Below are 72,089 nucleotides of genomic sequence, written 5' to 3' on the forward strand. Positions count from 1 at the left end.
GAACAAATTTTAAAAATTTTGCTCAACTTTTAAAGTAACAGCAGTTTATGGACAGTCCTTTAAGTGTCTTTTAATTTCTTTATTCTCAAGCCATAGGCAGTTGTTAGAACTTTTATGAGATCTGAAATGAGCAATATCTGAATTTAAACCAACTTTAATATCTTGTGTTTTAAAGCATTGTATTGGGGAAACCTTCAACAAAATCGAATTCATTAGCCTAAGTTGCAACTACAATATAAACAGGCATACATTAAATACTATAATCACCACATCTTTGCCATTACCTGTATGTTCAGACTTACAATAAGGCAAATTTACAGCTCCACAGAAATTGCAGGCATCTCAAAGCCTTGAAGCACTTGCAATGTTAATCTAAATTTGTAGGAAAATGATGTAAGAGCTGACTTTCTGGAGCCCTGGTGAGGGATAATGTCTGTGGAGAGCAGGTATGGCTGGGATAAGGCCTGGGCAATGGGCTGGTGTTTGTGGGTGGTGCTGCGTCAGCAGATGCACTGTTTGTCGCTGCCTGGCTGGAGGAAATGGGAGCTGATTTTGCTGCTTGTGTTGCCTTCTTAATAAAGCATGGCAGGAGACCAACCTGCATATGTTGTAAATGGGAGGAGGAAGCCCCCACACCGTGCTCAAAGGGGAGGAGAGGTGAGAGGAGAGCATGAGCTGGTCTGTTGCTTTCTTCTCCATACTTAGGCTCAGTTCAAGGGAATTACCTCACTACAGGTGAAAATGAATGAAATCAGGGTCGTCTTAGAAGCAATCACTCAAAATTTAACTGTGAGGACCAAATCATGAGATGTGTTAAACATGTACAACCACTTGGTATTTTGTGATGGGATTTATGTCCTAGAACTTCATTGCTTTGTCCATAGAGAGTTAAATCAAATGTGTCACAAATTGTAAGAAAAAGACTTCTTACCTATGTGTACTATTGCCATGAGACACTGCAGAAGTCTGGCATAGGACTAATTATTTTTAGTTGCCAAAACTTACAGTGCTTTTTGAATACATTTAGGAGAGAGGAGAAAGAAATGGGGAGAAAATGTTGAAAGGAGAAATAGGTAGAATCATGCATCAATTGGAAACCTTTGCTCACAAGAGTACTCTTGCTTAGACTATGGAAATACTTTTTAAATATCTGTCATCCTCCCATTTTGTCTTTATTCACTGTTTCTCCAGTTCTTTCTTGGTGTATTCAATCTTTATTCTCCACTCCCGCCTATGCCTCTTCATGGCTTCTTCTCACAACAGAGAGATACTTCACAGACAGTGCCACTGGCTTATTTGAATTTCAGGTAATAGAAGCAAATAACATTTTAGTGGCAGAGAAATGAATCCAGGACACTTACAGCTTATGCTTTTATATATTGCTATACTGCAGTGTTAAAAATGATGGCCTGTAATTACTTTAAAGTACAATTTCCAATTCGAACATCCTAGAAAAATGCTTTCAAGTAAGTGAACTCTTAGCTCTTGACCTCTGTTCTTGTGTGCAGTTGTGAATAGCCATCTGGAAAGGCTGTACGTACTGCTACTCTCCTGCATGTGCATGTGATTACTGACACCAAGGAGTACCATAGGAGTGACCTTTTAATGCTCCTATGCTGGGCAAACTGTATTTCATTTTTAATTTAATATGAAATAGGGTTTAATAATAATCTCAGAATGAATTTGGGAAGGAATATAAACTCTAAATGAGGAGAAATCATTCACTGAAAACTGTTCAGATAACATACAGTTTTATCAACTCTGGTGATTTTACTGCTATGCAAATAAGGAATTTGCATGGTGATGTGTTTTTTGGAAAAATTATTTGTGGCACACAGTCATAAAAACATACCTATATACAAGTCCTTATATTAATTAAATTGAAGTCTTTATTAGTGCCATTGCAACTCATTTTAAGGATATATGAAGTCTCCCAAATACCTAAGTGTCCTTCTTACTGTTTTCAGTGTATGCAGAGAAAGAATTTCAGACTGCATCAACCAAAATTTCTACAAAATATTCCACTGGAAATATTCAATCTAGCACTCCAAAACATATCAACCTCATAAAAATGGACTGCTAATGGGATCACAATGTTCTGAATTAGAACAGAAATAAAATCTAATCTAATAACTTCTTCATGAAAATTTTAAGAAAAGACAAATTAATTTAGTTAAATTAAGTATGCTCATAGTCTTGGGTAAAAAAACCTTCAGAATGCTCCATTCACTTTGTTCTGGTAAACTAAAGGGAAATTGCAGACATCCAAAATGTCTGACATTGGAAAGGACCACTGGAAATCTCCCTGTCTAACCTCCCTTCTCAGAGCTCAGAGTGGGGTCCCCTACACCAGGCTGTTTGGGGCTATTTCCAGATGGCTTTTGAATATCTCCAAGAGTAATACTCTTGGAGAGTAATACCCTCTTTGGGCAACGTGTGCCAGTTACTATCATAGTAAGAGTTTCCTGATGTTCAGACAGAACCACCTGTGTTTTAGTTTGTGCCCATTGCCTCTGATCCTGTCACTGGGCACTACTGAGAAAAGTCTGTCTCCATCTTCTTTGGACCCTCCCATCAGGTATTTATACATATTATCATGATCCCCCTGAGTCTGCTCTTCTCCAAGCTGAACAGTCCATCAGCTTGTCCCCTCATGAAAGATGCTCCAGTCCCTTAAAATGGTCCTGACTGGACTCATTCCAGCAAGTACTTCTTCCATGTATGGAGTAGCCCAGCTCATTGTAAAGACTGCTCCCAATCACCTTGTCCTTCAGGTGTCTGGAAAGGGTTTCCAGGTAGATTTGGTCCTTCACTTTCCTAGGGATTGAGCTGAGGCTGACCAGTTCATGTTCCCCAGATCCTCCTTCCTGCACTTCTTGAAGACAGGAGTGACACTTGCTCTCTTCCAGCCCTCGGGAGGCTCCCCCAGTGGCCATGACCTTTCAAAGATGATTAAGAGTGTTCACACAGTGACACCAGCCAGGTCAGCACTCTGGAGTGTGTCCCATCAGGTTCCACGGATTTTTGTATGCTCATTGGTTTAAATGTTCCCTAACCTGATCCTACTCCATCAAAAGTACATTTTCCATGCTCCGGACTTTCCTGCTTGCCCCAGGGTCCTGGAATAACTGAATCTCAGTCTCACCAGTAAAAACTGAGGTGAAAAAGGGATTGAGTACCTCAGCTTCACCCTGTCCCTTGTCACCAGGTCTCATCCCCGATCTGGCCAGCCCTGGAGAGCATGGAGAGGATTATGTGTGGTAGTATAGAGGAATTGGTTGTGTGCTGATATGGAACAACCCTTTTATACCCATATGGTGTCTCTCTCAATGCTTTCTCATTGTGTTGGTGATGTCCTGGCTCTGGGAAGGTGAATCATGGATGCTGTCATCCCCTTTTCCTTCTGCTCCTTGTTCTTCCCTTTTCTCCACTCATCTTTAAACTAGATGTTTCCCACAGCTTGCTACCCACAAAATAGCTGAAAGGATGATTCTTCTGGGTAACCTGTGGACACGTCTATTAGTACAAGATTTCAGCTGTTTTGAAAGGTTGTTCCATTTTATTAATCTGGAAAACAGCTTTTATGAGAAAAGCAGCATTTTGCACATATAATTAGGAAGGTATGACACTATTTCTGGAGATGCACAGTCAAAAGCTGGGAGATTTTGGCACTTACTGAAACAAATATCTTTTGAACATCTGAAATTGCTCCTGAATATATTTTGATTATAGCGTGAGCATGGCAATAAAAGAGTTCCTTGAGAGAGAAAAGATTTGGATTCAGATATTTATATTGTTTGGCTGGGAACTGATTATTTCCCAAGCCAGAGCTCTTAGGTGTCTCACTGATAAACCTTTCTGCTGGCTTCAGGAAAGAGTCAGAGTTGGGGTTGCCCTCTGCAAATGGGGTTCTGAGCCCCGTTTCAGGCAGAAACAACAGTTGTTCCCACATTGGTCAGTGGAAAATTCCCTTTTAGCCCCCAACAGGATTTTTTATTTTAATCCCAGACCCTTTGCATTTTGCCATTCTATTGACTCCTGCTCTTAATTCATGCAGCCATCACTGGTGTGCGCTGCAATCCCAGATCCTGGCACTGCCCACCAGTTGAGGTATCCTTAATATCAGTATCAGGTCTGCTAAGAGAGGGAAAGAAACTCTTTTATTGCACTGTCTTTTTATTGCACTGGCTTATGGAGTTCAAGAGGAGCTAGATCTACAGCCAAAAGTCTTTTCTTCTTTTTAAAGGGGTTCTGAAATTTTATTTTGCTCTTCTGGATAGAGGCAGAAGTTTTTCTCTCAATTTTGTGCCTTGTAACCAGTGATTGGGTTTGTAGATGTAGTCAATACTTGCTATACCCTTGCTAGTTCTGCCAGCTGCATCGCAAGTGTTTTGATAACTGCATTTTTTGTTGTTGTTCAAGCCCACTTCCAGGGAAAAATTTTTTAATATTTTATTAAAAAATAAACACATTGTTACTGAAAAAAGCTGTAAATAGGAAGCCAGATGCCCCTGTAGTCTCAACACTCAGTACTCTGCCCCAAACTGCACACTCTCTATTTTTTAGATTCATAAATTTTAGAATAATCTGATTATTTTTGAATCTTTGGCACCGACAAGACTCATATTACATTAGTTTTTCAGAGCTTTAGGGATTTTATGAATGTTCTCAAACCGCAAAACAGTCCCCCCATCCATAATGTGAGTACAGTTCATAAAAGAAAAAAGATCCATTAACATTAATGAGGTAGTTAAATTTTAAAAAAATAAAATCCCACTATAAGAAAATCTCTAAAAATTCTATAGCTGCTTTTTTCTACTAGTCACTCAGCCACTTGTTTACAGAAATTCAGTGTTCTTTTGCAAAGCTAGAATCAGAGCACTGAAGAACAATGAAAGCTGAACCTTGACCTCTGTTCCTTTACGGTGTCTTTCGAGGGAAACAAACAAAACAAAACCAACCAAACAAAAAAATACCACAGAAAAAAACCAACCCCCCACACACATACACAAAAAACCCCCATAAACAAAACAAAACCAGTCAAAAAAACCCAAAACAACAACAACAAATCAACTTCAGCAGTTTCTCTCTCCACAGAAGTTGAAGGGTTTATCCAGTATATTGCATGGCTTCTTCATTCTTCATCCAACAGAGACAAATCTGACTCCCACTTCTTAAATATTTTTGTGCAAATAATGCTAAAACTTTATGTGCAAATAATATTAAAATTAGATAACACAGCAGCATCACCATTTTGTACAACCTAACACAAAGCATACCCTCTGATATAGTCAGCAATTAAATGGATTTCGTTGGTCTGCAAAACTAAAGCAGTCTGATCCTCAGGATCACTTTTTTACCTATATCCACCACTGTAAATATCATAGTGAAGCTTTTTAAGTTAATTCAGGTTACTAACAGACATAAAGTCAAGCACACAGGAAAACTATGAAAGGGCTAGGGCAGTGTTCAGAGTCAACCAAAATGATTTGGCCTTTGAGAAACAAGGCATGCATATCTAATAGTAAAATTAAGATAGCCTAGCAAAATGAAATATATATAGGTATATGTATGCAGTCTCAGGCTAATAATTAATTTGTCTTGCAAAGGGTAAGCACTGTTGAAAGTACTTTGAAACAATTACTAACAACCTCAGATAGAGGTTGCTGTCAAATAGAATAGAACTAACTGTGATTGAGGTCTGTAGCAGTAATTGATACAAACATTGACATTAATGCTGAGATACTTACATGGAAGAATTCAGCACCTCATAAACCTCTTTCCATGCAAAAACTGACCTTTTAAGCTAATGATAGTTGCCTGTTTCTTGCATGGGAACTCAGCATGCCCAGCACTGCTTGTTTCCCTGTCGCCAGAGTGAATCCCTTTTTGTCCTTATTCTATATCCTTTTTAGGACAGTTGCAGCTCATGATAACACAATAGCAAAACGGAATACCATTATAACTTAAATCAATAAAATGTCCTTTCCTAAGTCTTTTCTGAATAGTTTGTGCTAGAAATTGTCCGAGATCACTGCAAATCAGTATAATAAAATTATGATGACCAGTTCCTTTGTACAAAATGAAGGAATAAAGAGCTTTTCAGTTAGCTTTATGTTTTTATTGATAGATACCATACTGGAGACCACACACATTACTGTTATATATGAGAAACAACATAGCTGTTTCAACAGACAAAAATTAAAGTGTAGTTGATTCATTGGCTCCTTTAAGAGGACTGGCATCTGGACCACATGCACTTCAAAGTCAAATGCTGTACTGAGATGTGCTGCTTTGAAGTACAGCTGCTGATCCAGACAAATTTTGGAGCCTAAACTAGCATGTGAATCTGCTGTACTCTGAAAAAAAAAAAAATCTATTTCAGATGCCAGTTTTAACTCAGTTTAGAAAATTGCTGTCTGGATCGGCTGAACTTCAAAGCAGAACATCGCGGTGCTGCATTTCCCTTTGAAGTGCAGCTAATCCAGATAGTGGGTTTTCTCTCCCTCCTTTTTTCTAAGTAGTTAAAATTGGCATCTGACCTTACTAGTATTTCTCTTCACCATCTGCACATTCTTCCTCCCTTCTCCCTTATTTCCTTATCTTTTGACCTCTGAAAAATACAGCAAGGTTCACTGTCTTGTTAGCTCCTACATTATCAAAGCTACTATAAAGAGAGTGGTTATGCGAGTGCCTATATCAAGTTACATAATGGCCAATTACTGCACATGGCTTGTCATAAAGTTTGTTAATAAATAATACTTAACTTTACCATCCAGGAAAAATAAAGCTCAAAGTAAATCCTTTGTAAACACTTGTATTTAGAGTATTCATAACCACATTCTCATGGTTCTGCTAACTTATATTAACAGCCATTAGCACTGGTTAAAAAGTAGCTGAGCTTGACAGCATTTCAACCTTAAGAAATTTTAAGTAATTTTGTCATAGAAAGGTCTCCTTCACAGGCAAGTCAGGAAAGCCTTAAGGAAAAGGTTTTACAAGAGAAAGAATGAGATTACCACAGGCAGAAGAATATGCAGAGCTTCTGGCAAGAGGAGCCAAGGGTAAATGCAGTGCCCTCACCACGACATGCTCCCATCTTATACACACATAGGGATGCTGCCATTTGCTACTGAATAAAAAAACGAATCATGAAGAAATGCTGAACTCTCTTCAAACAACAAAAATAAAGTAAAAAAAACCCCACCCAAATACATATTAGTACAAGAGGACAATTTAATGACAGCATCTCTCATTTACTGAGAAATAACTCTGCAGAGAGAAAGGACTGGACAACAACCAGCATTTTTTTTACAGAGGTCATGAGACATTTGGGTGATCTGTTCTTCTCAGGCAGTCTTTAATTAGAAAATTCCTAGAGAGAGCTCCTGCTCCCACTAGGTGCTTATTAAAAACTAAAGACAAAAGGAGTTAGTAGCAAAGCCTAAGGAAGTGACAGAGAATTCAGGACGCTGGAAGGCAAGAGTCAGCTGCTGCTAGCACAGGGAGAGGTACTCAGAATGGGATGCTGGATCTTGAATGAAAAACTTTCAGTGCTGTTATTAGTGAGTATTTTTAGCACTAAAAAAATCTAATTGGATATATATAAATATTTTAAGCTTGTTTAAAAGACATTTTATGGTTTGCTTACAGTAATGTTCCCAAGTTTAATGTAAAACTTGCTATAAAATATTCAGCAGTCTTTTTATAACTGGTCTTAAAAAACAATTTAAAGGCTCACTGTTTTATTTTTAATTATTTTTAAGTCCATTTACTTTAGTCCTCAGATAAAGGGAGGAGGGGGTTGCAATTCTAATTGAAATTATATTATGAATTATTTTTCAGCAGAGGCTTTGATGAATTGAGCATGGGGAGCAGAGAAAGGAATTTCCTCAGCTCCTAACTCCCTCTATTTTTGTGATTCTTTAATTTTAGCTTTTATTGGCTTTTTAGAGACGAGGTTAAGCCCTGTGTTTAAGAGCAAGTTTACCATGACACAGGAAATGTCATTTATATCCTCTACTAGGGATGAGGATACGACTGTAATCCTGCATTTGCTAAAAGACAGTCTCATTTGAGTAGGCATTTTTGATTTCTGTCATCTGTGATCAAGAACTGCACTGCACACTGATTTTGAAACATCTCTCAGATACTCTTAAAACTATAACCATGATCAGTTTTAAATGCATTAAAAAATACTGTAAGTGTCACTAACCTGTAGTCTTTCTGCTTTGTAGTTGGTGTGGCTGGCACTGAATTTCTATTTGTTTATTGATACCTTCCACTGGTATGAAGATGACAATGCTTACATTTATACACGGATTATGTTGGGAGTAAGTTTGAGTTTGATTGTTAAAGGGCTCCACAGGAAGACTGTATTCATAGTCTGATTTTACATACATCCTTCATAAAACTTTTGATGCTTCAACAGTAATTTTCCCACATAAGAGTATTATATTAATATATTTCTTTTGCACTTCCTATATCAAGCTTGTAATTTAATTTCTTTACACTGTTGTATGTACAGTCAACCCTGGCTTGGGCAAGAGCTTCTGCAACGTGCCTTAATTTTAACTGCATGCTAATCCTGTTACCAGTCTGTAGAAACCTTATTTCATTCTTAAGAGGAGCAAGCATTGTAAGTACCATTTCTCAAATAGCCATATTATCCTCTCTTTTTATTTCTGTAGTTCAGCAGAATTATCCATATCAAACATTTTCCAAGGAATTTTAATTTTTTATAGAGAAGTCTGTACGCTATTGCCTAGTTATTACCATTTAAATTGTCAGTATTCATGACTGAAGAGAAACAAATGGCTTGTTTAACACAGTACTCTAAATGCTACACTGATTTTGGCAGCTGCTGCATAGCATGGTGTCATGAAGAGAAAAGTGAGAAGCTACAAAAAAGGGACATAATAATGCAACTTGGCCAAATAGAGAAAATACATATCCATCATGTGTATTCTGTGTAGCTGCAAAGTGAAAACTAGAGAAAGAAAATGTACAGATAGATAAAAGTGCTTTAAGGCATATGTTTAAACCCTTCTGTCTGAGTAACCACCAGTCAGGTCTTCATTTGTGGTAAACATGTTTTTGTAACAGAGTGGTCATCTGCTCAGAGGCATTTACATTAACCTTGGAATCACACATAGGAAGTACTTGAGGCTTTAGTTCTACTAACTATAGCTTAAACTTGCATTGAATTATTATAGTCAGAGCAATTCCAATGCCACATGTTTGGGTAAAAAAAATCACTGATCACTTCATGACTCCAAGAACAACAAGAATTTAGAAATGGTAGCATTCAGTTATTTTATTGTAAGCTGGTTCTTATTTCAGTTCTGCCTTTTTTTTTTCCTTGATTGGACTTAGCTGTCAAGCAGTCTTTAGGCTGGGAATCAACACTGTTACATAATTGAGTCCAGGAGTTCAGCATTTAACAAAAAACCAGTTGTCTTGGCCTTTTGCATCAGTTTGTGAATTAACACAGAATATATACATGCCCACTTAGATGCTGAATAAGAACTCAGAGAACTGGAACTCTTCTCACAGATAATATTTTTCTCTTCTGGACAATATTCTGTTCTTGTGGAGCATGGTACAGAGCGACTTGACTGGCTCTAGTATGGTCAGCAGTGTGCTAGATCCAGTGACTCTCCAAGGAGGTGCTGTGTATTGCACCCTGCGGTGCTCCAGATTTTTGGAAGTCGTATTAGCTGGGAAGCAACGTGGATAAATGCCAGGATCTTTGGCATGGCACCATGCCAGGTCATATCAGCAATCCAGACACCCACACCACCATTCAGAAACTGAATTCTGTCCAGGCTGTCTTGGTTCCAGCAGAGCATGTTAGTTTTGGCTCCTGAAGCCAGCACCCGGCCCCAGGCTGACTGCAGAAGCACCCAGCTGGTCGCGAGCACACCACTGTTGAGCACTTCCAATAGTGGATCAGCGTGCAGCCACCTGAGGTCTAGACAGCCTCACCCCCCAGGGGTGTGCATTTCATGAAAGCAGAGAAAATGTTTTCATTGCAAGCTCTTTGCCAGCAGCTCAGCTGTGATCGTTCAGCTAAACCTGAGCTTGCAAAGCAAGCCTGGTGTTTTTTACAGCAAATCAGTTAATCACTAGCCCAGATAAACCACTCACAAATCACAGCTAAATGTAGCAGAGCTTTGTCAAACCTTTTTTTGAGCCACCAACATAGGGTGAATAGCTTCAGAAATCCAGGAGTGTCACTATGCTGGAAACAGTTACCTGAGACCCAAAACTAGCCCAAAACTTTCGCTGAATCCCTTCAACATTCCATTCTTAAATGTACTGAACTCTTCTGTTCCCCTCTCCAAACTGTGAGTTCTAAACACTAAAAGAATGATATAAAACAAGTTCTGCTTTTTCACCAAGTGCTGTGGAGGAGCACTGAGGAGACAGCTTGACAAAAACATCACATTTCACAAGATGGTTGCCTATGGAATAGCTGTAAATGCAAGTAAGCTTTTTTTGGTTTTATTTTTTTTTCTTATTTGCCTTCAAACTGTTCTGAATTTCACAGTGATTCTGCCTAATGCTGTAATCCCCATCAGCTCTGAGACATGATATTTTAGTGCAATCATTTGTTGACTGCAGTTTTAAATATGTGTAGGAGTCCCATCTGATTAACCATTTGCAACCTTTTGTGCTTGAAAAAAGTTTGACTATTAAGGCAGTAAACTTTCAACCTGGATAGTAACTATCAGTTGCCACGTAATTAATCTGACCAATTTATGTGCTCTTAACATTTAGTGTAAATAACTCTCATTAAATCCCTGAGTGTAGATGTTTTGGGAGATAACACAGCATTACTGTCTGATTTCCTGAGGAAGTGATGCTTACGAGTCACACCACACATCTTTCCATCAATACCTCTTCAATAATTTTTCAACTAGATAATAAATTTAATCTGAATTTGAGAGAGGTATCTGTCTCAAAAAACCAATGAATTCCTACATATTTATTTTAAGTAGGTGATGGGCACAGGGAACTAATAGCCCCCTTGAGGGAAAAACAGGATCTTAAGATCAAAATGTATCTCTTCTCCTGATCCTAGTGACTTACAGAGCTATAGATGTTTGTTTACCTGACTGGGAAGAAGAATAGCACCTTCCTGCTCTCCAAGTAGTTAAAGCACCTGGAGAAGATTGAAGCTTGTAGGAGTTTAGAAGACTAGAAGGGGAGATTTAGAAGATTTAGAAGGGGAACAGGAGACAGCATGAGGAAGAGGGATGTGCAGAGAAGAATGTACAAAAGCAAATATGAAGAAGGACATGAGTGCATTAGAGATGGAGAGGTATTTGAGGCAGATGGTTCTCTTAGAAAATGTGAAGGAGACAGAGGAATTAATCAGGGCTATTTGCAAGCATAAGACATTGCAGGGTAACAGTTCTACCCCCAGGCTGTCAGGGTGGATCTTGGTCTCAATATTTTTTTCAGCCTGCATGAGGGAGCTGCTTTTGCATGTATAGGCTGTTAATGTCCTCATGCAGTGAGACAAGAATATGAAGTCAGGATTGCCAATAGGAATCAATAGCTAAAGTTTGTCTTTTGCATGTCATGGTAAAGAATTCAGAGGAGAAGGCTAGGGGATGCAAACATTCATCTTGTCGTGTACTATGATGATTTACTTATCTGTCATGTCCATTCATTTATTAGAACTCAGTTTCAGCATAAAACAGATTCCTACAGAATGCAACATTGCTTCTTTAATTAATAAACCAACCCTGAAATGTAAATTAACCAGCTTCTACTTGGTGTATAATAGGTCAGGCTCCAAAAAGAAAGTAAAATTGCACAGTCAAACCTTTCATGTTTTTGGCTTTTACATTCATATTAAAATGTTTCCTAGTGCATTAAGGGTGGACAGTTTGGGAAGTGCAAGTCTATCAGAAAAGTGATTACTTTATGGCTTCAGTAATTCCAAGGAAAAAGACAGAGGAGCTGATGTGAAATGACAGAAAGCATTATCATTCTATTCTATCACTCTCTAGGGAGAAAATGAGTGTTCATTGTTGCATTGTTATTTGGGTTGGTTTTGTTGTTTTTTTTCTAAAATATAAAATGGACAAATAGTTGATAAGATATTTCAGGAAGAAAACACAGTACGGGGAGGTCTAATGAACAAAGCATGACAACTTATGAATTCGTGCTTCCCTAACAGTCAAGGGAGAAAAACCTATCATATTTAGGAAAACATTACATCGCTGTATAGCCAGACTTGGGTAAAGAACAGCCAGAAACTCAATTGCCTGAAATTAAATTTAAAATTCCTTTAAAAAAAAGTCTACAGCACACATTGCGACAGAAAAGCAATGTTTCAGAGTAAAGAGGTACCCACAAGTAAACTGAATCCCTTTTAATAAAATCTAACACTGTTAAAATGATGTGTAAATAGATGCCATTTTCCACTCAACTGACACATTATTTATCCAAGTTCTACCTATACTGCCTTTTATTACACAAAAACATAGTCAACTCCTATTAGTCTATTGCAATTTAGTAATTCTTAGTTAAATGAATGTTCTCCCCTCTATGATCAATAGCCTAAATATGGCAGCAAGAAGTTAAACCAATTTGAAGATCAGATCAGTAAGTTTAGCCTCCCAATATAAAATCGTAGACTCCTTTATTATTTAAGTAACATGTATTCATCTCGGCTTGCCAGGTGGTGTTATTCCAGCATATTTATTTAATGGCATGCTAAAAATAGTCAGTGCAACATTAGTATTGTCTGGTTTCTAACAGGCAGCCAGCTCAGCTGAGGTGTGTGTGGCCCTGGAAAAAGTACATCTGCACCTTTAATTTTTCATCACGTCCAATACAAACTCAAGAGCAGCCTTTAATTGGTCAGGTCATAAAGGGATATAATTAGAGAATAGTGGAACAGGGAAGCTGGAGGAAAGAGAGAGAGTAAACAATGCTATCTATAATCAAGGACATCATTGAAAATTCAGTAAAGGGAATTCTGCTTACTTTGGCTTTCTGCGTTCTGCATGCCTGTCTGTGATAAGAGCTGTCTGGGAGTTATTCAGACACTAATAAATCTTCCTTATAAAGTCGTAACCTTACTAGAATAAAATCAGAGTTTCATGCACTCTCAGTTTGATCAGTGCAAATAATTCTCTGCTTTCTAATGCAAAAGCAACTTTACAGTTGAGAAGCAGTGGTCTGAAACTTAAAGATACCTACAAAGGATAGCAAATAAGGTTTTGTACAACTCCTCCCTCTTACTGTTTTTACCCTCTTAAGAAAGTACATTCATACATTTTCTGAAGTGGGTAGTTATGGGGGATATTTTTTTTTTGCTTTGACATGTTGTGGACATCTTGAAGAATAAACTGATTCTTGCATTGTATTGATGTTTGCAGAAAGGTTATATAGATATTTTGCTCCAACAATCTTTGAATTATGATATTAATAAAGTTTAAGCAATTAAGGAAAAATAGGGGAAGAACAGCAATTCCAGCAGTGTGATTTTCTTTAAAAACGTGCAAAATGCAGATAGAAGTACAGTGATGCCAGGTGTGTTTGGCTTCTGACAAGCACTGAAAAATCTATAGCTAAAAATACTAGAAAACCTTTCAATTTTCAACCACTTTTTGGTAGATTATGAGAAGAGCTTTGGTGATCTGAGTCAAATTTTTGTGTAAGCAACTAAGTTTTCAGGGAACTAGATGCTTATCTTCCAAAGAGGTTTAGCTGATATCTCAATGTTGTACTTCCAGAAATTACAGAAAATCAAACTTCCATTAAACTTCCTTTTTTTTCCAGTCAGATTGTTTAAATCCAGACTTAGTGCAAGCACTAGGAAGGAAACTATATTAAATTAAAGATTATAAACTTCCAGCTAAGATAAAAAAATGATCCAAGTCATGTTCTTCTTTGATGTTTATAACCATTCTTAAAAAAAAAAAATCCAATGCAAGCATGTGTGTGGTCACTACTGTAATTTTTACACAGCGTGTGCTTTTTTTAGTCCACAAAGACAACATGTAGTTGAATTAAGGGTTTTGTGTAACCAGAAATGGCATGAGGCAGTGGGTGGCAGAAAGAACTCAAGCTTGATCGGGGGCAGAATTCCCCGTGTCTGGGTTATCTGCTTGCAAAGCTGTTCTCTTCAGTGTGGGCAGAAAGGCTGAGATTTGACCCTTTTACTTTATCATGATAGGCTGGTTAACCAAAACCTTTAACTTCTAGCAGCAAGCTTCAATTTGATTATTATCCTGTACAGGCATGCAGAAAAAGAAAGAGTGAAATCTTTCCTCAGATAAACACATTCAATTTCTGTTTAGTTCAATGAGAGTCATGCATGCTTCACTGAAGGCACAATTGGCTGAATAAGAGTAGCTAAATTGACCAGACTTTCAAGATAATTTAATTACATCTCTTTGTATTTAAGAATATCTACAGTAAACACCATGCTGTAATAGCAATCCTATTGCTCCCTCTCCTTCCAATAAAATCTTTTATTTGATCTCAGAGATGGACTAGATAGAACACCTCAGGGTCAAATACAAATTAATGTATGTTAAGTGCTTCAGAGGTTCCAGATGTTGTTATAAACAACACTCAAAATCCTTCAGTCTTCATGAACACTATAAAAAAGGATTTTGTTTGAAAGGTTGGATGATTTATTTCATATGTTATATTTGGTCATGCAGAATGAGGGAAAAATTGAACTGAAAATCCTGAGATGTAGTAGCTTAAACTTTGCCCTCATGGTTAACTTATCTAAGTGGTGCAGGGAAAAAAAAACCCCAACTGTTGTAAGCTCAGATTTCAGAAATCTGCATATTAATTTTGGAATTGCTTAGTAAATTCTATACACTGCAAATCTTCAGAAAATGCACTTTAGGGATGTAAAATATTTTAGTTAATGGCAATGTGTTCAGTGCCAGACTTTTTAGTCTGCTACAACCATTGTACATTAAATGAACCGCACTGAAAATGGAATTAAATCTTTGCATTACTCTTACCATCCAGCTATAATTAATTTTTAGAGTGCATCCTTTTTGCTGGCAGCACATGAAAAACCATCAGAAGTATTAATCTAATAACACGCCAGGCAATACGTAAGACCATGGAAGATCTTACGTAAACTAACAGGAAGATCAGGTAAACTAACATATTCAGTACATCATTAGTTTGAATGTTAACATTTTTCAATGTATCATTATGTGCTATACATTAAAATCTACTACAGAAAACTTGCAGAAAAAAAAACAAAAAAACAACTCTCCTGTTGATTCCGGAAGTCTTCTACACTTGTAATATCCTCTACCTGTCAGATGAAAGCTGGAGAGAAGCCACCCAGAAGGCACGTTGGAGTAAATCCCAAAGAAGATGATGTTTCCATTGACAGAAACACTTATAGTGAAACAGAACAATATACAGATGGAAAAACCAGTGTCCTTTAATGGATTGCAGAAAAATCTTACTAGGTTAGGTTGCAGAAAGTGGATCTCTTCCTCCAGGGAAAAGCTGCAACATGACTACTCTTCATTAAACCTTAGGCTTGAGACTTTCTTGAGAAACTATATCCACTTAACCCATTATTTTTCTGTCCAAGACAAGAAATACTCTGTTAGGAAATGTGAACCTCTGTCTCTCTGGAGGAAGCTACCACCTCATTTTACTCTCAACACCCAGCATATACTAAATAGCACTAGATTTCCTGTCATTGCTGACATGACTAGAATTCATACAAATCATGTACAACCCTGCACTTTGAGGAAAGTGCAATGTTTTATAGCCTTTTAAATGACAGAAATGCCATCATTTCATGTGAGTGCTTCACAGTTTGCACTATCACTTAAAAAAAAAAATCTGTTGTTCGGGAGGTGGAAGGGAGAGAGTGTGTTTTACTAGGAACACAGATTCAAACCTCCACATCTAGTCAATGTGGCTATTTTAAATTAGCAAGGATAGTCCAAAACCTCCAGCTGAGAGTCTGTAGGGAACCCTTGGTAAACCACCGCTATGGATCATAACTGTGTGAAACTCACATGGTCCCAAGGCTATGGTGACTATTACATCAGAGTTATAAAGAGCATCCTGCAGGTATAGAGGGCAAGAGGCCCAAGTTACATTAATCATAAGTGGATGCCAAAATAAAACTGCTTAGTAGAAGTCCACTCAGAGATTCGTTGTCAGGACTTTCCATCCTTTGAAAGTTTTCTCTCCTCTTTCTCTTAGTCCAGTACCAGACTATGTTCAGCATGTAACTCCACAACTTACCAAAGACAGCAGTCTGTTACTCCAAACTCCTGTCCTGCAAGTGAGCTCTTTTACATGTCAAAGAAATCAGGATCTCATAAAGCAATGACTTGGTTCCCTTCCAGCGGGACCTGATAACATCCTTACCAGGCCAACACATCTGTTCTGAAAGAAGACCCTTGTAGCAACAGTTCCTCCCTTCCCACTCAGCACTTGAAAGTGCTGTTACACTTAAATACATCAACAGTGTTTATATACTGCTTATACATCAGTTGTACACTGGGGAACAGATTGCCACAGCCCCCACACAGCTGCCACCTAAACCGTGCAGCTCAGAGCTTCTTGAGCTTTTGGGTTTTGACAGTCAGAACTCACACATCTCACTCACTGCTTGTGGTCTGGTGTAACCTTTCTTCAGAGCTGCTGAGGTGCTGGGAGCACCCTCATGTGCAGACTCTGGGAAGCATCTTCCACTGGATGCTTAGCCAGATTGTTTCACATACAGCACCTTATCCGTAACAGCGTGTGCAGGACATGCCCGATCACTGAATCCAATACCCTCTGATGCTCACAATCACATCATAGACACTCTTTCATAAAATGACCAACCTTCAGCTGAAAGCTGCTTAGATTGCTTGATCCCATTATCCCCTTTATTGAAAGGTTATTTTAGAGTCTCATTCCTTTGATGGCTTGAATCTGTCTTCTAATTTCCAAGCTCATTTTATCTCTGTGCAGTTCATACCCATTTGGATTCAGTCTCTATTCTACTGAAGCTATTGCAGCCTGTATAAATAACTTATTATTTATTGGGCCAAAGATTCAGAAAAAATAGGAGCTTGATTTTGCAGTTTGGGTGCTCAGAATATTCACTTGGGATGACTGTGTCAATAAATATTTGATTATTTTTATTATGGGTTTCATCAGGATACAGCTCAAAAGAGAATAATCAGTCAGCCCAGTGACTAGGACATGTGATTTGGTTTAAAGCCTTACTTTAAATTTAATGTAACTAGGATTTTAAAGTAGGTCTTTCATCTCCCAGTAAATGTCTAAGCATGAGGCAATGAGGTGAAGCAGGTGTCAATGAGTGGCAACGCGGAGTCCCGAAGCTAATATGACATTTTGGATGAAGTGCAACCTTGACAATCAACCAACGACAGCACATCTACTGCTCTAGAAGGATCACCACATAAGTACAGAGTGCAAATAGTCTCTTTCCAGCCTGGACATTTGGGATAACCTACTGGTGGGGGGAAGAGTGCAATGTTCTACCTTTTTGCACTGTCTCTTTAAANTTCCATGGACAGCATCCTACCTTAACACATATTCCCATGCACACAGCTCTCCCCAGGTGCTGCAGAGGAGCTGGACTCCAGCACGTAGAATGAGGGAGCTCAGTAAGTGGGTAGGCACATAAAAGATTTAGCAATACCAAAGTCCTTATGCATTTAATCCTGTGTTTTCATCCATGATTATACAGTGACTAGCACAGTAAGACATTACTTTCATGCATGTAGCTACAATTAAAAAAAAGGGGAGAAAAAAACAAGAGGAAGAGGAAAGAAGGAAAAAGGAAGAAGAAAGAAGAAGAAAGAAAGAAAGAAAAAGGAAAAAGAAGAAAATAAGGGAAGAAAGAAGAGATGAGAGAAAAGAGAGGAGAAAAGAGAAAAAAAGAATCTTTCTTGAGAGAATATTGTTCAGGGAAGCAGATCATATTTGGTTTACTACAAATGCTGCCTTTTAGAAAGGTTTTTTTAAATAGTCAGGGACAGAAACAGATAACCACTGAAGGAGAGATGATAACAGCAAGCTAATTATAAGAACTAGAAATAGCATATCCTAATAGCTCTGCTGTAAACATATAATTATTTTTCATTGTCATTTTTTCATCCTTTGGCTTTTAATATTTTGCATTAGTTACAGCTTTCCTGTAATGGATTTGAGAATCTCTCATATTGAAAAATGAAATTCTGTACCTATCTTGTTTGTGATTTTATCTATGTTAGCCAATAATAAAACAAATTTCTTCCTTTTCCACTCTTGAAATAATCCTGTTTCCACCCAGGAAAATAATTATGGGAGAGTTCTTACTTCAGTCTGAGGCATTTTTCTAAACTGACCATTTCATATACCTTTTGGGAGTAGGCCAGAAACAGAGGCAATGTATGATGCTCAGGACAAATCAGATCTAACATTGTGATTTGCAATTCTCTCTTAAAATCATAGTTCCTGTGACTTCCCCAGGCTCCATCTACATAAAATAATGCTAAAGCTACTTGTTAATAGGGAACGGATTTTAAGTGCATCTCTTAAAGATCAGTAGTGCAAGTTGCAAACAGGTCCATGATTAAAACAGTCCCATGTAGCAAGGGTAAACCACTGCACATTCCAGTATATTAATAAAAAAACACGAATTTTAATCAGTTTACCTAATTTTGAACAATTCAAAATCAGTGGCACACACTTTTACATTATCTCGCAAGAGGCCCCTTGTGATGACACTGAAGACTGCAGGACACTTGACTGTAAACCTGGGAGGTGACGTTGGAGCTGGTCCTCTCCAATGGGAAGCAGTTGCTTCAAATTAGACATGCATTTGATAAAATTCTCTTTTTATTGTCAGCTTAACCCAAGCAAAATTCATAGTTTATGCCCAAGCTTTTCAAATAGCTCACAGTGTGCATAGTGAACCTCCTTCTGGAGCTGTGGACACATACAAGTGTGTCTGTAATTTCACACTACTCTTTCTCTCATGCAGCCATCCATATTGTTGCCCACTTGATCAACATCGAGCGGTATCATACTAGCCAGTCAAAAGAAGCTGGGGAGTTACGGAATAAACTTTCTGGTCTTGGCAAGAGCCCAAATGAAAGCTACTTGAACCCAATCAGGACCTATGAAACAGTAAGCTGTCACTTTTTGGTTTTCTCATCTACAAAGTTTTCCTCTGTGGATTCTATTGTCAGTAAAACTGTATTTCAAAGCCTTTTAACCAGAGCGAGAAGGTGCTGCCAAAGGTTAACCTCAATTTCAGCTGAAAACACTTACTCAGAGTTGCAATTTTCAGGTTACTCAGCTCAAAGAAATGTCTACAGTATTTTAATTAGTTTGTCAGGAGGCAGCTGGTGGGGGGAGGATAAGGAGCGTTGTGAATAGTAGGCAATTAAATGAACCTGCAAAGAATTTTAAAAAACCTCAAAACTCAATTATCAATACATGGAACAAACACAACATTTTTTCAGAAAGAAAAAAACAAACAGCAATAGCACTTCACAGTATTTTTTTTCACATTTACTATTTGTCTCTCCCCATGGTTGTGCAGCATCTTTGCAATCTGGGGGTTGATTCTGCCTTGTTACATGTAGAGTGTGGCTGCCCAGGAAAGAGCACATTCAAAACCATGCAGAGGCTTGCTGCGTATAGGAAGCAGTGCAGGGGGAAGCTGGTGCTGCTGTGTGCTCTTCAGAGCCTAGCAGGACTACTGGTTTCTCAACCCTGTGAATAAATGGTTCTGCTTCCTTTGGGGAAAGAAGTGACTGTGCCTCCTGTCCACTTCCTTGGATACACCTCAACAGCATTATAAGCTCTTCCTTATAATATTTATAATATAACAAAAAGCAGAGCCTTTCTCCATGGTAGGCATGCAAACCATGCAAAAGTTAATAAGCTTTTTTTCCTTATTCCATTATAGTACACATCACATTTATGTTATATGTTTCCTTGTGTATCCTGTTGCATACTGTTACATATTCCAGGGTTGAAATGGCCCTAGTGAGATGCCCATAATATTATTTCTGCTCTTTAGAAAATTTCCACATAGTCAGTATGAAATAAGGACTACTTGAACACCACAGAGGTGGGCTCTGTCAACCAGGGATGCTCTCCACTGAAACAAGAAACAAAGTGGCTGTACAGCCATTCAATAGGATTCAATAGTACTTTCCAGATGCAAGCCTTGTTCTGCTTTTTCTTAGTTCCTCTCCAGTTTAGATAGTGTGGGTTTTTTCATCTTTCAAGGCAAACAAGTAAACAATTCTCAAATTTGAAGAAAATCAAGCAAATTAATGCAGTCAGTGGTATGAATGGAAAAGTCTCCATGTTAGTACAGACAAAGTAGTCAGGTTTATCAAAAGAGGACACCAAGCTAAGGGCTTAGCTGCACAGTCTTTCAGTACACCCAGTGACCACTTTCAATGCATGCACGTGACATGATCCTCAGGAGCAGAACAAAGCTCACGGCTCTGAACAGGAACTTACCATCTTTCAGTATGCATTTTTTTCTCCACTGAGCATTCCCATGGTGATATAATTGTGAGGTAGACCTCTAATTAGCATTAAGATCCTAAATACCCTTGAGGAGGTAGGCTAGAAATTTTCGAGATCCTTTCCCAGTAATATACTCCACAATTACCTTTCAATTTACAGCCTATATTTTACTCTAACCTCTAATATTTATATTTCTTTTATCACCCACTTGTGTCTCAGTAGCTACACTCAGAATTCATAAATTATGAAGGAAAGGAAACCAAAGATTGCTTCTAACTTCAGAGAATAAATTCTGAGATCAACAACTCAGGCTTTCTTTTCAGTTTCATCCTAGTCCCGTAGAAGTAATGTACTAAGTGTCTCTGACATTTTTCCTTGTTTCATCTCAACATTCAAACTAGCCACTGTAGTGGAAATGTTCAAAATATCACCTAGATCAATCCTGTTAGTATGTAATAGGATCTGAACACACTCTTCACAGGTACCAATTTGAAACTGTACTGTGTGCTGTCAAGCGTGAACATTTGAAAGAATGATTTTACTGTAAAAAGTGACTGTAAAAATGGCATTGTGGAATTTTCTCACCTCTAGGATTTCCATATCAAATAAGTGCACTTTACAAGTACAATATAGGGTGGTTTTTTTTCTCCTAGTGTATTAAGCTGTAGAACCAACTCAGGACCCAGAAGACATGCTGAGCTCCTGCATTCCTGTGCATCAGCACAAGGAAAACAGATATACATGCTTTGCAGGCCAAATGGGGACTTCATTTACACTCTGCTGGCACATTTAGTTTGATTCTCATCTTGCATGTGAGATTTTTATCATCGTTCTTCACAATGCGCACTTTATAACTGCAATCAGCATCTGACTGTTGTGTTCAAAATACCCCTTCACTCTCACTTTAGTTTATTTTGGTGGGCTTAGACAGATGTACCAGACCTGTGCTGATGTCTGTGAGTCATGAACAGGAACTTGTTCTAGCCCAGCATATTAACATTTCATCACTGAAAAGTATAAAAATAAATATGTCATTAAAAAAATAAACCCAAGTATTATGCAATCTATCTCCAGATAAATGAAAGGAACAAGTAAACAAGATATGTTGTCTAAATAGAAGAGAGTATGCCATTTTTGTGCACCATTTCAGGGCTGCTACAACCCTTACTTTGAAGTAAAGTAAGCACAAAAGAGTTCCCCACCTTTGTGGTTGCAGGTGTCTTAGCATCTCACTTTAACCCCCTCACATGAATAAGCTGGTTTCTAATGCTGTTTTGCTTATTACATTTCTAGGTCTAATCTCTTCATTTCCCTAATAATTTTTCTTTATTTTTCTGAGGCCCTTTTATGTAAACAAAATTGATAAAAGTCCTTATGAGACTGCCTAATTTCCTCCTTTCAATTCCTGAAACAAATAAGGGTCAGCAAACATTTGCATATCTGTTTGGGATAAGCCTGAGTGGAAATGGAGCAGAGGGATGGTTTTCTGTGCTGTTCTGTGATAAAATGAAGGTTTGTCTTGCCTCCATGTCTTGTTCTGGTTTTGTTTCTATGCTGAAAATGTATCTTAGATTTTGCCATCACATCTAATAGCAGCAACAGTAACCATAGTAACAGTAAAAGAAATAGTAATAAAAATAACAATTATAACAACAATAACTACTAGTACTAATACTAATAATGTATTCTTATTCTAGAACACAACAGGAGAAGTACTAACCACCATAGCTGGAATAACTGGAGTTGTGATAACTGTGGCTTTAATTCTAATAATGACTTCATCCACTGAGCTCATCAGAAGGTCATGCTATGAGGTGTTCTGGTATACCCATCACCTCTTTTTGGTTTTCTTCACTGGTTTAATAATCCATGGTATGGGGTAGGTGTCTGCATAAACTACATGGGGTATATGTACACAGTTTGAGATGAAACACAGATCTTTTCCTGCTTACTAGTGTTATAGGTAAATAAACCAAATCAAAATTTAGCAGCAAAATTTATTGTGAGATTTATATGAAGTGCAGATAAGCAAATCAGCACGCTGGGTGGCCTGGAGAGACCCCTGCTCCCCACCGGCCCACAAGCCCAATAAAAACAAACAGCAACTTTTATACTTTTCCAACTCCCCTCCCATAGTCACTTGTTAGCTCTTGATTGGGCTTGGGTTCGTGGGCTTCGTTCTGGTTGGTTCTGTTGTAGGCCCATTTCAATTGCCAGGGACTTTTCCATCAATAGCTTTAATTAGCCCAATATCCTTGGAGCTGAATATGGGAAGGAGCTGAATATGAATATGGGATGATCCAGATGTTTCTCCTTGGCTCTTCTTTATCATGTCCATCCTTGACCCTCTGATCCTTGTTCTTTTCTTCTTTTCTAATGAGTAACTTAGACAATATTTTTAGAAAAGCAGGATATTGTATACGTGCTCAGTAAAGCAGAATACTCTATCTTTGCCAACTAGGTAGGGAACTGCCAGTTACAGGACAGTCAACTTATAATAATAATACAGCAGTTAACTATTCCGCAGCTTACAACTCCCTAGTCCCAACCAGGCATTAGCTATAATATACAGAAAATACAATATATATATTTTGACGAGTAAATTTTACCATTGCTTACTTATTACACTAGCTACTGTACACATGGCTGCAATCAGTAGTAAAGCTTTTCAGATCTGAGGGCAGTCATTCAGTTTTCACAGAAGCACAGAATGGTTTGTGTTAGAAGGGACCTTAATGATCACCTAGCTCCAAGTCCTCTGCCATGGGAAGGGACACCTCCCACTAGACCAGATTGCTAAAAACCCCATCAGCCTGTCCTTGTTATCATAATACACTTTTTATATCTATTTCACACATTCAGGTTATATTGTCCACCACTAAAACACATACAGACCGTTACTGTTTGACACAGAGGAACTTTCAAACCCACAGCACTGTGTGCATGTTTCTGTTTTCTGGAGGTACATGGATGGCATCACCATGAGGCAGGCAACAGGCCAGTACAATATTTTGTGGTGTGTTACTTTTCTCACCTCTTTCCTTGTGGTTTGGGAGTTGCCACATCCACTTTGGCTCTCAGTGTTCCTGAAACTGGCCCAATTAATTAGTCAATTTACAGAGCCAGAGCTGCCAGCAAACACTGTGAGGCAGAGTTGCAAACAAATGCTGTAAACTGTATCCCAGCCTGATTAAAATAATCCCCTGTCCTCTCTCTCTGGCAGAGCTTTTAGAATCTAACTTCAAACAACCATGATGAACCCTTTAAAACCTTCAGCTTTGTAAGCTCCCTTTACCTAGCTAGCTGAACAACATTCCTCAGCAAGAGACTTCCCTGAAAAGTGGACACTTATTTAACAGCCCTACCAATATCATTCAATGAATGAGCTATTTGTTCCAGGCTGGGAGTGCACTGCAATAGAGCAGTTTCCTCTGGTCCCAGCACGTACCTACCACTACCTTGTTTATGAAAAGGAGTCAAAACCCAAGGTTTCATCCATTTCCCACTTCTTTGTCCTTCCCAGGTGGTGAAACAAAACTCACTCAAGCCTACCTACTTTTCTGTGTTTCTGTCTGAATTGGTGGCAGAGCCAAACTAAGTATGGAATGGAAAATTGAGAGAAACAATATGAAAAAAACCAGGGTTTCCTCATAAAAATCTTCCTTCTCTACCATAATCAACACCAGCTGAAACCCATTTAAACTGAACACTCAGGATTGATATCTTTGGAAAAATTCACATCATTAACGTTCTCAGAAGTAAAGAAGCTAGAATTTAATATGTTTTGAGAGTATACATCTAATTACACTCCTCCAGCTTTATTTGTAGCTTTTAAAAATGCATTTAGAAAGCAGTAAAGGAAAGAGAAGTTTGTCACTATTAAATTTTATCATTTTACTAAACAATACCAGATGCTCAAATACAGAGGTCAAAGAGCCTGCTCCAGAGAACTTCGAAATCAAATTTTGCCACATACTGCAAAATGTACATTTCCTATGCAAGGACTCTCTGCAGTTCAGCTGCACTGATGTATACTAATACTATAATACAGTTCTTACCTTTGGTCAAAAAGTCATGGCAAAACTAAAGGAAAGGTAATTTGAATAGGAGAGAGAACAGGATTGAAATGGCCAGTTCTTGAACTCTCATTTATCTCACAATTGGCATTTGACTACTAGTGCAAAACCTAGAGTTGCACAGAGACCTTGGAAAGAAGCATATCACTGATGACCATTTTTGTTTTAAGTCAGCTTGTCCGAGGTCAGACGCCTCAGAGTCTGCTGCTTCACAATGTCACTTACTGTAAAGATCACTACTGGGAATGGGAGAATGCCACTCAGTGCCCTTTGCCTCAGTTTTCCGGCAATAAACCTGTGGTAAGAGTGATGTTTGTCTTCTGTTTTTAACTTTATGTCCTTCCTTGGGAGGCTAAATGTCTTAGGAAGCAGGGGGTTGGAGCGTATGCCAGTGACTGGCACTTAGTGTCATATTTAGAGAGTAGTTTCACATTCCTGTTCCATGACTTCTCCCCATACATTAAGATAGTGATCCCAACCTCCTTTATAATCAATATAGACAGGTACAGATGAAGAGTGTTGTATACAATTTTGGTGTCATTAATACTAATTTTTATTTTTGGAAGACCCTTTAGTTAGTGAACATTCTCTTTGAAGGGTATGAATACCAGTATTGTTCTCTATTTAAATCTGTTGCGTACATTTATTTTGAAGTATTCAGTATCACCAATATCCTTGATGTATTCATTGCACAAAAGATAGCCTCCAAGAGAAAACCTTATGAGGGTAGAGACATGGAAATACAATGGGACTGTAAAGCTAGGGATGCAAATTAATATTACTATTTTAACTAATAGTACTTTAGTATGGACAGTTTAAATACCAAGGGAGAATAAGCTGGAGAGAAAATTATGTCCTTGCTTTGGGGCACACGCTTCATATTGTCCAGCCTTGATGTCTTAAGTTAGGTAAAAAGGAGAGAATTTGAAACAATGAATTATGAAAGGGAAAGGCAAAAGGCAGGAAAAATGTCCCGTGGAAGGGTGGTTTTGCTAGAACAAGATTGCAAATCCACAGGGGGTAATTAAGTAGCAGATTTGTACAGTATGTCAGATGTCTTGCATACAAACAAAATCATTCAACATTTTCAGCTCAAGATTTAGCTTGCTCATATGCAAGTTTTTGTTGTTTCTTCCAAAAAGAGAAAACATACCAAAAGAAATCCTAAAGGAGGAAAATTAGCATTCAGTGTCTGGTAGCTCTTTTAACGGCTGACATAGATTTTTCTTAAACTAAACTATTGTTAGCCACTATCCAACCTGCATATTAATGAGAAAATGAATGCCTCTCTAAAAATTTCAGCTACAATGTCACCATAAAAATCAATACATGGCTGCACACCATGAATACAGACACAAGCCTGCTTCCAATAGCATGTCTTGACATTCATTATCATAAAACTAGCTGGAAAGAACTTCCACTTCTCTGTGTTAAACCTATTTTGTCACACTTTCCTGCCTACCCAGGGCCATACTTGAAAAGTCACATTACTTTAAATGAATTGTAATAATACTATATGGCATATAGATCATCTATATGAACAGTGCCTTGCTGGATGGGTAATGTGCTGTGGTGTGATACCTGCTAGACACCACAGATAAAGAGCAGAAATCTATTCAGAGGTTAAAAAGCCATGGTAAGGCTTCTGCAGCACTGGCAGGGGCAGGCGCAGGTGGGACTGAGCAGGGAGGGGACTGCCTTGTGCACAATTGGGGTTGTGTGAAGTGACAGGAGTGCACATCCCGCACATCGTCCTGGGGGAGGCTACCATGCTGGAGTCTCTCTCTCAGTCATGCCACATCTGCTTCCCTGCTTCATATTTCACTAGGTAGGAAGGAGCCCAATCTGGCTCCTGCTGAGGGCGATGAAGCACTTCTCTTGCACCTGGGGCACCTAACTTTTACCCTCATAGCCTCTCCTGAGCCATTACTGCCCCATCTCAGTTCATTCTCATTACAGAAGGAAACACTACTTGGGCAAGAATACTAATGACCTGATTAGCCAGCCAGAGCCATGTTTCTTAGGAGCCTATCGCTCCTGGTGGATGTTCTGTTGTCCCAACCTAGCCAAAAGACATCTTGGATTGAATGCTCCATTGCACTGGAATAATGGCACATTTAAAATATCAGCTGAGCTCTCGCACAGGGTAGCCTGCAACCTTATCATTCCTGTCACGTGCTTTTATTTACAGGTAGCACAAATGAAAGGGAGGAAAAAGATCTCATCATTATTGTTGCTTGATATATGCAAATATATTCAAAACATAAGATTACCCACTGTGCAGAGACACCTGTAGTATTTAGGGACAACAGATATGTTGAGTTTCTGCTTTAACTGAGAATCTTTTGGCTTATGCTGGTTTCTTCCCATTATTAAATCATGCAGGTTTCTTTTAAATTTAATTTTCAAGACTTAACCTTGGGAAATTGCTGCTCCATCCTCTTAGCACTTTCTAAGGAAGCCACATAATTTTACGGCTTGCTTCTCATAAAACATACTTTATAACCTCTGTTACCCAGCTTGTGGAGCAAAGTCAATGTTTCAGCAAGTAAAGTTATTCTTTGGAGATTTTAAAAGCTACGTGGTTGTGGAGTATTTGGTTTGCTAGAACGAGCCGTGTAACTGACAAAAGTGGATATAAAACAGTATCTCTTCTCAGCAAAAAAAAAAAAAAGATTATTTTTAAATCATGAAGATTCAATTACATCTAATTATCTTAGCTATCAGTGCAACTCAGTGAAACCATCAGCTAGTATACTTGAATAGCCAAGAATCTCTGATTGTTACAGTGATCAGTACATACGATTAGCAAGTATAAGCACAGCAATCATCTGCAATACTTAAAGTATGACCAGTTTAGTATCCTAGATCAAAAAAAAAAAAATCAAATCACTTATTGATACAGAGCTGACTAATGGATTAAATGGAAATGTATCCCATGCCTCTAACTGAATATTTGGGACTTAACATTTTCTCATGCACCATCAGAAAACTCACAGCTGATAGTAAGAGTTATTTCTATCTGACCTCTCCAAAATACTTTAAACTTTGAAGAGAAGAAAAACAGCAAGGCTATGGGTAATATTGTATAAATGTATGCATCTGTACGGCTTCAAGTCCAATGACATCTATATGTAACACCTAAATAGATTAATCATTTTTCCTTTTAGTTGGAAAAGATTTTAAAGGACTCTTCTTGGCTAGAGTACAGATAGATGTTAGCATCATTTTTGGGGTGTGTCTGTGAGGGAGTCCCATATGTCTGTTCCACAAGAAAGCCAGAACTGCTACAACAGCAACAAAAATACTCTACTGAGAAAGACAAACCAAAAAATCGCAGAAGAAAATCAAGTAATTTCATTTTAGGTTACCTGCTGATTTAAACCAGAAAAGTATTTTTGTAGACATTCAAATAAATGTTGTTTTTTTAATACACAATTTTCTACAGGCTTGGAAGTGGGTTTTAAGCCCTATGGTGCTGTATATCTGTGAAAGAACTGTTAGGCTTTGGAGATTTCAGCAGGAGGTGGTCATTACTAAGGTATGTAACATAGTTTGCATGTCTGCATTAAGGAAAATAACATTATGTCAATGACTTCTTTATCATTTATAGGTAACTTTTCTATATTAGGACATCATTTTTCACTCCTAGCTTCAGCAACTCTTCCATCATTACCGTGGTTTCAGCCAAGTATTGATTTTAGGCTTTGCATTTATTCCAAAAGCAAGTCCATAAGAGTATTCCATATGGAACCAAACTTGACTAATGAAGTACGAGACTTTACACCACCATAACACAAATATTTGTGCAGAGGGCCTCTCTTTTCAATGAACTAAAACCATGTTCCAGTGCAGTTAATGCCAGAGACGACCTCGACTTCAGTAGTACACAGTTTTTACTTTAAAATATGGAGGCTCCCAAGGAGATGAAGGATTATATTATCAGTTAACATATATAGTAGAAGCTTCACTAATACTACTGTAACAATTTCTCCCAGCTGTAAATATCTCTATGTGCCAAGGGCCTATGTAAGTCACAGCAGAATGGATGTAGAATGATGCTATTGAAGCAGCTGAGTCCACACCTATCAAGCTCGGGATCAGAAACAGATGTATCTTGTGTGAGGGGAACAGCAGGTTGGATAAGTCTTGCTGCTGATTTCACAGAGTGGCTGTGATCTGAGAATCTCAATATACTATGTGTGATACATAAAACTGCTGCTTACCTGAGATTACCACTTTATAAAAGTATATTAGAATTGAGCTCATCTTGCCTTTTTCTTCATAATTCCATAATGTTAGAGGTGTTACATGAGAGTAAAACTGGGAGATTATTCTAATCAATTAAGAAATACTTTTGCACAGGTTATACTAAGAAAGTTGACAAATTTTTGAATTGCTACAACCTTTCCTCTCCCTCTTACACTCGGAAGGCAAGCTGCTCCACCATATATACTGTACATGCTCTCAAGCTATTGGGCAGCAACTTGCAGGTTAAAAATCACTGTGCATCCCAATTTGCATCAACATGATTGCAAAGTCACCTGTAACCTAAGGAAAACAAACATTTATTCCTCTGAAAGAAAATAAACCAGGTCCTTTTATTATTGTTTAGGTGGTGACACATTCCTCTGGAGTCCTTGAGCTTCACATGAAGAAACATGGGTTTAAAATGGGACCTGGTCAATATATCTTTCTACAGTGCCCATCTGTCTCACTGCTGGAGTGGCACCCTTTCACCCTCACCTCAGCTCCTGAGGAGGACTACTTCAGTGTTCACATACGCCTTGTCGGGGATTGGACTGCAGCCCTTTTCAAGGCCTTCGGAGCAGAGGAAAAGGCTTTCAAGGAATTGTGGATGTTACCAAGGTTTGAATAATAAAAAATAAATTTTAAAATGTTACCTCTACATTTTAAAATAAATGTTAACATTTTAACTTTAATTAATTTTGTGTATGTTCTTTACAATACAGTATTAGATTGTACTTCGGGTCCATAAATACAACATTATGCCAAAAAAAACCCACAAATAAACAGCTATGAATTGGGGTCAGCAGCTACCAATGTGTGATGACTAATCCAAGATTTAAAGTCCCTATTAATATCTCTATCTCTGTTGCTACCATCTAGACTTCTAACATCTATATCTACACCTAAAGATACCTATTTTGACAAATAGGTGTTTAATAGGTGAATTAAAATGATGCTGGAAGCTGTCTGCTAGCTTTGTGCCTGTATGCTTATGCTCTGATGGCACCCATCACCTGCCATCCAAAATTCCAGTCCTTTTTTCCTTTCAGTTACTTAAATAGTCCCTGACACTTCTGCCTGAACCTTACTTCTTTTCAATAGCCTCCCTCAACCCTACTTTACTTTATAAAGGTTATTTGTGTTCACATTCTGTTATCTGTGTCATCTTACTACAAGCAAAGGTTCATGCTTTGTTGTTGCAAGTTAGTAGGGATCCTCTGAAGTTAATGGAGTCATCCTGACTTAACCAGCTAAGCCTCTGGCTCTATGTGTAATGGATTCAAACCATGTAGCTCTACTCCTGCACTACTTGCAGGAATAGGGGAGATTTTAAGCAAAGAAGAGACTAGCACAGGATCATTTAAATTCTGATGGAGTGTATAGGGCCTGAGACCAGAGGGACTTATTTCTCCCTGCAAAGCTTACAGGCACAACTGAGCTACAGGGGTATACTAGAGAGTGGCCACAGAGAAGAAAGTTTGTTTCAGTCCTTGCATATCTGTTAGTAAAAATTAGAAATGAAAGCCATGCCTTTGTTAAAGGCAACTGGAATGAGAAATATGCTATTTCAGCAGAACTAGAGCAAAAATAGTTCAAAGCGATTGACAACAAGTGTAAAAAATGAGAAAAGAAAAAAATCTTATAAAATGTTGCTTGCCACAATGCAGGGTTGAAATTAACAGCACTGTCATATACAAAGACTTTTCTTTTTATTCTTGTTAGGGTGACTAATGACATCATTCAGTTGCTTTCTTGAAATATACTAAAAGAAATAATTCAATAGTTAAGCTAGCAATAAAGCAAAAAACAGGTCTTTTTCACAAGTTTCAATATCTAAAGATAAACACCAAATTGGTGACTATACTAAAAAATAACATACAGCAGAAATTGAGCAGAGGACAGAAGAACTAGTAACTGAATGATTAGGTAAGGTTCTAAAATTAAAATATGCATTTTTTAATTAATAAAAAAGATTAAAATAAATATAAAATAAATATAACACATGCATTTATATAGGTAGCAAAGACATTTAGTTGTGATTTCTGTCTAATTTTGGAGATAAGACCATAGAATTGACTATTCCCATGAAAATAATCAAGTTCCATATTATGCCTCTTCAGGCTTTTGGCTCACTTAATTGCTTATTTAGTACATTGTCCCAAAATCTGATTTCTGTTACAGTCAGGAGTACTACACAATTATGCTGATCAGCAAATGCGTAAATTCTAAAAATAATCATAGAATACATTAAGGATACTTTTTCAAAACTAAATATTTCTCCTGTCTTCCCAAAAAGTATAATTTTTTTTTCTAATGAAATTGTAGACATGAACTAAGAGAATATGGACAATCCAAACCATACCTAGAGAGTTTATAGCCCCATATTCTACTCCTCTTTGGAAAACATAATATTTTTTTTGTCACTTTGTTTACTATCTTCCTACCTTACTCCCTTCTCTCTAGATCAAATGAATGAGTTGCAAAGCTCAGTTTCTCCTTCTTCTCTTTCTCCTCCTTACTTCTCTAAGGCTTTTTATTTGGCTAAGCTCTCTAGCTATGACTGAGCAAGGCATTCAAACCAATGATGGGATCTTGGTCACCTGAGGATTTAGGAGCAGACTTACTAGACAAATCTCTCTAAGGAATGATTTGGAAATAATTGAACCTGTCTTATAGCACAGAGACAAACTAGACAATCTCTTGAAATTCCTTCCAGATCAATTTTTTTCTCTATCTACTGACAACAATGAGAATTGCTCCGAAGCTCACTACATAGAAACTTACCTAAAAGCGTTTCTTAGGCATTTTACATATATACCACAAATGAACCATATTTGACAGGAAGTTTTGAGTGTTCAAAAAGCTCAGGGCTCTAGTATTTAGGATGAATTTTAAGGATGATTCCTGCAATAAAGAGCACAAAACAACATTAAATGAGAAAGAGTGAAAAAGAAAAGAAAGGAAGAAAGGAAGAAAGGAAGAAAGGAAGAAAGGAAGAAAGGAAGAAAGGAAAGGAAGAAAGGAAGAAAGGAAGAAAGGAAGAAAGGAAGAAAGGAAAGGAAGAAAGGAAGAAAGGAAGAAAGGAAGAAAGGAAGAAAGGAAGAAAGGAAGAAAGGAAGAACTTCTTTTTTCTAAGGACTAGTGTTAGTGAAACCATGTTCCAGAGCATGCATGTTGTATAAAAACAGTCTGGAAAGAGCACTACAAAGTACTGTGCATATTTACATTTCATGTAGCTAAAGGAATGAATCTGATTACTCAATAATCTTTTTCATCTCTAATTTTGACCAAAATTAATTCCTTGGCATCAGCAACATTGATTATAGGAGGTAGTAGCATAAACAAGCATTTCCCCTTACACATTTTGCCTTTACATCAGATACTAAGTACAGTATTATTGCCAAAAATGTATTCCTGAAATACATAAGAGCTGAGAAAATAATAGTTTCCCTGCATACAATGACCTCTTTCTTGCCTTCTCTGTTATTACTTTAACTCAAATACAGAACCTTTCAAAATTATTAATATAATCTGTTCCTCTTTACTTTGATATATATAATATAGCAAATAAAGCTCTAAAACAGGATGCTTTTCAGTAATTCGTAATTAAATATGCAAATTCCACAGCTAAATTTGGACATGCAATTATATGACTAATCACAATCCAGAAAGCCAGAAAATTGCAATTGCATGCTTAAATAGATGGCCAAGCCCCAAATCCACATGGGTGCTCTTGTTCTCTCATTTCAGAAAAGACAGTTGCTTTGCTATTAAATGGCACCCAATGAAAATTAAATGTATTTGTAAGAGCAATTTCTATGCCATCTTAAACATGCCTTTTCTCTTTTATTTTAACAGAAATTCAGTTTTGAAAATATGTAGCCCAACAAATGTTAACCTTTCTGCCATTTCATGTGTTGTTGACCCTTGACTAAATGTCTTGTTGCTGTAGACTGGCTGTGGATGGACCATATGGATCTGCAACCACAGATATCTTTCACTACCAAGTCAGTGTGTGCATTGCAGCAGGAATTGGAGTCACACCATTTGCCTCTATTTTAAAATCCATTTGGTACAAGTGCTGCAACCCTAACACAGTACTGGCACTGCAGAAGGTAGGTGGGAAACTTTTTCTTCATTAAAATTTCCACAAGTGCACCTATTTAGTCAGGGCAGAGAGGCAATTCAGAGCTAGAGGTTCACCTGAGTGTATTAACTCACTCTCAGAAGCAGTCACTCACTTTCCAGCTGCTTCAGAAACTGTTCTGGGGTAGAGTCTCCTGAATTCACTGTCATTCCCTGAGAAAGAAGGTAGTCCCAGCTGCAGTGTTTTCGGCAAAACTGAAGAATCAGATTTTCAATAGAAATTGGAAGTAAATGTGGTATGTCTTTCATAGGTAGACAGATAGAGAGCTAGAAGAGAAATTTACCCTCTTTCTTACGAAAAATAAACCTTGCAAGGTGATCTCCGTCAGAAGTGAAGGGCAGCACTTGCTCCTTGTCCAGCTGCAAGTTTCACAAGGGTCCTTCAGCTGAGTGTCCTGGTCTAGAATGCTGCATTCAGCAACCATTAGCTGCTTTTCTTACATTGCAAAGTCAGAATACTAGCCAGCACAGAAGGAATAAAAAAGGGCATGTAAGGTCTGGAGGAGATGCATATATCAAGATGCACATTACCACCTCAAACCACTTTAATTATTTTGTTGAAAAAATATAATTTGGTTTATAAGACATGGGTGGCACCAATTAACATACTCTTTATTTGCTAACCTGTTATACATCTTCTGCTAATGGTATGTGAGGCAGCATTGGGGGAAAATAGGTGAAGAAGAGATAATGAGTGAAGTGAGGTGAGGGACAACAAGATAACAGAGGAAAAAATTCAGCATTAAACATTCTCTTCCATATCCATTATGGCAAGTGGTAGCTTGTGGGCCTTACAGCTTCTTTTAGCTCATTTTCCAATGTAAAAGCTAAATCAGGAACCGTTCAACATTTCACATTTAAGGACAATTGTTGAAATTGCGTTGGAGTGGACAGATCTCTGAGAGGGTCAATACATATGGAGCTGATTGCAGGACCAAGGGGCTGATCTTTTTAAATGGAAGAGTGTTAAAACTGGCATCTTAATGACAAGCTGCCACTGAAAAAGCATCTGGGATTTTAGTAACTGAGGAGTTGAGGACAGGTTCAAATTGCCAGGGGGAATCTTTGAGGCAGAAAAAGCACTGAGAACGGAGGGAAATAAAAATGGAAATATGTGCTATATGTGAAAAGAAGTGTATTTGCAAACACCACAGTTGTACCAGAATGATCTTTTCCACTGGAAGCAGAGCTATGTATATGTATATACACTTTACATACGAACATTATATATATTCTACATATATACAAGTGAAAGTGTTATTATTTTCATTGCTGTTGATCTCTTAAGGGGAAAAGAACAGAATTTAAATATGCATTGATAGTATACCTGAGGGTGTTCATTCATAGCTTAGGCAGAATCTTGGGTAAGTGTGCCTGCAAAGATAAATGCATGGTGCATTCTGCCATGGTTTTCTGCTATAGAGTTCAGTTTTTCTGAATTCCTCTGAAATACAAGATTATCGTGATTTCTACATCTTTTCTTTATATCTTGGCTTCTTTATTGGTGCAGTTGGAATAATGATGCTTATTTTTCACAGGTGTTATGAGGCTAAATTTCATCAGTGCTTGTAAAATATTTTGAAAGTGTGGATGAAAGGTCCTGGGGAAGTTCACACCATTACCTAAAAAAATTTAGTAGTCATCTCAGTGAGAGCGATTAATCTCAGGGTAGCTCCACATCTTTTTTTCCATTGGTTAAAAGCTTCCACTTGTGGTATAATTACAAATAATTTAATCTTCCTCAAAGTATTCAGCACTCTCTTTCTGCCATGATGAGTACCATAGAAATGTCTATTAAGGAAATAAATAAGAGGTTTTTCTTTTTTTTTTTTGACAACTTCGTTTTGATTTGAGTACAGCTATCATTATGCTTATTGAACTAATATTTCTTAGTGTTGCCCACATACAGTGGAGATATAAATACTCACAGCTTCCATAATGTCTGCAGCTGTATAATTTAAAAAACCCAGCAAATCAAAAGGAGTACACATTTATCTAATTGATTCTTCACAATTAAATAGCCTTAGAGCCCTCATTTCCCTATCATTTTTTTGCAATGAGGAAGAGCACTACTACTAGTCATTGCTGGAAAGTTTCTACTGGCTTTAGTTATGCATAATATGGGTTTTTTTCACATTAGTGGTCTCATTTTTCAGATCAATTGCTGCTGAAATTGATAAAACTGTACTGATTCATCAGACGCTAATATTAGCAAACATCCACTTTCTTTTCCCTACAAAAGATGTAACGAAGGTCCTGCAGAGTATCACCAAAGATCCATCTAGCCCAGTATCTTGTCTCCAACAGTGTCTCTTCATGAACACCTTGGGAAAAGTATACAGACCAGAGAAATCATATGGTGATTAGTTTTTAGGGCCACTTTCTCACCTTTGAATGACTTGTAGTTCAGTAATGCTTTCAGAGAAGATCTGTACCTCTGTGTTTAATATCCCTTCACAGATTTTTCTTCCATGAATTAGTCTAATTGCTTTTTTAATCTGTGTAGACCGTAGTAAACCACAGCACGTTAGACAATAGGTTCGGCTACATACTGTGCAGAAAACAAAATCAGCCTCTTCCATTTGCTTTGAGACCGACTGCCGGGCCTGAGGCAAACTTCTGCTTCAAGCTCTGCCCCAATTCACAGCCTTCTCTACAGAAATTCTGTCTTGAAGACCTAAAAACCTGGCCTCTTTTTGCTGTCAAATGTAACCATCTTTCTAAGCTGTGTTTGAGAACATTTTAGGCTTCTTGCTTCAAATTCAGGGATATGAATTTGAACCTTGCCCTGTATTTATATGAAAGGCTGCTTGCTGCCACCCTAGCTCTAAGTCACTGCCACATGCAGGCTGCCAAACCCCCATCTCCCGCATGCTCCAGGCTGCAGGCACTCCTGTGCCTTACCTGGAGTGGTCCGCTGGAGCAATTAATTACACTGAAGAAGATGTAGGATTTTTTTCTTTCTATGCTACAGCCCAAGATAATGTGGTATACTGAAAAGCAGAGAGGGCTGGATGTTTGCTGGGAGATGCCCAGCTGCAGGTGTAAGATGGTTTTGCAGGGACTAGTCATGCCTAAGAGGGAGTAGCAAGAGTCAGGGATGAGGGTACCTCCCTGCATCCTCTGCTTCATCACCTTTTACACCCCTTTGGTGAAAAGCTGGCTGCAGCTCCAACTGTGCCTTCAGGGAGCAGGGAGAAAGAGATGGATGGTCATCAACAGATAATTATTAATGACTTTCCACGTGAGAGTAGCTGATTTACAAAGTATGTTCTTTCACCTTACAGGAAAGATGTATCAGAGCTCTTGCTCTTGCCTGTTGTACAAAATTCAGGATGTGGGAAACCAGAAGATAAATATGCATGAGTTGGAAGGGAGCAGAGCATTACAGAAATAAGTGACTACTCAAACCCCTGCATTACAGATCTGATTAATAGGAATACTGCATCTAACTCAATTTGAAAAAAAGGGCACTTGCAAAATATAAGACACTTTACTTGGGCAAGCCATCAAGTTGATGAATGCAGTCAATATGGGTAGGGTGGGTGGAGACTAATGAAACATAAATCTAAACCAGAGTTTTAAGGGTCCTAAATAATTGCAGTCAGTTAATAGTATGAGGCTTACAAGAAAAATAGCAGGATTCAGAATAATTGTTTAATTATAGAAATGCAGTGGTGCTGACTTTATTCTACTGTTTTAATAAGGATTAATTTTATTGTGCATTTATTGTATTTTAATTATATATGTAATATGTTGTGCTATGCTATGGGAGTCAGTGTAAAGAAAGGAAGACTTTTTTTGTAACCGCCATTTCTTTTAACATATTGTACTAGAAGTCCTCTTTGATCTAAGGGAAATGAATTCCTTTTACCCATAAGCCATCCTTCTTCACTACCTCTTTTCTTTCTAAGATTATAATCGTGGCCAAAAATACTCCTTATAATGACACTTTTTCTTCATTATCAAATGGTCTCCACCTCTAACATGTCAAAATCAGGCAATACAATGGGTCCTGCTTCAGCAAAACTGTACCAGGGATGAGCTTACAAAATTTCTGTAGCTTCAGAAAGCTGTATGCTTTCTCGAGAGGACTGTGTCAGAAGTAGCTTGACCCAATCCAGTTGGACTGGCTGTTACTGTGACAGCTAGGTCTGCAACCAATTAAAAGCACTCCTTCAAGCTCCATAGTCTGGAAACCAGTTCCCCAATTTGAAAACCATATTGTCTCAATTCACTGGCTGGCTTTTCTGCCTCCTCCACTGAATGTTCTTGGCTCCCAGTCCTGCCCACATGCTCCCAGTTGCTACCCAATGCAAAATTCCTTATTTATTTAGAAATACATGCCTTCTCTCCACACACATGTACTAAGTATACATTTCCATAAAATGAACTGCTACACAGACTTGAGAAATAAGATGATCAAGTAGAGTCTGGGGGAAGAAATTTCTCTCTACAAATCAACAGCCGTGGTGGGACACAGACTGACAGCACTCAGTGGGCTGATTTTCAAGGTGCTGAGGATGTAGAGCAAGTGGTGACTTCAGAATTCAGATGCAAAAAACTACATAAAGGTTAAGGTAATAAATCTTACCTAGTTTCGGTAATTTAAAATCATGCTGGTTTTGGCCACAAAAAAAAAGAAAGGCAATAGAGTCAGTAGGCTTGCTTTTTCCTCATAATCTATGCCAGTGTAAATCAGCAGCAACCTCCCTATGCAAAGCAATGAGGTCATATTTAAGGCAAAATATTGAAACAGAAGGGGAAAAAATCAAACAGCCAATATGGTTGGTACTAAAGTTCTACAGACAGTCCTATTCCTGGGCTGTAAAAATACCCTGCTTAACCCTGAATGCTTTATCTCTGTGTCTGTGATCATACATCATTTATATTTCTTACAGAAACCACAGATGGTCCCTTACAGTACACTCAGATATAGGAAACATCTCAAATTACTGTTAGTCTTTTTCACCAAATCTCCACCGAAGCATGGTATTACCACATTTTTCTCCCACCACCTTACCAGAAGTCTGACAACCTAGTATATTTATTCTTCGGGAAATCTCTTTACAGCTTTCTGGTTTCTTTCTCTGTTTTTTCACTTCAGAAGTGTCCAATATTCATTTTATCTCATTGATCCTGTGGAAAAGGGCTACAATTTCCAAAATATCAGAGCCACCACGATGACTGCCTTGGGGACATACCTTCCAATCACCTTTGATATTGTGGTACAATAAAAGACAGAGGGGCTGGTGAGCACAAAGAGAGATAGGCTGGAGGAAACTACGGGATTTTGTAACAAAATAAAAATCAGTCACAATAAAATAAGTTCCAATCATCCGGTTTTTATAAGCTTATACATTACCCTTCATGCTGTTCCTTTTTCATCTGAAATTGTTTTATTTTAGAATTTTTCCACGTTTGTGAATTATTTCTTTAGACACACTATAAAAATAATTACACTCAAAATTACATTGCCTGCAGAGGCCCATTCTAGGTCTGGCATCCTCTGGTCAAAAGTAATGGTGGAATGTGTGGCAAGAGCTACAGAATTCGAGCCATAAGAATTGCAATCAGATTTGTCTTTTAATTGTGGTTCATACTGCCATCAGGGTAGCGCCTGGGCAGACAACCTGAGAACTACAGACATTCATCCACCAGGAACTCTCAGCTGAGTCATCTCCACAGCTGGACTGGCTTAAGACGAAGGACTGAGCTGAAACCAGAGGACTGGACTGGTCCCAGTCTTCTCCACAGCACAGCATTGCTAGAGGAGATGTCCAAGTAGGAAATTATGACTGTGCTGAAGACCCCCTAAAATAATTCCTGATGGGCATAGGAGGGCCTGAGACTCAGTGCATTGATAGATCCTGAGGGAGGAATCTCACCAGTCCCGATGCTCCACAGTTCCTGCTGCAAATGTATTAACTTGCACACAGATAAGACATTTGCAAATGGTCATCAGAAACCATTCCTGCAGAAGTGGTCACACAGGACAGCCTTTTATACATAGTAAATTAGTTAGAAGATGCTTTGTAAGCAGTTAAGAAAATAGATCACATTAGATCTTGTACATGCTGGAGTGGTCCCTGTGTCAGCTAGCTATAAAAACTGAGCAGAAAAAGTGGAGTCTCACTGGTGAAGGGCCTTGAGGGGAAGCTGTATGAGGAGTGGCTGAGGTCATTTGGTCTGTTCACCCTGGAGAAGAGAAGACTGAGAGGAAACCTCATTGCTGTCTACAACTTCCCTGAGGGGAAGAGGAGGTGCAGGCACTGATCTCTTCTCTGTGGTGACCAGTGACAAGACCCAAGGGAATGGCCTGGAGTTGCGTCGGGGGAGGTTTAGGTTGGATATTAAAAAAAGGTTCTTCAAAGGTTGGGCACTGGAACAGGCTCCCCAGGGAAGTGGTCACAGCACCAAGTCTGACAGAGCTCAAGAAGCATTTGAATGATACTGTCAGGCACATGGTGTGATTCTCAGGGATGGTCCTGTGCAGGGCTAAGAGTTTAGCTCAATGATCAATGTGGGTCCAACTCAGCATATTCTGTGCTTCCAACTGAAGATGCCACAGGAAGGACTCTTGAAATGGAAATTATCATAACCACATGGACAGTGACTAACCATCTTGTTTTGAGAGATCTTATTCCCTATGTAAGCATTACCTTATGCCAAGATATTAATAAATTAGCTTCTTCAAACCAAACCAAACCAAACCAAGCAACCAACCAAACCAAATCAAATTCATTGCTATATTTATGATTGACTGCAGTAGAGTAGGAATAGACAGAAATAAGCCATAGGAATGATTAAAGTATGCTTCTCCATGACAGATCCCAGAAATGTTTGGTTTGCCATAGAGAGGATTATAGGATGACTTGATCCCGGCCTCTAATGTATACATGGGGAACAAAACTTTAATAACAGGTTCTCCAATAAAATAGACAACAAAACAAGCTGAAAAGTGAAACTAGACAAATCTAGATGAAAAAAGTGTCAATTTTTCATAAAGAGGAGGTTTTCAACCAATAGAAAAATGATCATAGGATATTGGTTCATTTTATACATTTGGCAACTTTAAAATTATAGTGTCACATTTCTCTAGGAACTATATGCTCCAGTTTAAACATGACATGCATAAACATGACATAGATGTTCATCTTCGCTAACACATTAATATATTCATTTATGGTTTAAGAGGAAAATTAAATTTTTAGAAGACAGAAACTACATCATCAAAATGATGTGCAATTATGTCTAAATTTACAGTGGAGAAGAGTCACACACTATATGGTTAATGAGTCGAGCCAGTCATTAGGAAGTTTTATTGAAAGTTTGCTTTTTTTTAAATCTCTCTAATTTTATCTTACAGGTTTACTTTTACTGGATTTGTCGAGACCCATCAGCATTTGAGTGGTTTGCTGATCTTCTGTTCCATTTGGAAACAAAAATGACTGAAAAATGGAAAAATGATTTTCTGAGTTATCATATATTTCTTACTGGCTGGGATGAAAGTCAGGTAATAATGAAACTGTTACAAGTCTGAGTTAACGTACCTTGCTTTTTCAGTATGGTAACATACGGAACAGGAACAGCTGAATAAATGATGGATGAAGCAGAGAGACAAAAAACTGTAAATATGAAGACACTAAGCCGTCTGTTTTCACTTCACATTTAGGAAAACAGGAATGGAGTAATCAAGCCAGTGATTCTTGTCTTGCATGAAGATGATTACCAGGTGTCTCACAGAAAAGTGCATAGATCCTTTCAGGAGCTTGTGAAGGGATGTTTTGTCCACATCTTTGGAACAGTCTTTCATTAGATTCTGGCATTTTTGAACAGAAATATGGAGGACTGTATAAAAAATGTCAGTGTTGTTTACTCTTATTATTTACTATAACTTCTGTTGTTCACATATATGATCAGTGCACTTTTGAAACCTGCTGTGCTTAGAACACTTTGGCAACCAGCTCTGTGGTCTAATTCATGTTGTTTGAAAAGACATTTTCTCTGATTGACTTTAAATTTGCCATCTCATAATTTCATTGGATCATCTCACCTCAGGCACGTAATCCTTAGACTGGGTCAATATTATTGAAATTCTTTGGTCTTTACCTAAACCCAAATGTGTTGATTTTCTCATTCTCTTTTTTTTTCCTTTTTTTTTAATGGATCACTCAGATCATGCAGTGATCAGTTAGGCTCCTGCCAGAAAAACTCTCACAGGAAAGTCTTTGCTCTACTGTTTTATTTCCTGCTGTCTCTGTTGAATGAAGGACTGCCTAGTAGAGATGAAAAAAAATACAAATTTCATACAGCTTTTTCTTTTCTGCCTCTGCTAATACAAAAAATCCCATTGTTTCTGCTTTCCTTAGAGTTTCTGTCAAGTAAGGAGGTATGTGCATAAAGCTGTATTCAGAAAAATCTACTCCCATTGTGAAGTATATGGCAGTTATAGAAACCACCACTCTGCATTAGCAATATTACAGGGTATTACCTAAAACCTCTTTTAAAAGAAGCTATTGAGGAACCTAACAAAACACAAAGTTGCCCTTATCTCTCAACTATCATAATCTCACTTCCCTCTTGGGCAAACATCAGGCCAGAAGTCAGGTAAACAACTATTCTTGCTGGGGCACCTGTCTCTCTTCACTCGTGCGTTCTGCACTTTTCTGAAGTCCCTTCTTCTTCTCTTCAACCCCATCATCCAGTCTCCTGTCAGCACTGCTTTGGTGTCTTGTGCTGCCTCCTTGCTTACACTGGTACTGCTCTTGCTTCTAGAGCCCCTTAGCATCCCACCTCTACAGGGCTGTAGGGGAAGAGGAATGCTCTTCAGTGACTGTTTCCCCTATTCTGACCAAGTCCTGGGCACTGTGCTCAGTAAAAGCCTCATCTTCAGACATCCACAAAGCTCCCTTATCTAACAGGACTTACTTATTTTTAGTAAATTCCTGTTCATCACTCCTTTAAATTTGAGCCTCAGCACCAATAATATTTGGATGATGCTTTACTTCTCCCTTAGCAAAAAACAAAACAACGTTCTGTGCGTTCTCTCCCTATCTCACCATAGGTTATCAGTGGTCAAGTGAAGCTGAACCCAAGAAGGATGGGCAATTTACACCTAGTACACCCTCCGTTACTGACAGGTGTTTACTCCTCAGACATGTTTGTTCAATGCTTTGAGCTCTTTGCAGATTCCGTGTTGGCAACAGATGGTCAAGCAGATATGGCACATGTCTGCCTCTGCTTGGACAAGCACTCATGTTTCAGCCTATTGCTCCTTGCAGTGCCCCTGAGATTCCTAAGCAATTTTAATGCTGTGAGCTATAGCAAAGGCTAACACCAAAAATCCTCATGTGGGAAAGTTCCACTTAATGAGAACAGAAACAGCTCATCTGTTCAGTGTAATTGCTGTAAACAATTATCAAATCCTGCAGTTTTCTACCTCCCACTCTCACCAAACACTTTCTTTCTTAGACTATTCCAAGTCCTTCAAGGCATTGGCCAAGACTAACAAGAACTAACTAACAAGAACTAACTAACCTTTTAGAAACATGACCTCTTGTGACAACTTGACAAGAATAATTGTGTTGGTAAGGAACATGGAAGACTCATTAGCAGAAGAAATATACAGTACCGTCAGGAAATGGATCTAAATTTCAGCAAGCACTTCTGCAAAAGATGATGATGCTAAGGCCTGGACTAAATGCAAAGCCTGTTTTTAAACTTAGCTTTCCTCTGGTAATTTCTTGATAGTGACAGTAATGATGATAGTCTGTAGAGGAAACAAGCATATTACTCCTACAGAATAGCAGTACAATTAGGAGCAATGGTGGATTTTGTTTTTAAATGCATCTGGGAAGTACTCAGATAGCATGGTAATGGGTGTAGTACAGGAGATGGAGGACAGTAAATGCCCATGAAATCAGGATTTTTGTTGGCACTGGGAGCTGTGCAGCTTGCTCAGTTCGGTGCTTCACCTGAGCTGATCTGCTTTCTGCACCTGCCTCCACCTCAGGAGAAGAGTCAAAACACGGAGCGTTTTACACAGAATAACAGAATTCTTAGGACTGAAGAGACCTCTCGAGATCAACCAGTCCAAACCCCTGCCAAGGCAGGGTCCCCTAGAGCAGGTGACACAGGAACATGTCCAGGTGTGTTTTGAATGTCTCCAGAGAGGGAGAATTCACGACCTCCCTGGGCAGCCTGTTCCAGTGCTCTGCCACCCTCAGTGTAAAGAAGCTTCTTCCCCATGTTGAGGTGGAACTTCCTGTGTTTTAGTTTACGGCCACTGCTCCTTGTCCTGTCCCTGGACATCACTGAAAAGAGTCTGGCACCATCTTCTTGGCATATTTGAGATATTTATATGCATTGATGAGATCCCCTCGCAGTCTCCTCTTCTCTAGACTGAACTGGCCCAGCTCCTGCAGTCTCTCCTCATAACAGATGCTCCAGACCCCTAATCATCTTTGTAGCCCCCTACTGGACCCTGCTTTTACCCTTTCTGAGCTGATAATCCACTGTCTTTTTCATCAGCAGAATGCTCTGGACTTACTTAAGGTGCATGTACTTGCTAATTTTTATTGTCAAACTCTCTTCCAGTAAACTTTTCTCTCTTTCCTAAACTCCAACTTGGCCTTAAAATGGTGAGTGTCACTTCAGGAACTGCAATGAAGGAAGTGTAGGGTGAGATATTCAAAGGTTGAGAAGGGGGTTGGAAATCTAAGACCTGCCTCTAAAAGTGATTTGAGTCACTAGGCCTAGGTGAGTAAAGACAGATATGTAATCTCAACTCATTTCAAATATTTCGTATCAAGAAACTGAGCTCCTCCTGAGGTCTTGGGTACTTTTGGAAGTGCTTTTTACAGTTCTAGTCATATTGCAAACTCTTGAATACTCCTCCCCTTCTCTGTCCTCTCCTCATCTTGCCTCTCTTCGCCTCACCTCACCTCGCCTCTCCTCTTCTACCATTTGATAATTACACAGCTTCTCTTCCCTCATTCCACCTTTCACGGCGAAGCAGCATTATTGCTTTCTTCTCTTACTTGGAGTATATGTTGTTGACTCTAAAATTATTATCTTGCAAATTTGCCTTTAGGCTACTCACATAGCCCTACATTGTGATGACAAGCTGGATGTAATCACTGGTTTGAGACAGAAAACCTGTTATGGAAGGCCAAACTGGGACAATGAGTTCAAGCAACTAGCTGAAAACCATCCTAGGTAAGGCAGGCTGGCTTCTAACCTTGTTAGGTAACTCTTCTCTCAGTATAAACAGTGGGAGGAGGGGAGAGCAAACCTTTCTAAATGACCCTTTTAAAATAATTTCTTCTTTTTTTGCTGTGTGGAAAGAAGATTTATGCTTAATGAAGCTTTTAATGAAGAAATCTCGGAAAGAGAATGCCAATAAAATCTAATTTTTGGACAAGAAAATCTAATATTTAGAAGTATTTCAATATCCTGGCCTTTGTCCAGATATAATTGAAACACACAATCCAATTACTGTTCTGCACAAAGGACAAAGTAGCATTAATTTCCCTTGAAGATGGTTATTAAAGAGATAAACTGTGATTTTTTTTCTTATGATGTCAGGGATGTTTGTTCCCCTAACATATTTGGCTACTCTTGCAAGACTTTGCTATTCTGTTATTAGTTCATCTCTGCTGGCAAAGAGAGTTCATTTGAACTTGGTGCATTTGCTGGTGGTCTGAGAAAAGCTTCTTTGTTCCTGAAAGCCTTTGAAGCAAGAATTTGAAATATTTTGTGTTCAGCAGTACAAAATTCCAGAATCTTTGTGACTCTTTATGATTTCCAAACATTTACCTGCTAACACAAAATAAAGGCTTGCACTTGGGAGACAGAGATACAAAAAGAAAAAGGAGAAAACTTTTTTTAAAAGATGAAAAAGACCCAAGAAAAAGCTGAAAGGGAGGAGATCAAAGAGAATACAGTAAGCTACAAGAATACCATAAAATTGCAAAAATAACAGTAATAGAGAAACCATTTGATGGAGGTCAAAATAAATACAATCAGGAAATATGAAAGATTAAAACCATAAAAAGGCCAAGAATAGAAAGTATGACTTTTGAAAGACCTTTCATAGGGATTCTACTGCATAAGCAGAGCTTTTAAAGTTATAGTTGAAACATTACTTTTTGCTAGCTACTTTTAAGTACAGATGACATAAAAAGTGGTTTTCTGTTGCTCGATGGGGAGATGGGCATTAACTTTCTATACTGGATCTTGAGGTAGTTCCTTACAAAGACAGTGCTAAACTGACAGAAAAATCTGCATATGCCCATGTTTATAATCAGTGTCGAACCTTTTAATGAAAACCTTGCATGAAATAGGGATTCCTTATGAGAAAAAAAAAAAATACCCTATCTCTTGCTCTGTTATAGAGGATTCAAGAAGCAAAGGAACTGAAGAGTTTCTACTGTGTGATGGAACAATCAGCTTTACAAACCGACTAAATTTTTGGTCTCTGCATCTAGGTTGATTGAGCTCCCCTTCACTGCAATACTGTCTTTTAGCAGATTAGCAGGAATATACCCCTCCAGGTTAAACTTAGTGCAATCCAGCAGCAGAGCAATATGCTTACTACTTCTGGGGGCTATGGCTTGGGCACAAAAATCTTACCTACAGCCCTTTCTTTACAGCAGGAAATTTTTTGAAACTCATGCTTCACTTGTCACTTGCACTGCGCTTATGTAGATTGAATTTGCCCCAGTAGCACAGCACATGTGTGAATCTGTCTGCATATATGTTTTAAAACAATACATTTAATGTACTTAGTAGCAAAACCTTTAGACAGTTTGTAGCAGGTAACCAGGTTACCAGCTCCCTATAACACTTGTGCATATGAACACAATTGTTTTTTACATTTGTCTTGTTCTTATTTTATAAGACGTACATATTTACAAATTTTGTTATTAAATCAGCCATTTAAAATTGTCTGTAGGCAGAAAAGTGTTAGGGAGGGGGCAAAGAAAACTCAGAACCAACTGAGCATTTAGGAAAAAAAATTAATTTATCTGGAGAAAAAGCATTTAAAATTTTCAGCACAAACAGTATGTTTGCTTCTCTGATTAAAAAAAAGCTATGAAGATCAAAACCAAAAAGCTACCACTTAAAATAGTTTGTGACCTCTAATATAGCAATCCTAATAAATAATGTAGTAAGATATAATAAACACTAAAGTATTAAAATAATTATACTGCAATACAGTAACACAGATTATACAGTACATAACACAAAGTATACAATAACACAAAATTTTTCAAATGTATTTCTCAAAAAGCCATTTCAAAAGATACAAAGCTGGAGGCAGCCAAAAGGTACAGTTTATTCATTTACACTGCTATTCTCATGTTTTTGTTGTTATTGCAATTACAGCAAAAGTATTGGTGTATTCTTCTGTGGACCCAAGACTCTCTCTAAGATCCTGCAAAAGGCATGCAACTCATATTCATCAGTTGATCCAAGAGGAGTTCAGTTTCACTATAACAAAGAAAGTTTCTAGGCTGTACTTCTAAACTATGTCATAGTATTACCAAATTTTGTATTTTTTCCCTTCACTTTCTTCTCCTCTACTCATTCTGCAGCATTTACGCCAGATATTAAGAGTTGTAAACTGAAACAGGTGTATTGACTTCAGTAGAAAAATGCTATCTATGCCAACTAAAGATTTGGACCCCTTCCTCATCCTTTCCTTCACAGAACTGAAAGGCCAATCTCTCTACACCTGTGTGAAAACAAGCCCGAATCACTTTACTTTGAAGAAAAAGGCATGAGTAAAATGGACATTTAGAACTGTACTCCACTGTTGTGTATGATTGCAGGTGATACATTCCTATTGTTTAAATCATGCCCATTGAAAGCATTTTCCTTCCTGGTGTTCTGATTTTACACTCCTATAGTCTCTCACTGCACATACATCCATATATACATCACTTTTTGTGCCATAGCAATACTATTTATATACACACTGTCCAATGAATTCCTTCTGCCCTACCAAATTAACCACCATTTAAACCTGTCATTTCCACAGCAATGGTAGCTGTGCATGCCATAGGCTAATATGTACTTAGGTTTAATATGCTAAGGACACTCCAGAAATTTTTGCACTCAGCAAATGGATCTTCTGAGACACTCAATTGAAACTGCAGGAAAAAGTTTCATGACAGAGTGAGTGAGGTGGGAATGTACCCCCAGCATCTCCTCCAAGCTTCTTGCTCAGAGCTGATTCTGTGAAGAGAGGAGTGACATTTGCATTCTTCCAGTCCTCAGGAACTTCCTCCCATCACCATGACTATTTAAAAATAAAGAATGGCCAGTTCCCTCAGCACTTGTGGATGCATCCTATCAGTTTCCATGGAGTTGTTTAAAATCTCCCTAACTTTATCTTCCTTCACTATGGGTAAGTATGAATTGCTTCAGATCTTCCCACTTGCCTCAGAAGCCAGGGATATCTGAAGGTCAGCCTTACCTGTAAAGACTGAGATGAAAAAGGCATTGAGTACCTCCACCTTTCTCCATGGCCCTGAGCACCAGTCAGCACCCCATTCAGAAGCAAACTAACATTTTCCTAATCTTCCTTTTGCTATTCACTTATGCATAGCAGCTCTTCTTCTTGCCCTTCACTTCTCTCACCAGATTCAAGTCCCAATGGGCTTTGGCTTCCCCGACCCCATCCCAGCACACTCATTGTCTCTATATTCCCTGCATCGCATGCCCTTCCTTCCATCTCCTGTATGCCTCCTTTTGTGCTTTGGTTCTGTCAGGAGGGATTTGTTCAACCATACAGGCCTCCTACCACACTTGATTGACTTAGTCCACAGCAAAAGGGATCATTTCTGAACTTGAAGAAGGTGATTCTTGAAAATCCACCAGTTCTCCTGGATCTCTCTTCTCTTTAGGACCATACTGCATGGGATACTTCTAAGCATCAATTTCCTCCAGTGTCCTCTCCATGTTATGTGTGTTAGTGTACAGGCACTTCAGAAAAGGCCTCCAATCATGTGATTTTTCCAGAAGAGGTGTTAGAGCTTCTCCCACCCTGCTTTTCCATAGGCACGTGTTTGTTTGTGTGGATCCCCTTGGAGTAGGCCCCCTTCTGCCCTGTTTTGTTGGTTGTGAAATCTCTCCTGTTCACATCATCCCACACAAGTTACTTGTTGCTTTTGTCCACCACTTCCTCATTTGATTGTTGGTCATCTGCTCCCTCCCCATCATGTAACATTCTGATAAGCTACTAAAGGGAGAAAAATATTTCCCTATATCCCAGCACAGAAAGTCAAAGAAAAACTATATTCACATTGGTCTGAGGCATAACAGAGTTCACCAGGATCACATAACACATTTATCCAGCCACATGATAAAAATGGGAAGTAGAAAACATCCTGTGTATGTCAGCACTTGAATAAAAAATGACAACATTATATATGTACACTTACCCACAGATACAAAAATGCCCACTAGAGGGGACAAAACTGTATAGACAAAAGCAACAGAACAATAAAAATTATGTGACAGAAGACTCCAATATTATTTTATACATCTTATACTGGGGATACAGTATGTGTGAACTGAGATTGTTCTACAAGATACAGTTGTATTATTATTGTATTATTATTAAGTTTAGGGCAATGCATCTTTGTTTTAAAATTGTTGACATTTTTTTAAATGCCTGCCTATGTGAGATGATTAATGTGGTGCATACTGTGTAGCAGTAGAGTGAGTAGAGAATTAGAACCTCTGCCAGTTCACCTAGAGGCACTTATCTTTTATTTTTTCCCTTGGCGCCCATGCTGAGCCTAGGGGTAAGCTGACACATTTTCTAATATAAATTAAGCTCCTTTTTTTTATGTGTGTTGAAAATCTTGAAGGAAATGAGAAATGTGTGTAGGCACCAATACCAGCTGCCATTGCATGAAAGAAAGAGGTGACAATTTCCTGCAGATTCTGAATGATTGTTTCAATGCAGTTGGATTGGAGGTAACAAGCACAAAGATATTGTGCTGCCAGAAAAACAGGATCTGTTCTCCCCTCAGTCTCATGCAACAAGATGTAACATTTAGCTTCTGGCTCAACATGGCATCTCTTCACTGCTTTGATTTATTCCCACTTTTGCAAATCACTGTGGTATGCTACAGGAGATGCATTTAGAGCCCTTGTTATAGTTCATTGAGTAGCACTGCTGTTATCACCACCAGAGGAGAATTTCACTTGTATCAAGACTGAGTGACCTACAATAAAGGAAAAATAATAATAAAAAAAAAAAAGTGGGGAGGTTTGTTGGACTAGGATGAAACTACATTTAGGTTGAATGAAAATCCCTTTATTACAAATACAATTTGAATCAAAATGGGAACTAGGAAGATTTGGCTTCCTGCCTTGTTTTGAATAACACTGAGCACACAGCAGCTATGATAATGTGAGTGCATGTGTAATGACTCTATTATTGTGTTTATATATGGAAACATCATTCACTGTCAGGGAAAATGAAAGATATCTTCATGGATTTGTCCATTCAGCTGCTTCAGCAGGAAGTGTTCAGCACTGTGTAGGAAAATATTATTAAATAAAATACAGTCATAACAGCACAGACTCACCACATCCTGTGACAGAAAACTAATCATAGACAAGGATCATAAATACACACATTAATTACTTTGGCTCTTACAATAAAAAGAGTGGTATTATAATGATTGAAGTTGTGTTATGATAATTTAAGTTTATTCACTCGGAATTGTAAATTGAAATACATGGGTTTATACGTTCTGGTTTTCCTCCCTCTCCCCCTTCTCCCAAGTTTTATGTGGTAGAAATTATTTAAGTAATTTTGTTCCTTAGTTTACAATAAATAAAGAGAAATTGCCACTCTTAACAGGAGATCCATCATACGGTGTCTGTGCCATATCATCACCATTACAAGGACTCTCCTGCTTCTTTCCTGCTTTTAGGTATAATTAAACGGTTTAGAGGAAATACTGTTAACTGCAAAAAAGTGACAAACTTTTCAAAGGTTTGAGCACTCCTGGTTAACAGGAGATTTTATAAGAACAGCCTCACAGGCAGCTTTGTTGCTCCAGAAAAGTAATAGACTAAATGACATGGTAGATTTATAATCTCGACTGGTCAACCATTTCAGTGATTTTTTTTTTTTTTTCTTGAGGGAAAATCACCTGAATTTCTTCAGGAACAGAGGAAAAAAAGAGAAAAAAGTGACAGTGCTTCCACCCAGCTTGCCCTATAAATACCAAAAGCTTAAATGAAACATTCATAGTCAGCCAAGTAATGAGGAATGCAAACCTGAGAGGGTCAAAGCAGCATAGCAGGCAATGGGCAGCAGAGGGAAATTGTCCATAGGCCATCATCTCATCTCCTCAGACTTCTCAGGCAATCAAGTACCAGGCATGAAGTCACCTTGGTGACCACTTACAAGGTAGAGGGCAGCCTACTGAGGACTGTCTGGCCTAAACCTTCCTAGTGCTGGAACCTGTCTGAGATGAGGCTTTCTCACCTCAGTCAGGTTATCTGTTCTGCAGCAGCAACTCCAATTCCTCCTGTGATCACTTAATTGTCTCAGAAATTCTGCCTTCCTGCAGAATAAAATCGGGTGTCCATTTCACTAATGCTGCAGCCACATTTTCCAGGACTATCTACTTACATATTATAGAATATGGTCAAATGAGAGTGGGCAGATGATTTGCATTTTAAAACTCTAACCAGTTAAGTCTATTCAACAGGAATCTACTTGTCCTTCAATCAGTCATCTCTTGCAGTGAAAAAAATCTCAATTACATGATGGTCTTAATATATGGGAACAAATGTGTTAGTTGACATGGAAACACACTTTTCTCCTTTCAAAAGCAAGAAAGGACAAAGAAGCTTAAACTCTTTGAAAGATATATTAGTATCCTTTCAGAATACATAGAAGGAAACAAAAGTTGCATAGTATAATGAACAACTCAAACCAGCATAATTCAAAGGCTATCTGCTGCAAATATTTGCATCTATTATTTCTAAACAATAATGACTTTTAACATGGTAAGACATTTGTATTCATTGAGGATAAAAGCCCCGAGCCTGCCAATTCTTACACATGTGCTTTACTAAGTTCAAACAATCTTTTTACAGTCCTAGAGGACTAAATATGGTTTCCTTTGAAGCTCATGCACAGAGAACTGATGTCAGGCTCAAGGCTGGGTCCTAAAGGCTGATCTCTATTATTCAGTTATTAAACTACCAGACTGTCTTGATTCTTGTCTAGAGATCGTTTCTCTGGTACAGTAATTCTGAATATGAAAGACAACTTACAGTCACACTCGCCTTAAGGTACACAGATAAGATTGCACTTATACACCCTAATAAAAGGCCTTGTTTTCAGTGGTCCTACAGGTTTTATTAAGCAAAAAAATGTGTTTGGGGAGAGCTTTTATCTTTTTTTATTTAGGCCAAATGATGAATATGCAGATCTGAACATTTTATTCTGTGGATATATGCAAATAAGCAGGAGAGAGGGCAGATATGAGCCTGTCCTCTGAGACAGAATTTCTGGTCTCCAGCCTACTGCTGACCATTCCCCAGCATCGCTGCCTTAAACATTGAATCTCCTGTGCACTTGCTTGGGACAGGTTCTCTGCTGCTAAGGCTGCGAAAACCCTCACAGGAGTCATTACTGTCAAAAAATTGAATTAAATGAGACTTTGTGAGCAAAGATAAGGATGCATGCACAAGGCCAAGTTAACACACAGTAGCTGTAGCATGGATGCACACAGGAAATTTGCAGGTACCTATCTTCTTTAGATCTCACACACACACAATTCCCTCTTTCTGTAACAAGCATGATGTATTTATTCTCATGTTTCTAGGAATTCATCAGGGTTAAAAAATTAAAGGCAAACTTTGAATTCAAAAGGTCGCAGGCACATAATCAACCTGCAACACATCACACTCATTAATTATACATTACTATACAATTACATTACATTTAGATAAAAATGTTTAGATTGAAGAATGTCTGCACTTGTTCATTAATATTATTAAAATATCCATGCAATTTTCTGAGTTTGTGTGCTGCTAAGAAAATTCAGAGGGCTATGTAGAATGCATACCAATGCAGAGTTAGCCATTTAAGATCACTCTTTTTAGAGTCCTTACTATGCTGGCAAGAGGAAGATAGTTAAGAGACACAGTTGGACAACTTTGAATGCAATATCAAAGGTTTGAGGATGAAACAAACAAATGTATGCTGTGATACTGGTCAACACAGAAGCTACTTCAAATATAAATTGTGCAGAGAACAGATAGATTTGACTGAACTGGACTTTGTGTAATATAAACGTGCCCAAGTACAATTTCACTGACAGGAATGTGCATCAACTATTTAATTATGTGGTTGGCATTACAAAGATATATCAATAGTAGGAGTCATCAAGCATACTCAAAAATGCTGGCTGCCCTATGTCTATTTGAGCACATACATCATCCTTCTATAGCATTGTGCATTCATAAAGGAGCCTGAAAACGCTTTAAAAATGGTCTGATGCTGGGAAGTGCTGAACTGAAAGAGCTTTTAGTGAAACCAAAAGAAACTATCTGCTTGGCATTCTGCAGAATCAGACCTTTGGAGTCCAGAAAACAAAATTAACCAGAGTTTTTGCCAAAATGAGGACAGTAGAATTTGGCTCAATTAGACAATATCAGTGCGGATATTGAACTGAACTTTAAAAGAAAAAAAAAATTACTTCAAACTGTCTGACTTGTTTATAATGAAATAGCCAGTGCTTTACTTCATGCAATTGTCTTATTGCTATACATGTAGATATCCATGAATAATAAAGTTTGTAAGTGGGGATACATCTTTTTGGGGATGGATGCAACTATATGCACATACATAATATATATAATATATATTATATTAATAATGTTACTATAACAGGATCCAGTTCAGCAGAGCGTTTTTCATTATGCTTAGTTGAAAGCATATGGGGGGTTTGTTTCAAGGGGTTAGACACATGCTCAAGGCTCAGCCTGTATCTTAAGAGCTTTGTTCAAGTGAGACACAAAATGCCTCCACAGGGAAGTTTCTGCTAAATTAGAAGAGACTTTTGTCTCCAGAGAGTGCTGGACCTTGGAAATTAGTGACTCTGAAGAAGAAATTGAGGCTTTACCAGACAAATATTGCACACACTTGGTAAAATAATGTGGCAAAAGAGCTAATTGTTCCTTTGTAGATGAGAGAGAGGAGACTGCTACTGGTATATTGCAAATTGTTCTGTTGAACATCTTCAGATTTTAAGAAATTAGGGTACAGAAAAGAGTCACAAAAGTATTCAAGGACTTCAGAAAATACCTTGCAATTAGAGGGCTCAATCAGTTTAGCACATCAAAAAATATATTAAGAGATTACTCTGTAAAAGCCATACAAGTACCTTTCTGTGGAGAAAATCTAGGCCTGAGTGCTACTCTGGAAGATCCATCCTAACCAGACACAAGTATGTCTCAGTTACGTAGAAGTACAGCTCGGTAACTGGGTTCAAATCACTGGCTGCTGCTATTTAAGAATCAAGGGTAAAAGGTGTAGTGGCCCCTTTGGGGTTCAAAATGCTTTGAATGTATATTTTCTCATAATATCCTTGTCAAGTGGAAAATTTATTACTTCCAGCCTTAGATGGGAAACTGAGACATAGAAATGCTAAGTGATTTGCCCCAAGCTCTCAAAAGAACGGCAAAACAAGGATTAAACCACAGCCTTTCAGGACCAAGACTGTTGCTTGAACTGTGACAGCAATCTTCATCTCCCATAAACTGTATTACATTTATTTGACATGACCCTTAAAAATATCTATGAGCTTTCTGACCAAACATAAAACTGAATTGAATTATTTTCTATCTTAATGGCAATGGTTAATATTGTTATTGGGCAGCACGGTTTGAAAGGCAAGTATTTTGATTCCCAGGACAAGTATGATACATACTTGCTTACTCCTACAGTTCTATCTATGAGATAAAGTATTCACAGGAAAAGTAGATCCTCTGTCAGAAAACAAGTGATTTTTGTGATAAAATAGGAGGTTTAAAACAAACAAAAAATAATATTTATCAGAAAAGAAACAAGATTTGGGTTTTTTTACTAAGAAATATTATCCAAAATCTGAACATAGATTTTGATGTTGGACCCAAGCCTGATCCTACTCTGAACAAAAAACACAGGAAAATGCTTATTGCTTCACATAGTAACAGGATCCAGCTAAATACCAGACAGCACAGCATTGTGCTGTCAGGAAAGCCAAGATTTCATTTTCATGTAGGACAGATCAGAATACTTTCAAGTGTATTAAAGCCCCTCTTTAAACATTTCATGTAAAGAATATACAATAAAAATAATAAGGCTAGGTAAATAAGTAACATTCTGCTTCAGTTTCCTGGGATACACTCATTCCCTTTATAACCATTTGAGGCCATACCACATTTGTTTGCTTTTTGATTTCTGCCACTTGCTTGCGCTTAGAGGATTTTCTAAGATTGCAAAGGGGGACCTGGTTATTTCTTATATCTATCCTCCATTAACAGCTTAAAATAAATTCTAACATAACCAGAGATGAAGTCTTCATCGTGACTCTTTATCACCTCACTTATTGGCTCCATAGTCATCCAGACTAATGGTATTTGGTTATTTCCCAGCTTAAAGGTACATTAAAGCTGTGTCTGCAATAATACTGTTTACAAGAGTAAATTCATTCCTTCTCATTCTATTCACTAGTATTTTCTATTAAATTAATGCTATGGGAGGAAGGATTTAGAACACTTCACATCCTGCAGAAGTAATCAGAAAACATTTATGAACATTTGCAGTTGTGATGGGAGGAATAGAACAGAAGGCATTTTATTATGCTGATTTTATCCTATTTCTTTTGATTGGTGTTAACTAGTGTACAAAGATCCAAGGCTCATTGGAGAAAAGGGATCTGTGCATTTTCCAAATTTCCTGTCACTAAAATAAATTTGAAGGGGGAAAATGTAATTTATACCTTACTGTGTAAGTTCAACTCCACTAGCTGCCAACACCACAAAGCACTGAGGCATACTGTTAAGATGACGAATGAAAACTACTCTAAAAGACAATATCAATCTAGAAATTCAGTCATTGAAAGCCTGCTTCATGAACTGAAGCTAATTAATGCTCTCATGTAGGGTTGAACCCAAACCATCAGAATTACAGCAGCTCCACAGCTGAATTACTTTTTTAGTATGCTGCCACTTAAAATTCCACCCAGTCACTTTAAAAGGATGGAGCACATGATTAAATTGTGCTACGGGAAGGGAAAAGATGGACAATTAAAGTGAAAATCTCCTAAACCCCAAAGATTATCTAAGACATTTAAATACAGAATGACTTTGTATTGCAAAAAAGCTTTCTGAAAAAAACATCTTTTCATTATCTGCACAGACTTACTCCTTGTACAGCTCTGTTTAGAAGCTCTAGAAAAGGTACTTTTGACAGTTCAGTCTTACATAGGTGCTTCAGTAAAGGACTTGGATATCCTAGTATCAAAGCATAATGATGATGCTGACAGTATGAACTATGCAATTTTTTTAAATAGAATAATATTCGTGTGCAGATGTCCGGAAGAATATAAATACGAAAATATGAAAATAAAAACCAAGGGTAGACTGAGTAGGTCCCTTTACCTTAGGAGTAGAAAAAAACACAGATCATTCTTGATGCCTTAGGATTTTTAGGATTTTTAGTTTTTTGTAGATTTTTAATATAGCTGTGTAGTTTCCTACACTTTAGAAAAGCAGTTGACATTTATCAAACATATTCTCACACTTCATATTGAATTGTCTAAATTCTCTAAGCTTGTTTAGATTCTTTTTCAAGGAAGGTCTCTTGCAAACACATCCTGTTTAAGAACATATGCACCCTAGGCTGGAACAACAAGATATCACCGACAAGATTGTAGCCAAAATAGCCTTGGAGGCCCAGAAACTTAGAGAAGCTCCAGAGATAACACGTGCCAGAAGGAGGAGGAGGAAGATGAGGAAGAAAGGGGTCTTGAGACCTCTAACTCAATTCCAAGGAGGGGTGCCAGGGGGGAAATTCCAGGGCAGATCTGGGGGCGGATATTTCTCATATTGGATGGATAGTACTATAAAATTGTAGAACCCTTGGACACAGGCACACGCCTTTGTATTCCTTGTGCCAGAAGGCCTTCATTAAAGACCTGCTCTCTACCTTATCTATACTAATACTGCCTGGTGCGTCTTCTTCTCCCAATTTTCAGGCATCATTCTTAGGAAGGGTATGAATCTATAATATTTGCAAGTTATTGTCACATTTTGCAAAATGACTTTAACAGAGACACTGTCCATGACAATGCTTTCAAGCCCTTCTCATTCATTTGCATTCCTCGATGCTCTTGTTTGGATAGTTCGCTTGCTGAAATAGACATCATTTCCATGTGTGTTTAGGCTGGGAGAAGATGGTCAGATGAATATGACTATAAAACCACATCTGCTAATGTCTTTAAATGATGATACAGCTGCTGAAAATCATAACATTTAGTTGTCTAGGTTATCAACTACATCGAAATTATATTTACAACTGGATTTTTCATCAAATACATGGGATTATCAAAGGTAACATTTCAAAAGGAATTGAATTACGAGACTAAATCACATTGACTTTCAATGCAATGCAGGCATCTATGTGACATAAATATGTGACATATATAGATTAGTATTTTCAATACTAAGCTGTGTCAAAGGCATGAGGCCTTTCACTGTGTTGGGAACCAGCACATTGTAATTGGGAAGAAGCCAAGGGAAAGGAAGGGGAAGAGAAAGAGAAACAGGGGGCACAGCATTTGTAGAGACTACTGTTTATGGAAGTATGGTTCTCCTTTCTGCCAGGAGTAGTTAGGAGGCTTTCTCATGCTGCCTTGAAGGAGAATTATTGTCTTCTTCTGCCTGGTGTTTGCTTTTGTTGTGACATGCACACTGAGCCAGCTTACAAGACTCAAACCAGCATCGTTTTGTCAATCCTCTGTCGTAGTCCGAAGATATGAAAATCTTCCCAAAGTGGAGCAAACATGGGCAACAAGGTCTTGGTCAGTGGCAGAATGGGTGATAGGGCAACAATAACTGAAGAAGGCTGTTCTATTGAAGGTGCAGGCCTAGCAATAAGTCTTTTTCAGATGTGTCACATAAGGAGAGGGAATACTAGCATGGCGGCAGCTCCTTCACAGATGTTTCATAATGATCTCTGAGGCCCATAAATGTCCTGGGTGTGAATAGGTTGTCTTTATGTGACTGGCACGGTGTGTGCCACCGGGCATAGACCTTCCATCCCTGACTATAGCAACGTGACTGAAGATGCCTACTGATGATGATTTAGGCAGGGAATGTTCTTTTCAGACTCATATCCAGGACAAAATCCCTGCAGCTCAGGAGTTCTTCTCACTCAGAAGCATATTAATCTGATGAATCATTGATTTTGAAATAGCCAGACAAAGAAAAGTTTCACTTCCAGCAATGTCTCTAGTTCTGAAAAAATTATATAACATGTAGAAAACTGATAGGAATTTTGACTTGCATTTTAAGACAACCAAAGGAATCAAAAGCCTAAGACCTTGAGCTGCTAAGTTTGTCAGCTACTCTTGAACTTCTAGGCTGTCCCTCCTTCTGAGCATGGTCTAGTTTTCTCTGTCCACACACAATCACGGTATCATGGTACCAGGGAATCATGGTAGATAAGTGATTTAAGACAGGTGAATACCTCAGAAGAAATGAGAGGTCCTTAACTGATTTCACTGTGAGCAGTCAAAAACCCAATCTATTGTTCTCTCATGTTGAATACCCATAAGTATATCTCAAAGGTTGCTGGAGAGCTTATAGAACTACAGTGGAAGCAGACAGGTAGCAGATAACTCAAAGCTCCCAAAGCTGAGTAATAGACCCAATGTTTATGGGATGCAGCAGTAGACCCCACCATGTGGGTAGTGGGACCTGCATGAGACACTGATACTGAAGAGACACCTCAGGACTTCCAAATATCAAATCTTGATTCCCTTTAAGACAAATCATTCAATTGCAATAGGATTTGGGACAGCATTAGGAAGAGCAGGCTGAGGGAGGTGATCCCTTCTACTCAGAGCTGGTAAGACACATGTGGAGTAGTGGGTCCAGTGTTCGGCTACCCAGAATAAGAAAGATATGGACTTACCAGCATGAATCCAGCAAAGAACCACTGAAACAATTATGGGTCCAGAGCATCTTTTATGAGTGAGCAGGCTGAAAGAGCCTGGAAAAGAGAAGGCTCAGAGGGATCTTATCAGTGTGTCTTAAGTACCTGATGAGAGAAAATAAAGAAAAAGAGATCCAGACTCTTCTCAGTGGTTCCTAGTGATAGGACAAGAGGAAATGGGCACAAACTGAAACACGTCTAGATTATCTCAAAAGCTTCCTTCCAATCTAAACAATTCTGTGATACTTTAAAGACATTGCTGTACTTCCTGTTTGCAATTTTACAAGTCTCAGGGCCATCTATGTAATTTTCTGCTTTTTCATAAGGTAGCACCGGGGAATGTTAAACCTGCAGAGAAAAAAATAGGGACCAGAAGTAAAAATGTGATCTGATTTAAACTCAGTTTGAAGAAGTTGTATAGTTGGATCCTTTGCCAGTAACCTACATCCTACACAGTATTCTCAGTAGGGGTATAATTCAGTGTTGAGTGGTATTTGCCAAAAAGATGATCAGGTTTTGCTTTCTGATGAAAACCAACACCCAAGTGTCAGTAACTGTCATGTCTCATTTGAGATACCAAGGTCACTGTAGAAGCTGAAAATGTCATTTGTTTGGTGGGGAAATGGGGCTATGATACTCTACTGCAATTTTGGAAAACAAGGAAGATTTGTTAAATTCAAGGTTGCACTGCTGAAACTAACCTTAGCAATTCAAATATGGGTCTTGGCAGAGGATCTACATGACTCCTCAGAGAAAACCTACCATAGATCTCAAAGAGGAAGCTACATGACTGGTTAAGATGTTGTCAGATGTGTTTATAATCAGGTCAGCTGAGTGCCTTTCTACCAATATGAAATCACTACATAAATGTAAGAGAACACTTTGTGAGGGGGTTATCAAAGACAACCAAGAAATACTTGCAGAATATAGTTCATTTAAGATCTCTGAAAAGTACCAGCTTGTAGTATCTGCATTTTGTATTGATTACTAGAAGGGTACTGAAAACCAATTCGACCCACTCTGATGCTTTGAACTGATAAAATGCAAGAGACTTGGAGAATAGCCATTGAAAAAACAACCTTGAGTTAATGAAGGGATATTGGCAAGCTCTGTTATTCCTGAAAACCAAGAGTTACATTAACTGCCTTTCTAGTTCCTATATCTGCTGTACATGTTCCATGTCCTGCTGCTAGGAGTAGGTGGAACTTGTGGATGAGGTACTTTGATACTATGGATATCCAGACATACATCTTGATATACGATCTTGCAAACTGAGTCTTTGCACAGAAACCTCCTCAAGTCTCTAAGGACTTTTTCTCCAGCAGTGTCACATAATTGACTGCAGGCTTCAGTAATATCTAAAAAGGTATTTAGACCCTGTGCAGCCTAGTTACTGTGGGTTTAATCAAAGGAAGTCTCCATTTCTCTCACATCAAATATAAGCCACTTCTCTTCACCCAAAGTCTCCCAATGTCCTATTTCCAGTCTTATTATGATCTCTTGTGCACTACTGTGACTCTACAAGTCAGTGAGCTACTTACCCAGGTAAAGCCATGCTTGGAATCCTGCTGATTTTAATTCCCGTTTAAGGCCTTTTATTTGACACAGAAACAAAGCTTCCAAGGTACTTAGAGCAATAAACCTTCAGAGTCTTGGCTGGATCTTCTCTAATACTCAGCTATCCTAGATCATAGCCAGATCCGAGCTTTCATATCCTCCTCTTTTACAGTTTCAGTTCTAGCAGACTCCTCCTGTCCTTCAAATATTTTCCTAAATTCTTTCTGCTATCAAGTATATGGAGTCTTTCACAAGTGCTTTCTAATCCCAGTCTCACTTCACTCTTAGCAGAGTGGGGAGCAAGATGTAAAACTTCCTTTGTGTAACTCTGTGCCCAGAATGAAGCCTGGGATGGCATGGTCTGGACAAAAATCTCCTTAAAATGTTCTTCCTGCGCATTCCTAGCGCAGGATTTTTCTGATCACTGCCATTAATATTATCACTGTGCTCACATCTACTCATATAATTAGATTATCATTATCATCTTGGACCTCTAATTGGGCCTCATTCCTGCTACACATTCTCAACATTTGTCTTGTAGATCTTTCTGCACAACATCTGTAAGTTACTTCTTAATGTTGTTTAAAATCTCATCCAATTCTCAACTCTTAATATCTTGGATAATGAAACAACCCTCTCTCCAGCCTTTATAAATGCTTCCTTGTCCCACCTGTCATATCCATCCTTCATCACGTATCTACCTACCTCTTGCTTTGGTCTGATCCCTCCTCTCTTTACATATTCCACTTCTTCACCTTTTATATTGTAACATATGTCACATACTCTCACATTCACTTGCCTCTATACAAAGATTTCTGAGCCTGCTTCCTGGAAACTTATTGTTGAGAGGCCATGGTTCATGAGACCAGCTCGTGTTTCAAAGAAGCACCTTGATGTTTTTTCCCCTCCGCCTTCCCCGTAAACATCTGCAAAGTTCCCCCACTGTACTCTTTAGAGTACTCTTTGTGATTCTGTGGGAAAAATGCTGCCTTGTTGAGACCACAGCTTGTTACGCTGACCACTACTAACTCAGTGCCTCCTTATTCTCTTAATCTGTCAGCATCTGCTTTTACCTATTCTTTTCAACTCATATGGCAAGGTTGAGTTGAGAAACCTGACAGAGGTCATATCTTCTGCTGTGCTAGTACAATTTCTGACATGCTAGAATTCTGCTGGGGGCCTCTGGGTGTAACTACAATTAAAAAAATCCATTATAAGCTTTGAATACAACATCGAATAGTATCTATTTAATACAGAGGGTTAGACAGGCACATTCATTAGCAGTCCAAGCAGAGACATGATTCCGAATTAACTTCAAACGAGAATTTTGCAAGTGAAGAGCCAGAAAGAAATCAGTCTATCCCCCATCCACCTCCATTTTCAGATCACAGTATGACAGAATGTATCTGGAAGTGAGCAGGTCACTGTTGCATTTTCTAAGATGTTAGAATATGTTGGTTTAAAATCAAATCAAACTAAAAAGACATAAAAGAATTAAGAAGCATTCCCACCTTTTAGAAATCAGCACAGTCAGCACAACTTTAACAGAACTGCAGCATTTTATGCCAGGTAAAGCCTCAGAACAATATATTTAGAAAAACTCACACTGTTGATTAGGGGAGCTATCTCTTAGTGATGATTTTTGATTTCTCTTTAACACTTCTCTTAGTCTGGACAGAGAAATTATTCCAGTTAGCTTTACTCTCCCATACTCAATACTACAGCAGTGGTGGTTGTTTGTCCCCTTAGAAATGCACAGTCAGAATGCTGTGGCAGTTACGGTACCCTAATGATAGAAATATGTCATGGTTCAAACAGAAAATACAAATTCTGATATTACCTTCTTGGGAGCTCCCAAAAAGCAGAGCAACCATGATTATCAACCTACCCTTTCATGTGGTATATTCAGCAAACCTGAATCTCCAGGTTTTACTGTTTGGATTTTGTTTGCTGAAGCTTCCTTTCTTGTTTACTTCAAGAATCTAGCATTAACCTTCTGCTTTTTATTTCTGCTAGGCGGACTATATGGCATTCATATTCTGGCAGCCTGATTCGACATAAGGACATCCAGTGGAGTCAGTAAACTTTTTGGTCCTTGCTAAAGATATGGCAGTTCACTTGTCGTGGAACAAGAGTGGCACCCAGTGGCCAGAAAGCTTGGTTCAAAATTCATGTCCTGAAGTTTCTGCTTTCTGCATTTTATAAATCCCTTTTTTAGAAGACAGAAATCCTTTCATGCTCAAGCTCCCAGACCCCATTCCCACCTCTGGACTTGAAAGACAGAAACTAGAGAGCTGAAGCTAAAAGGTTTCCTCTCTGTACTCTTTTTGAGTGTCACGTTTTCTGAGAGCATAAAGAATCCACCACAGGCATTAGGCATTTATAAAGGGTATTGCTTATTTCTGAGGTATCAGATAGCAACGGACAAACATGGAAGAAGAGGAGTTCAAGGACCTTATCTAACTCTAACACATTGTCCAGTAGACCTGATGAGGTAAACAGATATTTTTAAACTGCCCTGCCATAAAATGTGGCAGCAGGAAAGGAAAACCCAGGGACAGAGCCTGCTTTGTGATCTCCCCTCATGGAGAGGGCTCTGTAACGCTCCCAGCCCACGGGTGTGTTTTACCAGTTCAAATTATTGGAATGGAGGCAGAGATGGTGACGTGGTGTGGCAATGAACACCGTTACCTGTGTGACAGAACACATCTCATGTGCTTCTCAGAGGTTTAAGTAATTCTGTATTCATTTTTCATGATAACACAATCAGAGTACAAAAGTCTGCATTTCAGTTATGCAATTTGTTGTACTTTTAATGAATTTCTTTGTGGGTGCTGTTGCAAGTGAGAAAGCTTTTACTCTCCGTTTCTTTCTTTAACTTGGGAATACTTAATGCTTAAAACTGGAACATCAGTTCTGAAAACCCTCCATCAGAAAGCCGAAGACACAAACTCTCAAGGGAACATTCTCCAACATGGAGACTTGGGTGTTGTTGGGTGAGCAAGACCAAGCTCACTATAAAACCAATGTTTCAAAATGGTCTAAAATTCCCAATGATAAATGGGTGATAATAGTAAAGCTGCTTGCAGAGCTATGTCTGGATTTTCGTTTTTAGACCCTATTCGCAGTGTGAAATCCCCATTTCTACAGAGGCCAGCAGACAGTGTGAGAGTAGTCTTGATTCTCCTCATTCCTGGCATTCCTCAAATTTTAACCCAAAATTTGCATTAACTGGTATTTCTTCTAAATGGTCTAGCACCTAAAATGGTATGATCAAGTGAAAGTCAAAACTATTAACTAAAAATAAACTAACTAGTGTGGATGGCTACAGCTAGAGCTTTACAATGTGACTTGAGTTGATTAAGGGGCTCGCAAATAAAAAGGCACATCAGAAGATTTGAGCATTAAAAGAAATTCTAATGTTTTAAAACAAATATAATGATTTTTAGACATCTGCTATGGCAATACTGAAAGCCATGGATCTTTGTACTTCCTGAGATATGTTAGTAAAGACCTCAGCAGTCTAGTCAGAAATTTCTGCCAGATTTTTTGATAATGCAAAGTCTTTGTTCTTTGAATGTTTAGTTTTTGCTACATGACATTATTGAAATGGTAACAAGAAAAATACTGCTCTTGATCCAAATGTAGCCTGATGGATCCCTAGTGGCAGACTGACAAAAGTAGGAAGATTTCCCCCATAACTAGATTGTTTGGCTCTATGGGAAGAAATGGCTGTAGTAATATTCAGGTTTATTTCACATTCAGTGTAAACATTGCAGTGAGCAGAACATTTATTTCAAAACAGGGACTCTAAAATGCATTGTCTACACCATCAAAAAGAAAGAAACCATCTTACAGATCCTTTACAGAGTTAATACTGAAGAGGTTTCATAACAGTTTTGCACTTTTTTGCAGTGCTTTCTAAAATTACTGTGACTATGCAAATGTACATCTCTCTGCTGTTATATTACCTAAACTTCTTCCCATTTGCTAATTTATTTTCTTCAGCATTTTATTTGGTCACAGAAGTTTTCCTGAGGGAGGGCAGTCACTGTGTTGTTTGTACAGTGCCTGGTGCAATGGGATCCTAACATCTATTTAGGATCCTTATGAGGTAGTGTTATAGAAATAATAAACATCTTATTTTAACAAACAATAGAAAACAGTGTCTTTGAGAGCAAGCTGAAGAATAGAGGCCTTGTGGTACTAGATGTTGTTTTCCAGCATGTGGAAAATACAAGATTTTCTGCATCTAACCTCTTTTAGGTGTTACATTTCCTTATCATTTTACAATGCAATCTGGACATTTACAACTTGCCATCTTATTTACCTTAATTTGATGAAAATAATTGTCAAATAGATTTTTCTGTGTCAGAATTGAGTAGAGTATGGCATTTCAAAAGCATGGTGTGAATCCTTGTTTTCCACAACATGACGCCGTAGCATAAAACTAGTTATAATACTCCCAAGCAACAAAAATCATTTTAGATCAGTAATACTGTACTTGCTCTTAGAGGGAGCTACTTTTAAGTTGTAAAAACCTGAACATAGAACCAGAAAAGAATTAGTATCCATTAATGAGCTCAGCAAGTCTATAATTTCCCACTGGTGAACATGCTTTGTCATCGTTAAGGACATAACTTTGGTTTCAACCCTTGCAAAGCTGGCAGGTGAACCTGAACCAAAGCTGTAGTCAAGAAAAGAACAGTAAGAAATCCCATAATGGTGTCTCTGCACAATGATCTCAGAACCCGACCCTGGGCTTCTTCAGATGCCCAGTTTATCTTTCCCTGGCATTTACCTGATATGTGGAATATATGCTGAACGTTTCATTGTCTTCAAAATTAGCAGGCTCTGTCTGTAAGGTCAAGACATAATTGAATAATGAAATAAGTCAGATGGTGGATCGCTGCTATTCTCAAAACAAAGTATTTCTCCAGGATTCCAAATTCTGTATTATTTTGTTTATGATTTTGTCACTCCTCTCACCTCAGAGGAATGAAAGAAAATAGATTAAGAATGTGTTTAATAGATTCTTGGGCTGAGCTTCAGTATGAAAATGCAATTGCCCAAAGTCTAACTTGAGAGGTCATGGAAGTTTTACTATTGCTATTTATGGTAGTGCTTTTCATATTGCAGCCTCTTTCTACACATTTAAGGACTCTCCTGACTGTGGTGCTCATAACCCTTTGTTGTTGTTACACTAACACATCAAGAGAGAAAGAGACTGAAAGAGTCACAGGGTGGGTGTCAGGCATTCACAGGAATGGAAAAATTCCTTCCAGCTTCTTTCTCTCACATCTTTTCTGTGAACTTTGTTAGGATCATAAGAAGGAAGTGCTCTTTCTGCAGACACTACCTAACTTGCAAAGGCATGAAAGGGCTGGAATAAGTAGAACAAACAGAAGAAAGCGAGGAAGGCTCACTTTTCCTCTTGCATAATATGCAAGACTTAGTTGGAGACATCTTCTAGAAATGACCAGTTAATCCAATGAGTTAAGGCTTTACTCATACACTTTTTCTTTGTGAGTTTTGGGGGGCCATCTTCACTCTCAAACCCATACACTGCTACCCTCAAAGCAACTTTAGGAGTCTGAAAACATTTTAGCAATAAAGTGGAAGCAATTTTAGCAAGCGATTTTTCTATCAAATATTTTCTATGAGTAGACCTATTACCACAGATTACTGTATTACATTCAAGTATTTCACTATAAATCTATTATAGCTTGTTATTATTACAGTAAGAGTCACGGCCACCTGAAATACCTGCAAACTTAGGCATGTGCATCTAATCAAGAAAAAGTGTGTACTTTAACCATGACAGAACAATATTTGTATAGAAAGTATACTCTATACTGAGTAGATTTGAGGTTGTGAGATTAAAAAGCTCAGCTTTGGTGATAATCAAGTATGAAATGCATTATTAAAACAATGCTCTGACATGACATTTTTTAAGTAGGGAAAAACTTTTAAATTGGTATCTTTTTTTGCTTGAGAGTTAAAATAGCCTGAATGTCTCAGCTGGTCATAAAGCTGATTGATCCCATGTCATTTTCCTACTTGTTCCTCCTGAGACACAGCCCATATTCCTTCAAATGTCTTCAGATTTTAAGTAGAAAAAAAATCATCATTTTATTAATTTCTTGCAAAACCCTTTTGGAATTGAGCTACTATTTTTGGGCTAGTAAAAAATATCACTTGAAATCCCACATTTTCACCGACAGGTGGAGCTTACATTTTATATTTAATTTATAATGACTTTAAACTCAAAAAATATATATTAAACCCAACACTTTATATCTCACAAATTCAAAACTCCAGTGTTTCAGATAAGACTAGGACCATGAGATTTTGTTCCAATAGTCCACTGTATGCAAACAATAAACCCTAGGCCAAATCCTTTTCTCGCTGATATCAATTGCAAAGTTCTCTGTATTTTTAATGACTGTGTAATTAGGTCCATGTTCATTTTTTTGTAAATGTGGCCCCTTCTCACTATATTTCTATTGACTCCGCCTGCTCCCTGGTGTTCACACACATAATATTTATCTTCCATGCATAGGTTTCAACTGCAAGAAACTTGATTGATCTCAGAACACGACTGAACCCGCATCTATAAAGAAATATTGATGTGGATATTGTGTATCAGCCCCCTTACACTTACTTCTTCCAGGGACAACACTAACATACATTGCAGCATCTGCTGTTATTATTTAACTAAAACAGTCTATTGATGGCAGAAGCTTTGTCTAATGCAGAAAGCTCTTTAGAATTACATCCATTATTTCTCCTGATTGAGAAATTACGTTTTGCAAATCCTTTAATGCGTTTACTTCTTTATATCTACATAACAATATCCTTTTTTATTTCTGTCTCTTTAGTAGCATTCTAGCTTTCTGGAAATATCTTCTTAGCATTCAGTTGCATTGTCATAATACCATGGAATGATACAGGCAAAATGAAAAAGAACTTCAAAATCCAATACTTGTTTAAAAGTGCTGTTCAGAAGGGAACTTCCTTAATCCACTGTGACAAAAGATTTTGCAGAAATACTCTGCCAAAACGGCTTTTGCTGCTACCAGTGTATTTCAGGATGAGCAAAACTGGACAATGTCTTAAGAATATATCTACAGATACAGATATACATGCACATACATATAAGCACATGCACCTCTGTGCTGGCACAGTATATTGTATCTAAAATTGTGCTGCAACATGCAATTGCTCAATTATATAATTTATTACTCTTAAGAACACTAAATTACTAAACCTGTTTCTTCACTACTAATTTTCTACTCTGATTAAGATGTGTATTGTATGACTCCAATTGTAAACTTCAGATATACAAAAACATAGAAGAAAATGAACTACAGGTTCTGATCACACTCCAGAATTAATCTCGATGCACAGAAATGAGCAGACAGTCGTGCAGTATTCAGACTAGCTGAAAAATAGCCTAAATATTGGTTCACTCAGATTAAAAAACCAAACTAAAACAAAATAAAGCTCCATTGTAAATACAGAAGACCAATTAAATTACAGACCAATCTGTAAATCTGTGAACCTGAATTTCCATTCGACTTCCATGGTTTTTGGAAAGCATCCTTTCCATACCCTTATGCCTGCTCCTGGAGCCTGCAGGTGAAAGGTTACCTGTACACAAGAGCGTCAGACAAACCTCTCTGCCACAGAAATGGATAAACTACATTCTAATGCACAGTGATGAGAGAAAACAGTATTTGGTTTTTTATTGTCTAGAATCACCTTTGTTGTGGTATCACACTGGCACACACGGAGACAGTGCTATTCGGTGTCTATCCCTGCCAGCAGGGCCTAAGGTTTCAATGGGGCCTTCCATCAGCTTTAAGTCATAGTCTTAAGCTGTGCCAGGGGAGGTTCAAGTCAGACATTAGGAATGATTCCTTCACAGAAAGAGTGATTACACACTGAAATGAACTGCCCAGGGAGGTGATGGAGTCACTGCCCCTGGAGTGTTTTAAGGAAAGACGGATTTTCTGGTTGACAAGGTGCTTCCGTCATAAGGTTGGACTCGATGATCTCAGAGGTCTTTTCCAACCCAACTGATTCTGTGATTCCCTCCGAGGCATCCTCCCTGAAAGGGAAAGCTTTCTGAAAGGTTTTTACCGTGGGCCCAGCAGGGCCCAGGCTGGAACAGGCGCCCTCTTATTACTGGGAGCCGCAAACAAGTTCCCGCCTGCCTCGGCCCGGCCCGAGCACCGCCCCCGCCACAGCTACGGCGCCCACCGCGCATGAGCACGCCCGCCGCAGGAGACGCGCGCGCGGCCCCGCCTCCGCCGCGCCGAGACCCGTCACGCGCCGGGACAGCCGCGTGCGCAGCGCAGAAGTCCTTCCTCTTCCGGGTCGGCGCCCGCCGTGTACCGTAAGGAGCCGCGGCGTTTCTGGGGCGCTACTCGAAGTGTCCCTTTCCGCCAGAGCCGGGGACGGGCTGGGGGGAGAGAGAAAGCGCGTGCGGGCGCAAGGCGCTCCCGGCCCGCGTTCCGCCCCGATCCTGCGTTGGGCCTTCCCCAGCAACGCCGGCGGCTTATGCGCATGCGCAGCTGGGCGGTGCCGCCGCCGGGAGCACGCGCAGTGGGGTCGGGGTTCGCGCGGGCGGGGGCGGATCCTGTTAGACCCCGGTTGAGGGACCCGCCGGTTGAGTGTACCCTGTGTGTGTGTGACACCGGGAACTCGGTATCCGTAATGAGTCCTTTCTCAAGTAATGAGAGGTTGACATGGAGCAGTTGTGAGGGGGCTTTGTTTTACCTGCTGCTTTGGCAAAGCTGCAAAACGGGTCTTGCCCAAATCCCACGGATTCATGCCGAGCATAAGCACTGGATCCAGTAGTCAAAACACTAATGTTTGGAATTTAGCTCTCCTATCATGATTTGTAAATCATGTGTTGGTTTGTAAAGTAGCGTCTTTAGTATTAATCAGAATTTACTGCATATAATAGAATCATTTTTGCAATGTCTCTATAGGAGAAAGAAACCAGAGTTTTGGCTTATGGCTGCCCCGGGAAGGGTGGCAGCTTTCCGTCTGCCTCCCCTGCCAACTATTGGAGAGATTATTAAACTCTATCGCCTTAAAGCACAGAGACAACTTTCCCAGAACTTTCTACTGGATTTGCGATTGACAGGTTAAATACTTTTTTCTAATATTTTTAGCTAATGACACATGTCCCAGTTTTCTTCAGAATCCATAGTAAGGCTAAGGAGATATTTGCATAATAACGTCTGCCAGACTAATGACTGCTCAATGGGAAGCCTTTAAAGACTTTTTTTAAAGTTTAGCTTAGAGAAATTTAGCTGAATTTTACCTTAGACAAATTGTTTTTACTTGTTAATGCCTCAAAAATAGGTTTATTTATAAGTTATAATTTTAAGATGAAACTACATTCCTATATAATATGTGGGTTATTGGCTGAAGTGCAAAAATCCAAGCCTTTTACCATTAGGGTGCTATTATAGTTTATAAATTTAATTTAAAAATTAGTGGTTTTTTCAGATTATTGTGTGTCAGGGAAAGTACTGTAACTCATTGTGCAGCTTAGTTTGCTGTATGCTGTGTTTAGGAAGGTAATTTGTTTCAGTTTATCAGAAGTGTTGTAGCTTTTGAACCAGTTACATTGTTCTGAACAATTCAGTTTTCTCCAGCTTCATGTCAGCAGTGGGGGACAAAGCTGGCACTGTTCAGTCATTGGTGGGTGTCTTTACTGGCCTAGTGGTGGCTGGGTTTTGCAGTAACAAATTCATACAGCTTCATGTAGCTAATGATTTAAATACATTTGAAGATTCAGGCTGATAAAAATTCAGAACATGAAACTCAGTTCCACTTTCTGAAAAACTGAACTCTTACCCCGGAATAAAAATGTCTGCATGCATTTTAGTAAAGCCTTACAAGTAGACAAGTCTTCAGATATTTCTTATTTTTATTGCATACATAATAAATTGTGGAGTGAGAAGCATAATTCCTGTCAGCATCTTCTCTTCCATGCGTACCCAGGATCCCTTTGTTTCATTGCCTATAATTTTAATCTTTGTTTTAGTCCTTAATCTGTCTTCTTTCCTGGCTGTAATACCTTCCAGTGTTGTATCCTTCCACTTATGTATAGGTATTCTTTCCTCACCTTTCAGCTGTCCCACTTTGTATAACTACCAGTTGCATGTGTTCCAACTCTTAATTTAGTCCAGTTCCTCCCTCATAAAATTGTTCTGTACATATTATAATCTTGATAGAGCTTCACTCTATTTTTCTTACTTAAATTTCCTTGAAATAGAGATACCATAAGTAACGTAATTCTATAAGGACGAGGAGTGATACTTTAAGATGTTGAACACAAATGCTTGTTTGCAGCACAATAATACTGCTAGCTTACAGATGAGTAATAGTGTCTTTTTATTTGATTCTATAATGAGCACAGTATATACTAAAGACATTAAACTAAAAATAGTCTTTTTTAAATAGTTCAGTGTATGTTGTAGTATGAAAGAAATCTGAAATTCTGTTCAGCCTAGCGGGCGTGCGATCATTTAACTGCGATGTGTCACTGTTTGTGTCTGTCCTGAGATAAGCACGCCTGTGTTTTAACAATAAACAATTACTTATCTTAGTGAGTTGGATCTTCTGGAAAATAAAGGCTTAGTATGTTCTCTGTGTCTTGCAGACAAGATAGTGAAACAGGCTGGTGAGCTGAAAAATGCCCATGTTTGCGAAGTGGGCCCTGGGCCAGGAGGAATTACCAGATCCATTCTCAGTGCTGATGTTGAACAACTCCTTTTAATTGAAAAAGATGCTCGATTTATTCCAGGATTGCAGGTATTAAAAAGAGAATAATTTTTAAGAATGTTTCTACAGCATTGAATAAGAACATTGTAAGAACACAGAAAGGTTCCAAGTGTCTTGTTGAGATCTCAGCATTAAAAATAGTTTTGGTTCAGTGGCTTAAACCGGAGCTATAATTTGCTTGAATATGAAGATACACGGTATAGCAATTAATTGCTCCTGCTTTCTCATAGCTCTTCAGGACCTGATCCTGCAACTGAATTAATGCCGAGGCCTTAGTTTTTTTTGAGGTTGAGACGTTTTGGGTGCATTTCACCATGCAGGTAAAATTGCAGTCAAAAGGCTGAACTTAATGTCCTTTGGTCTTAATTTTTATTTTAATGCTAATATTGGGAAAGCATATCTTCAGTTAATACATTCCAGATATAAGAATAAAGCAAACATTTATTTTACATTTTCAAGAAAACACTCAAACTTTCTTCCTTTCTTTTAAAATTGGTATTAGTTCACAAGTCATTGTGACATTTTTCAAATTCCATTTACTTGTGTTATTAAGTTTCCATGTTTATGGAAATCGGCTGTATAAATCTAGCAAGAAAAACAGAGTACAAAATATTAAAATTTGACTATTTTCTTATGCCTATACAGTCTCAGGTTAGAGCAGTTCAAAGGGCTTTCCTTATATTGCCCTGTGTCTTCTGCACTAAATCAGCATTTAAATAAGTAGGTGGTTCACTTGAGAACTGCTACCATTTCTTTGTATGGCAAAAACAATGTAAGGTATGAATGAATCCTGGAACCTGAATGTGCATGTAACTAGGTCTTTTTAGGTTAGCCATTGATAACTCACACTATGCCATCTTTACCTTATGAAGTATGAAACCTTCATGTTTTCCCTTGAGTGGGGTCAAATCTGCATTTTTATTCTAGATTTCAAATTCTAGATTTTGAGAACTGGTTTGGGACTGAAGAGGATTTGAAATGAAAAGACTCTTTAGTTAACAGAACTTTTTAAGTAACTAGTTAACAGAACTTTTTAAGAAACTTGGACATTTTTTCTGATCTCCCAAAATGCATCCACTTCAACAGATTTCTCTGAAAAAACTGTACTTTCCAGGGTCTATAATGAGCTTTTGGTATGTAATTATCTTTACTATTCAAATGAAGTAATGTTTGTTGTTATTTTTAATTAGCAATCTCCTCACAGTAGAAATGAATGTCTGAGGTTATTGAACATAGAGACAGTATAACTTGGTAATGGTGAATGTGAATAAACAAGAAATGCATTGCATCCATTTCTGTTAAATTTGGTATTCTTTTTTTCCCTACAAGTAAGAAGATACATAACACTGAGTCTTTCTGTTCTGATAATGTGGATTGTAATACCTATTTTTTTCTGGATTCTCATTACAAACTACCAAAACCAGATGCTCATAAAAGGGTTGAGATTTTAATAAGACAAAATGTCAGAAATTAAAATAACAAAT

General features: G+C 38.3%; 2 protein-coding genes and 1 long non-coding RNA gene across 6 annotated transcripts in view; 2 read left to right on the top strand and 1 right to left on the bottom strand.

The window, feature by feature from the left end:
* The first annotated feature begins 7,520 nt into the window (after positions 1-7,520).
* NOX3 (NADPH oxidase 3) lies at positions 7,521-46,509 on the top strand. Its single transcript, XM_017821969.1, has 13 exons — positions 7,521-7,565; positions 8,238-8,333; positions 8,528-8,638; positions 10,405-10,489; positions 19,010-19,155; positions 22,215-22,396; positions 24,764-24,893; positions 28,042-28,134; positions 29,209-29,462; positions 32,797-32,959; positions 40,360-40,506; positions 44,086-44,210; positions 46,383-46,509. Exons 1-13 carry the CDS (start codon positions 7,521-7,523, stop codon positions 46,507-46,509), a joined length of 1,704 nt encoding a protein of 567 aa, XP_017677458.1.
* An 11,999-nt stretch (positions 46,510-58,508) lies between these two features.
* LOC108500762 lies at positions 58,509-68,046 on the bottom strand. Of its 2 annotated transcripts, none has more exons than XR_001875988.1 (3): positions 67,945-68,046; positions 64,601-64,657; positions 58,509-58,590 (listed from the first exon to the last, which is right to left on the bottom strand). It is a non-coding gene; the product is annotated as an uncharacterized LOC108500762 (long non-coding RNA). The 2 variants fall into 2 exon arrangements; XR_001875987.1 differs by having other exon boundaries at positions 67,564-68,008.
* Positions 68,047-68,108: 62 nt separating this feature from the next.
* TFB1M (transcription factor B1, mitochondrial) overlaps positions 68,109-72,089 on the top strand; it is a 26,992-nt gene continuing 23,011 nt past the window's right edge. For 2 of the 3 annotated variants that reach the window (XM_017822019.1, XM_017822021.1), the window contains exons 1-3: positions 68,109-68,200; positions 68,799-68,956; positions 70,484-70,635. In XM_017822019.1, the coding sequence (XP_017677508.1) occupies positions 68,824-68,956; positions 70,484-70,635 (285 nt within the window). In that variant the 5' untranslated portion in view covers positions 68,109-68,200; positions 68,799-68,823. Of the gene's footprint in view, positions 68,201-68,391; positions 68,512-68,798; positions 68,957-70,483; positions 70,636-72,089 lie in introns of those variants that run through there. The other variant, XM_017822020.1, reaches the window with a different exon arrangement.

The sequence above is a fragment of the Lepidothrix coronata genome, unplaced genomic scaffold, assembly GCF_001604755.1.
Source record: "Lepidothrix coronata isolate B3197 unplaced genomic scaffold, Lepidothrix_coronata-1.0 Scaffold94, whole genome shotgun sequence".
Taxonomy (NCBI): domain Eukaryota; kingdom Metazoa; phylum Chordata; class Aves; order Passeriformes; family Pipridae; genus Lepidothrix; species Lepidothrix coronata.

What these genes read in the sequence shown, in the direction of transcription:
- NOX3 (XM_017821969.1), top strand. Translation starts at nt 7,521, where the DNA reads ATGGGATGCTGGATCTTGAATGAAAAACTTTCAGTGCTGTTATTA. An exon ending in TCTTAAGAGGAGCAAGCATT is followed by an intron (nt 8,639 to 10,404) that starts GTAAGTACCATT and finishes TTTTTCACCAAG; the next exon opens with TGCTGTGGAGGAGCACTGAG. An exon ending in AGGAGGTGGTCATTACTAAG is followed by an intron (nt 28,135 to 29,208) that starts GTATGTAACATA and finishes ATTATTGTTTAG; the next exon opens with GTGGTGACACATTCCTCTGG.